General features: G+C 38.2%; 2 pseudogenes; one reads left to right on the forward strand and one right to left on the reverse strand.

Moving 5' to 3' along the window:
- Positions 1 to 11,102: 11,102 nt before the first annotated feature.
- LOC132666446 (large ribosomal subunit protein uL11 pseudogene) lies at positions 11,103 to 11,660 on the reverse strand (annotated as a pseudogene).
- A 2,695-nt stretch (positions 11,661 to 14,355) lies between these two features.
- Positions 14,356 to 31,952, forward strand: LOC132667955 (coiled-coil domain-containing protein 112 pseudogene; annotated as a pseudogene).
- The last annotated feature ends 26,923 nt before the right edge of the window (positions 31,953 to 58,875 follow it).

Here is a 58,875-nt window from a genome sequence, read left to right on the forward strand (position 1 = left end):
TCGGAGAGTGGGGAGGGTGAGAGGACACCGGGAGGGAGAGTTGCTGAGCCCTGGAAGACAGCTCAGCTCGGCGGGGAACAAAGGCACTGGCAAGCACCGTCTCCCTCTCCCATCCTCCAGCTGAAATTCCAAAGGGAACTAGTTCCCCTCACCAAACTTGCTTGCACCATGCAAACACCAAACGCTGTGCTTCTGTGGATTCATTTCTCCCACAGGTGTGCCTCCCTCCTGGTGCTGCAGGGCCCCTCCCGCAGGGGAACAGCGATGGCAAAGTGAGCTAAGCCTGCCCCTTCCACCCCTGTGCACCTTGCGGATCCACCCCTGCTAATACGCCAGATCCCATTGAAGCAGCACCACAAGCCAGGCAGTGTGCAAGTAGCCCAGACAGGAGCCACACCACTCCACCCCTGGGAGAGGGGAAGATAAGGTACACACCCGTCTGACTGTGGCCCCAACGTGGGCTGGGGGCAGACATTGTGTCTGACTGTGGCTCCGCCCACCAACACAAGTTACTCCAGACAGCACAAGGGAGGTGCCCTGAAGTTTGGAGCCACTGAAGAGACTACCCAAGATGATGAAATGGAAGAACTCTCCTCAAAAGAAACTCCAGGAAGTAGCGACAGCTAATGAATTGATCAAAAACGATTTAAGCAACATAACGGAACATGAATTTAGAATAATAGTCATAAAATTAATCGCTGGGCTTGAAAAAAGCATAGAGGACAGCGGAGAATCTATTGCTACAGAGATCAAGGGACTAAGAAATGTCATGAGGAGCTAAAACATGCTATAAATGAGGTGCAAAATAAAATGGAGGCGACCACATCTCAGATTGAAGAGGCAGAGGAGAGAATTGGTGAATTAGAAAATAAAATTATGGAAAAAGAGGAAGGTGAGAAAAAGAGAGATTAAAAAAATCCAGGCATATGAGGGGAGAATTAGAGAACTAAGTGATGCAATCAAATGGAACAATATCTGTATAATAGGAATCCCAAAAGAGGAAGAGAGAGAGAAAGGGGCTGAAGGTGTACTTGAATAAATCATAGCTGAGAACTTCCCTGATCTGGGGAAGGAAAAAGGCATTGAAATCCAAGAGACACAGAGAACTCCCTTCAGACATAACTTGAATCGATCTCCTGCACGACATATCATAGTGAAACTGGCAAAATACAAGGATAAAGAGAAAATTCTGAAAGCAGCTAGGGATAAACAGGCTCTAACTTACAAAGGGAGACCAATAAGACTAGTGGCAGACCTATCTACTGAAACTTGGCAGGCCAGAAAGGAATGGCAGGAAGTCTTCAATGTGATGAACAGAAAAAAAATATGCAGTTGAGAATCCTTTATCCAGCAAGTCTGTCATTTAGAATAGAAGGAGAGATAAAGGTCTCCCCAAACAAACAAAAAAACCTGAAGGAATTCATCACCACTAAACCAGCCCTACAAAAGATCCTAATAGGGATTCTGTGAGTGAAATGTTGCAAGGACTACAAAGTACCAGAAACATCACTACAAGCATGAAACCTACAGACATCACAATGAATCTAAACCCATATCTTTCAATAATAACACTGAAGGCAAATGGACTAAATGCTCCAAGCAAAAGACACAGGGTATCAGAATGGATAAAAAAACAAGACCCATCTATTTCTGTCTACAAGAGACTTATTTTAGACCTGAGGACACCTTCAGATTGAAAGTTAGGGGATGGAGAACTATCTACCATGCTACTGGAGGTCAGAAGAAAGCTGGAGTAGCCATACTTATATCAGACAAATGAGACTTTTAATTAAAGGCTGTAACAAGAGATGAAGAAGGGCATTATATAATAATTACAGGGTCTATCCATCAGGAAGAGCTAATAATTATAAATGTCTAAGTGCCAAATACGGGAGCCCCCAAATATATAAAACAATTCATCACAAACATAAGCAACCTTATTGATAAGAATGTGGTAATTGCAGGGGACTTTAATACTCCACTTACAACAATGGATAGATCATCTAGACACAGGATCAATAAAGAAACAAGGGCCCTGAATGATACATTGGATCAGGTGGGCTTGACAGATATATTTAGAACTCTGCATCCCAAAGCAACAGAATATACTTTCTTCTTGAGTGCACACAGAACATTCTCCAAGATAGATCACATATTGGGTCACAAAACAGCTCTTCATAAGTATACAAGAATTGAGATCACACCATGCACACTTTCAGACCACAATGCTATGAAGCTTGAAATCAACCACAGGAAAAAGTCTGGAAAACCTCCAAAAGCATGGAGGTTAAAAAACACACTACTAAAGAATGAATGGGTCAACCAGGCAATTAGAGAAGAAATTAAGAAATATATGGAAACAAATGAAAATGAAAATACAACAATCTAAATGCTCTGGGATGCAGTGAAGGCAGTCCTGAGAGGAAAATACATTGCCATCCAGGCCTATCTCAAGAAACAAGAAAAATCCCAAATACAAATTCTAACAACACACCTAAAGGAAATAGAAGCAGAACACAAAGACACCCCAAACCCAGCAGGAGAAGAGAAATAATAAAGAGCAGAGCAGAAATAAACAATATACAATCTAAAAAAACTGTAGAGCAGATCAATGAAACCAAGAGTTGTTTTTTTGAAAACATAAACAAAATTGATAAGCCTCTAGCCAGGCTTCTCAAAAAGAAAAGGGAGATGACCCAAATAGATAAAATCATGAATGAAAATGGAATTATTACAACCAATCCCTCAGAATACAAAAAAATTATCAGGGAATACTATAAAAAATTATATGCCAACAAACTGGACAACCTGGAAGAAATGGACAAATTCCTAAACACCCACACACTTCCAAAACTCAAACAGGAAGCAATAGAAAACCTGAACAGATCCATAACCAGCAAAGAAATTGAATCAGTTCTCAAATATCTCCAAACAAATAAGAGTCCAGGACCAGATGGCTTCCCAGGGGAATTCTACCAGACATTTAAAGCAGAGATAATACCTATCCTTCTCAAGCTATTCCAAGAAATAGAAAGGGAAGGAAAACTTTCAGACTCATTCTATGAAGCCAGTATTACTTTGATTCCTAAACCAGACAGAGACCCAGCAAAAAAAGAGAACTACAGGCCAATATCCCTGATGAATATGGATGCAAAAATTCTCAATAAGATACTAGAAAATCGAATTCAACAGCATACAAAAAGAATTATTCACCATGATCAAGTAGGATTCATTCCTGGGATGCAGAGCTGGTTCAACATTCACAAATCAATCAATGTGATACATCACATTAATGAAAGAAAAGAACCACATGATCCTGTCAATCAATGCAGAAAAAGCATTTGACAAAATTCAGCATCCTTTCTTAACAAAAACCCTCTGGAAAGTTGGGATAGAAGGAACATACTTAAACATCATAAAAGCCATTTATGAAAAGCCCACAGCTAATACCATCCTCAATGGGGAAAAACTGAGCTTTTTCCCTGAGATCAGGAACACGACAGAGATGTCCACTCTCACCGCTATTGTTTAACATAGTGTTGGAAGTGCTAGCATCAGCAATCAGACAACAAAAGGAAATCAAAGGCATCAAAATTGGCAAAGATGAAGTCAAGCTTTCACTTTTTGCAGATGATATATTATACATGGAAAACCCGATAGACTCCACCAAAAGTCTACTAGAACTGACACATGAATTTAGCAAAGTTGCAGGATACATAATCAATGTACAGAAATCAGTTGCATTCTTATACACCAGCAATGAAGCAACAGAAAGACAAATAAAGAAACTGATCCCATGCACAATTGCACCACGAAGCATAAAATACCTAGGAATAAACCTAACCAAAGATGTAAAAGATCTGTATGCTGAAAACTACAGAAACCTTATGAAGGAAGTTGAATACGATATAAAGAAATGGAAAAACATTCCGTGCTCATGGGTTGGAAGAACAAATATTGTCAAAATGTCAATACTACCCAAAGCTACCTACACATTCAATGCAATCCCAGTCAAAATTGCACCAGCATTTTTCTCGAAGCTAGAACAAGCAATCCTAAAATTCTCATGGAACCACAAAAGGCCCCGAATAGCCAAAGTAATTTTGAAGAAGAAGACCAAAGCAGGAGGCATCACAATCCCAAACTTTAGCCTCTACTACAAAGCTGTAATCATCAAGACAGGATGGTATTGGCAGAAAAACAGATACATAGACCAATAGAGTAGAACAGAGACTCCAGAATTGGACACACAAAAGTATGGCCAACTAATCTTTGACAAAGCAGGAAAGAATATCCAATGGAAGAAAGACAGTCTCTGTAACAAATGGTGCTGGGAGAACTGGACAGCAACATGCAGAAGAATGAAACTAGACCACTTTCTCACACCATTCACAAAAATAAACTCAAAATGGATGAAGGACCTGAATGTGAGACAGGAAACCATCAAAACCCTAGAGAAAGCAGGAAAAAACTCTCTGACCTCAGCCGCAGCAATTTCTTACTTGACACATCCCCAAAGGCAAGGGAATTAAAGCAAAAATGAACTATTGGGACCTCATCAAGATAAAAAGCTTCTGCACTGAAAAGGAAACAATCAACAAAACTAAAAGGCAACTGACAGAATGGCAAAAGATATTTGCAAATGACTTATCAGACAAAGGGCTAGTATCCAAAATCTATAGAGAACTCACCAAATCCCACACCCAAAAAAACAAATAATGCAGTGAAGAAATGGGCAGAAAACATGAATAGACACTTCTCTAAAGGAGACATCCAGATGGCCAATGGGCACATGAAAAGATGCTCAACGTCGCTCCTCATCTGGAAAATACAAATCAAAACCACACTCAGATATCACCTCATGCCAGTCAGAGTGGCTAAAATGAACAAATCAGGAGACTATAGATGCTGTGGAGAAACAGGAACCCTCTTGCACTGTTGGTGGGAATGCAAACTGGTGCAGCCGCTCTGGAAAACAGTGTGGAAGTTCCTCAAAAAATTAAAAATAGATCTACCCTATGAGCCAGCAATAGCACTGCTAGGAATTTAGCCAAGGGATACAGGAGTACTGATGCGTAGGGGCACTTGTACCCCAATGTTTGTAGCAGCACTCTCAACAATAGCTAAATTGTGGAAAAAGCCTAAATGTCCATCAACAGATGAATGGATAAAGAAATTGTGGTTTATATACACAATGGAGTACTATGTGGCAATGAGAAAGAATGAAATCTGGCCCTTTGTAGCAACGTGGATGGAACTGGAGAGTGTTATGCTAAGTGAAATAAGCCATACAGAGAAAGACAGATACCATATGTTTTCACTCTTATGTGGATCCTGAGAAACTTAACAGAAGACCATGGGGGATGGGAAGGAAGAAAAAAAGTTAGAGAGGGAGGGAGCCAAACCATAAGAGCCTCTTAAAAACTGAGAACAAACGGAGGGTTGATGGAGGATGGGAGGGAAGGAAAGGTGTGCGATGGGTATTGAGGAGGGCATCTGTTGGGATGAGCACTGGGTGTTGTATGGAAACCAATTTGATAATAAATTTCATATTAAAAACAAAACAAAACTGTGTATTGACATCCTGCCATGGTAAATGAGGATTTAGCTCAGTTACTCTTCCCTAAACTCTCCCCTCTCCCTCCTGCCATCATAATTATTTCACTACTCTTCTTCATTCCTCTTTGGATCACACTTGTGCCCCTCAAAATATACATTTTCCTTTTATTTTTGTCCAGTAGTAACAGATAATCTATCTTGACTCCTTACCTTGTAAAGTGAGGTCTTCAGTTCCTTACTCTTGGAAGCATCACTTTTACTTTCACATTAACAATACCAAAAAAAAAATGCCTTCTGAGCTATAACCACAGTCAAGTTTCCCATGCTTTGCCTTTTCTTAGGTCTTAAAAGTTGAAAAATCAATAAGCATTGCTTTGCATTACCATAACTATGTAAATAAAGTTCATTGCTGAACCAAGCAGTGATTACATGAGAGCATGTACTTTTCATGTTCAGTGTCCCTCTTAAGCAAATTTCTAATTGCTTTCTATTTTTTTCTTTAGTCAATCCTCAGGTTTGTTCTGCATTTCAAGGATACTATCAAGTCTATGGAACATACCCCACTGCACATACCTTTTATCTTTTTTACTGTATACTTATTTCTGGACCTCACTTTGAGCATTATTTTGCCACACATTAGTAATGTTAGGTCTTCTCTTCATTACTGTCCGAGGTCAGATTGTTTCCAATATCCTAGGTCTTGCTCATTCTTAGTTTCTTGTTTTCTCTGACCCATCTTAAGGAATCTTGTAAAGATGGATGCATATGAGAGAAATTTTCTGAGTTCTTGGATATTTGAAAACACTTTTATTCTATCATCATACTTAGTTAATAATTTGGCTAGGTAAGGCTTTTAAGTTCAAAATCAGCTTTCATCAGAATTTTTAAGGCAATTCTGCCTGCATTCTAGCAGTCTGTACTGTTACTTTTCCTTTCCGAAAACTTCTAGGATCTTCTCCCTGAACTTGGTGTGGTAAAATCTCTCAATATTATGTTTAGAAATGGATGTTTATTGCACTCATGCTGTACATTTCCTGGCTTCTCTCAATCTGAAAACCTATATCCACCATAAACTGTGGTATGTTCCTTTCTATTATTTCTTTGATGTTTTTCTCCTCTCTAATTTCTTTGTTTTCAATAGTCACATACTAATTTTCTAACTGTACCTTCTTGCTATTTCATTGTTCCCTTTTCATAGATGCTATCCTTGCTATATGCATGTAACATCTTCTAACATATTAGTATAATAACTAGAATATTTAAAAGTTCTTTTCCATTCCTTAATTTATCTTTCTTTCTCTTGGGGTATCTTACCAGGTTTATCTTAGTCTTATTCTTTAAATATTTTCCCTCAAGTGTCATGTAATTCATAGCTATTCATTGTTTTAGAATAATGGAAAAGAGAACTAGAAGTTATACGTAAGTGGCTTCCTTAAAAAGTGAGTGAGTAGTGATCTTGCCCTTAAGTTGAAAAATCCTAAAATGAGAAGATAGGTTTTATCCAAAAGTGTCAACATTTCTACTTTAGGTTTTCCAAACTATTAAATTTCTTTAGAAAAGAAATGTTTAGTTTTTATTTTCTTGGTGTGGGAATGCTAAGAGTAGGTGAGTGACTACTTTTTCTTTACATATTTTTTTAAAGTAAGTCTTTATTTTCAAGTGTTTATATATTTATGTAGAGAGAGAGAGTGAGTGAGTGTAGGAGAGAGGCAGAGAGAGAGAGGGAGAGAGAATCCCAAGCAGGCTCTGCACTGTCAGTGTGGAGCCATACGTGGGGTTAAATTTCACGACCATGAGATCATGACCTGAGCCAAATTCAAGAGTTAGATGCTTAACCTACTGAGCCATCCAGGCGCCCCATACATATTTAATTAATTCTTTTAATTTTTTTTAATCAGCCCTAGTTCTCTATCCCACCCCTGTCATACCTGGCTTCTTCATGGCCAGAGCTCTTTCTACACTTCCACCCTTCTATCTGCTTTTTGGACTCCAGAAACTTACTGAACTATTTTGTCAAACACTGTCCCTTTCCTTGTTCCCCTGGATCTTATACTTGTACTATCATTTTAATCCAGTCTTGGTAGAAAGAGTTGATCAACATATGTTCTCTGTCTATTGTCTTGAACCACTATCAGGATCTACATTCTGTTTTTCATAAAAAGTAACTTAGTTTTGCTTGACATTAAGACACTAAAGTTAATCATTTAAAAGCTTTAGGGCATTTATATTTTGCTTTGTAACCTTAGTTCTGTTTTCTTTGTTCTATGTTTAAATGGATTTAATGTCTATCACCATTTTTTTTTATTAGTTTTTCATTCCTAAGTTCTAAATTTTGATCCCCTCTTGTATGGATTTTATTTCAAAGGTTTATTTAAAAAAATACTTCTAGGTGCTATATTCCCTAAGTTCTTTCACACTAGAGCAGACAATGTGTCTATTGCCTTTCAACCTAAAGAAGCACTTAACTGATTATAGAAAACGTAGGTCACACTTTGTTGTAATGTTGTGCCATTACTGTCTTCTGGTATTCAACATGGCAGAAGTCACCATATGCCATGGTGTCTCTATTCATTTGATTGGCTAGATTCCATTCTTGAGTCATTTTTTTGCCCCTCAAGAAAGTGAATGCATGTTAATATTTTTTTCCTTTCACATTCAAGAATATCTGTTTGTAGCCTTCAGAGCTGAATGGCATATTAACTGGATGCAATATTTTTGGATCACATTTCTTTTCCTTTACAGTTTAGTAGACAGTGCTCCATTGTCCTCTCCCCTGGAGTGTTGCTCTGGAGAAGATTAAGGCCAGTCTCCTTTTGTTCTAGATTATAGAAATTTGTTTCTAGATGCCTAAAGAATTTTTTCCTTATCCTCTAAATTCAATAATAACAGGAATATGATTTAGAATGGATAGTGTTCAATATTTTTGTCCTGGAATAGTATATAAACTTCTGAGTCGCAGAGCCTCTTATTCCTACAGTTCAGGATTATATTTCTATTTGTTATTGAAACAGGTTTTCTGATTCATTTTTTTGAGTTCTTTAACTCAGAGACACTTACCATCCTTGTGTAATGTCATCTTTTTCACTCTTCCATAGCTATTATCTTCTATTTCCATTAATCTTTTTATCTTTTTCCTTTGATTTTACTGTGCTTACCTCAAGCCTTTTCTTTGTGTAAGTAATTTATTTTTCAGCCCTGTCCATTCAATTTCTTTCCATATGTAATTTGTTTATTAGTTTTGTAATGGCATTATTTTACTTTCAGTTTGTGTCATTTTTTTCAATTTTATTTCATTCTGTGTTATTATCTTACATTTAAGCTCTTATTTTATTTATGTTCTTAATATGCTTTTCTATGGTATGAAACACTGGTGAGACATTTTCTTGTGTTTTTTAGACTCTGGTTGCTATAGAATTTCTTTTGTTATTTTTTGTTCTGTTTGCATAGTTCTTATGTCATTATATTTTTGTGTTGTTTATATTTCCAATGAATCCTGTACGTAGACTTTGTTTTTGCCCTGGTATAATCTGGTAAATTCTCCGGAAGTCTATCCGATATTCTCTGAGTCTTTCCCTACAAAATATGGTTTGAGAGCTGGTTATTGAATTATTCTTACTTCTCAGTGGCCTGAGGATTTTGGAAGATGGGTAGGAATTGGGAGACAGCTGAGCTGGGACTGGGTATAGCCTATTTGTTCAATTATTCTATACTTTTACTATTTGATTCATGGTTGTTGTTGAAGTGTTCACATCTACTACCCTTCTGGATTTGTCAATTTTACTTTGTAATCCTGTCAGTTTGCTATGCCTAATGGAATGTTACATTATTAGGTGCCAAATTGTTTTATTGTCTTGGGAATTATTCTCTATTTTTTGTAGTTCAACTTACTATGAAATCTACTTAGCTTTTGGAAAGTTTATGTTCAAATTTTCTTTTTGGTTTGGTGTTAGGTATACCTTTTATAACCACATGTATCTGAATTTATATCATCGTTACTCCATCTAATAATCATACTGAGAATAAACTGAGAGTTGATGGGGGAAGTGGGTGATGGGCATTGAGGAGGGCACCTGTTGGGACAAGCACTGGGTGTTGTACGGAAACCAATTTGACAATAAATTTCATACCAAAAAAAAAATAAAAAATAAAAATATGATAATTTCTTTTAATGGGTGAGCTTTATTTATCACATTCACTTTGATATCTTATGCATTTGGGCTTATTTCTACCACCTCCTTTTGTATTTTCTGCTTACCATTCATTTTCCTTGTTTTTTTTGTTTCCTGCTATCCTATCTTTTGTTGGATTGATAAAGTGTTCTAAATTTTTCTTTTTCTTCCTTTTTTCTCTCTTCTTTTTCCTCCTCCAAATCCTCCTATTTGTCCTCCTTTTGATTCATCTAGTTTGGAAGGTATTAAGATTGTTTCTATTTATAAATTAGTTATCTAGGGTTTACCTTTTAAATTTTATGTAGAGCAACATACAGAAATGAGCACATGCATAACAGTACACCTCAATGAATTTTCACAAAGTAAATATACCTGTGTAAAAACCCAGATCAGGAAGTAGAACACTACCAGTACCCCAAGACCCCTATTAATGTCCCATCCCAATTTTCTCTTCTTCCCTTCCTAAGTTTAACTACTACTCTGTCTTCCTTACCATAGATTAGCTTTGTCTGTTTTGAACTTTATGTATATGGAATAATAAAATATAACCTCTTTGTGTATGACTCCTACTACTCAATGCTATGTTGTTAGACCCATCTATGCTGTTGGATGTAATGGTGACTCATTTGCTTTAATGTTGTAGACTACCCCATTGTATGAATACACCACAATTTATCATCCATTATGCTGTTGCTGGCCATTTAGATTGTTTCTAGTGTTTGGCAATGATAATTAATGCAATTTTAAATATTCTTGCTCCTGTCTTTCAGTCATCATTAGGTTGGGTATGTTTGTAGTAGTGAAATCTGAGATTGTTAGGTTATAGGCTACACATGCATTCAGCTTTAATAGTTACTACCAGTCTTCTGAAGTGGTTGTACCAATTTATATTTCCATTTATAGTGCAAGAAATTTCTTGTTGATCCATATCCTCACCAATATGTAATATTACTAATTTCTTTAGATTTTGCCTGTTCTTGAGTGTGTAGTTATAGTTATACAATTTTTCAATTCCCTGATGACTACTGATGTTAAGTACTTTATATGCTTGTCATCCATTTATTCTCTTTCATGAGTTATTTGTTCAGTGTTCAAGTTTTTGCCCACATTTTAATGGACTTTCTATTTTTATAATGCTTCACAGGAATATTTTACATATTTTGGATAATAATCTTTGTCAGATAAAATATAAAAGTATTTTCTTTAGTTTGTAGTTTTCTCTTTTATTCTTTTGCTGGGGTCTTTAGATAAACAGAAGTTCTTAATTTTGTCTCATTTATCAACTTTTCTTTAGAAAGTTTTTCCTATCCTGAAGGCATGAAGATATTCTCTGTTTTCAATGTGATGGGTTTTTGTTTTGTTTTGGTTTTTTGGTTATCAAATGATCCTTTATTGAAATATTTTCCTTTATAGGTTTTAATTAGCTGGGCATTTCACTACACCACTACTGATGTCATCTATGATATCACAAGGGTGGCAACCATCACATTGCAGCCCACAGACTGGGCAGTTCCCAGGATTTCTTTAATGGTTCCAGGGAGTTCTCTGGCTAGAGATTAGTGCCACATCTGTTGACAACCCCATCAAAAGTGATATTTCCACTGTGTTTAGCATTTTTCCACTTCTTTCTGCCTCTTGGCAGTTCCTTGAGGGCTTTGATAATCAGGGCAGAAGCAGAAGGCACCATTTCAATCCAGGAATGTTTGTTCTGAATGGTCACTTTCACTGTAATCCTCAGACCCTTCCAATCACCTGATGTCTTAGCAATATCATCACCAACCTTCTCTGTAGACAGGGCCAGGGCAGATGGCGCTCCCTATGAGTACACCTCTAGTATATGACTCTGATCTCATTGGGGTCAAACTTAGGAAGCATGGTGGAGGCACCTGGTGTCAGATGAACCTACTGAAGAAAGCTGTACCTTCGCCTCCCCCTAGCTGAAAGCCTAGAGTTTATGTGATATTTTATTATTACCATTCACAAGGACATATATACCCCACTTGCCCCAGAATTGAGTTTTGTATCTTATGTGAAGTAGGATATCAAGAATATTTTTTCCATATGGATAACCAATTGACCTAACATCATTATTTAAAAAAAACATTTTTCTCATTATTTTTTATACTTTATAAGAAAACAAATGGTCTCGCATGTGTCTATTCTCTTCCGGGTATCTATTTGTCTAATCTTGTGCTAATACCAAACTGTCTTAACTACTGTAGCTTTGCAATACACCGTGATAACCCTTAGAGCAAAGTTCTCCAATTTTGCTATTCTTCAAAATTGATTTGTCTTGTTTTGTCCTTTACATTTCTATATATAGATAAATTAGATAATATTTTTTAATTTCCACAAAAATACTTTAACATTCATAGCATACAAGCTATAAATTAAGCATAGATAAAATTAACTAATTATAATTAAATTATAACATAGGCATTAACTCCTCGACATTGGCCTTTGAAATGAGTTTTTGGATTTGACTCCAGAAGCAAAGGCAACAAAAGAAAAAATAAACAAGGAGGACTATAGCAAACTAAAAAGCTTCTGAACAGCAAAGGAAATCGTCAACAAAATGAAAAGCTAATGTACTGATTGAGACAAAATATGAACAAGCCGTATATATGAGAAAATATGTGCAAGTCAAAATATCCAAAATATTTAAAGAACTCATGCAACTCTGAGCAGAGAATTTGAAAAGACATTTTTTTTCCAAAAAGACATGTAGATGGCTAACAGGCAAATGAACAGATGCTCAATATCACTAATCATTAGGCAAATGCAAATCAAAACCACAATGAGATATTATTTCACATCTGTTAGAAAAGCTAGTATCAAAAAGACAAGAAAAGGGGCACCCCGGTGGCTCAGTCGGTTAAGTGTCCAACTTGGGTTCAGGTCATGATCTCATGTTCGTGAGTTTGAGCCCCATGACCAGCTTTGTGCTGACAGCTCAGAGCCTAGAGCCTGCTTCAGATTCTGTGTCTCCCTCTCTCTCTTCCCCTCCTCTACTTCTGATCTGTCTCTCAAAAATGAATAAACATTAAAAAAAATTAAAAAGACAAGAATTAAGAAGTGTTGGTGAGGATAAGGAGAAAAGGGAACCCTTATGCCCTGCTGATGGGAATGTAAATTGGTATAGCCACTGTGAAAAACAGTATGGGGATTCTTCAAAAAATTACTAAAACTACCATATGATCCCGCAATTCTACTTCTAGGTATACCTGAAGGAAACAAAAACACTAATTTGAGAAGATATATGTACCCTCGTGTTCACTGCAATAGTATTTATAATAGCCAAGATATGGGAAAAACCTCTATGTCCTTTGACGGATGAATGGATAAATAAGATGTAGTATATGTATACAATGGAATGCCATTCAGCCATATATAAAAGAATGAAACCTTACCACTTGTGACATCATGGATGGACCTGAGAGCACTAATGCTAAGTGAAATAAGTCAGACAGAAAGACAAATATCATGTGGTCTCACTTATACATGGAATCTAAAGACAAAACAACTGTGGGACACTTGGGTGGTTCAGCTGGTTGAATGTCTGACTCTTGATTTCGGCTCAGGTCATGATCTCACAGTTGTGAGATCAAGCCCCATCTTGGGGCTCATACCCCATGATCATGAGATCATGCTCAGCATGGAGGCTCCTTAAGATTCTCTCTCTCCCTCTCTCTCTGCCCTCCCCACTCTAAATAAATAAAATAAAATAAAATAAAATAAAATAAAATAAAATAAAATAAAATAAAATAAAATAAATAAAATAAAATAAAATAAAATAAAATAAAATAAAATAAAATAAAATAAAATAAAAATCAGCCAAGGAAACTAACAAACAAAGACCAAGCTCACAAATACAAAGAACAGATTGGCTGTTGTGGGGCCCAGGGGTTAAAATGGGTGAAGGGGGTCAAAAGGTACAAACTTCCATATATAAAATGAATGAGTCATGAGGATATAATGTACAGAATGGTGACTAGAGTTAATAATACTGTATTGCATATTTGAAAGTGACTGAGAGGAAAATCTTAAGTCTTCATTATAAAACAAAAAATTAAAAGTTATAACTATGTATGATAAAGGATGTTAATGAGATTTATTGTGGTGATCAGTCATTATGTATACAAATATTGAATCATTATATTGTACACCTGAAACTAATACAATGTTATATGCCAAATATACTTCAAAAAAAAAAGAGTAGAGGAAGGAGTTAAGATGGTGGAATAGTAGGGGGACCCTATGCTTGCCTCAACCCTGAGACACAGATAAATATCAAATCATTCTGAACACCCAAGAAATTGATGTCCAATTTCTTGGACTGAGAGATCAAATTGTACAACTAGAGGGAGAGAAAAGGCCACATCATGGAAGGTAGAAGGTGTGGAGATGTGATTTGGGGGAGAAAAGAATCATGGGTGCTGTAGAGGGGAGGGAGCCCTGAATATGGACAGAGGGTAGAGAGAGAGAGAGAGAGAGCAAACAACACACAGGGGATCACACAATAAAAACACTTGTCCAAAACCATTGACAGGAAAAATGAGACGGGCTGATTATTGTGAATTTTTACAACCACTGGGGCTCAAAGACTGAAGTTTTAGAAGTCTGCACCATGGCCAGTGTGGAGCCCAGTGGGTGCAGTGGTGCTCCTGTGGAGAAGGAAGGTGGAGGCCCAGGAGTGGAAGGTGTAATCTGAGGATCTGCTGGGATGCACTGGGAGAGAAGTTTCTCCCTTCTTGGAGTGCATCTGGGAGAGATGGCACTGTATCTCAGGGGACAAAAGAGTCAGCAAGTGCTATTATGCTACCCAGTTTCTTTTTTTTTTTTTTTTTCAACGTTTTTTTATTTATTTTTGGGACAGAGAGAGACAGAGCATGAACGGGGGAGGGGCAGAGAGAGAGGGAGACACAGAATCGGAAACAGGCTCCAGGCTCCGAGCCATCAGCCCAGAGCCTGACGCGGGGCTCGAACTCACGGACCGCGAGATCGTGACCTGGCTGAAGTCGGACGCTTAACCGACTGCGCCACCCAGGCGCCCCTATGCTACTCAGTTTCTTAGCATAGGGGCAGAGACACCTGCTGAGGGCAGCTAACCTGGACACCAGCTTTTTGCTGCACTTTACTCTAAACTCCAAGCTCCTACATGTTGGTGTGACTGCCCTTCTGGACAAACTGGCACTAGCCCCAGCACAGCAAGACCCTCCCCAGAGAGTTAGCGTGGGTCTGTGCCATGCCAGGTCCCTGAAGTTCAGAGTTTTGAAACTCAGCTTGTGTGCCTGAGATAAAACACAGGTTCACTGTGCTGCTGGGTGGGCGGATGGCCCAGATACAGACAGGGTGAAGGCAGAGAACTGAGGGATACCTGGAATACATGAGAAAGGGGAGATTGTTTGTTCTTCTGTGAGGGCTTCCTGAACAGTGGAAGCATAAACTCCCCTCTCTGAGTTGAGAGAGTTGGCTAATGCCATTTTTCTCCCCCACCTACCAGCACTGACAGACTTCAGTGAGCATCACAGGGCCCACAGTGGAGGCTGGAGCCACCTACACTAAGTCCCACCCCCCTGTGCTCTGCAAGTGCTTCTTTACATGGGCAAGTATGCCTGAAAACCAGAGCAGCGGGCCCTTCCACAGAAGACCAGCACAAATGGCCTTGCACACACAAGTCTACTGACCACAGAGTGCTGCAAAGCTTCTGCTCCAGTAGAAATAGAGTTGGGGCTTTTTTAACAAGCAGACAGAGCACAACTAGTTAAAACTCACCGCATGCTGAATAAGGTCCAAACACTCCCCACTGCAGGAAAGTCCTCTACTGAGGACTGACTTGAGGGAAGGAGCAGCCAAAACACAGAATCAGAGCACACACAGCATACACCAGAAACACTTCCTAAAGTGCCAGGACCTGGACAATATATGACCTTTTCTTCGGAAAGCCATTACTCTTAGGAGAAGGAAATATAACAGGCTTTCCTAACACAGAGAAGAAGATAGAGAGCTAGACGAAATGCCAAGATGGAGGAATTCATCCCAAAAGAAAAAACAATAAAAGATCATGGCCAGGGATCTAATTGAATGAGATATAAATAATATCCCTGATCCAGAATTTAAAACAATAATCATAAAGATACTAGCTGGGCTTTAGGAAAGCACAGTAGACTCCAGGGAACCCCTTACTACAGAGATAAAAGACCTAAAAACTAGTCAAGCCAAAATAAAAAATTCTATAACTGAGATGTGAAACCACCTGGATGTAATGACCACAAGAATGGAAGAAATAGGGGAATGAATGCATGATACAGAAGATAAAATTATGGAAAACACTGAAGCTGAAAGGAAGAGGGAAAGAAAAATATTGGATCATAAATGTAGACTTATGGAACTTAGTAACTCCATAAAGCATAATAACATTTGTATCATAGGAGTCCCAGAAGAAGCAAAGAGGGAAGAGGGGGCAGAAGAATTATTTGAGCAAATTAGAGCTGAAAACTCCCCAATCTGGGGAAGGAAACAGACATTCAAATCCAGGAGGCACAGGTAACTCCTATCAAAATCAACAAAAGCAGGATAACATCATGACATATTGTAGTAAAATTTGCAAAACACAGACATAAGGAAAAAATCCTGAAAACAGCAAGGGAAAAGGAATCCCTAACTTACAAGGGAAGACAAATAATGTTAGCAGCAGACCTATCCACAGAAACTTGGCAGGCCAGAAAGGAGTGGCATGATAAATTCAACATCTGAATGGAAAAATATGCAGCCAAGAATACTTTATCCAGCAAGGCTGGATAGAAAATTTGAACAGACCCATAACCAGTAAAGAAATTGAATCAGTAATCAAAAATCTCCCCCCGCAAAAAACAAAAGTCCAGGGCCAGATGGCTTCCCAAGGAAATTCTACCAAATATTTAAAGAAGTTAACATCTATTCTTCTCAAACTGTTCCAAAAAATAGAAATGGAAGGAAAACTTCCAAACTCATTCTACAAGGCCAGCATTACCTTGATTCCAAAACCAGACAAAGACCCTACTAAAAGAGAATTACAGGCTAATATGTCTTGTGAACATGAATGTAAAAACTCTCAACAAAATACTAGCAAATTGCATCCAACAGTATACTAAAAGAATCATTCACCATGATCAAATGGGATTCATTGCTAGGCAGTAAGGGTAGTTCAATATTTGCAAATCAATCAACGTGATACACTGCATTAATAAAAGTACTTTCTCAACGGCTTTTTTGCATCTACTGGGAGGATCATATTGTTCTTATCCTTTCTTTTATTAATGCATTGTATCACATTGATTGATTCCTGATAAAAACCCTCAGTAAAGTAGGGATAGAGGGAACATACCTCAACATCATATACAAAAGACCCACAGGTAATATCATCATCAATGGGGAAAAACTGACAGCTCTTCCTCTATGGTCAGGAACAAGACAGGGATGTCCACTGTCACATTGTTAACAAAGTACTGGAAGTGGTAGCCTCAGCAATCAGACAATAAAACAAAATAAAAGGCATTCAAATCAGCAAAGAACAAGTCAAACTTTCACTATTTGCAGATGACCCAAAAGATTCCACCAAAGAATTGCCTGAACTGATACAAATTCAGCAGTCACAGGGTACAAAATCAATGTGCAGAAATCTTTTGCATTTCTATACATCAATAATGAAGCAACAGAAAGAGAAATCAAGGAATCAATCCCATTCACAACTATACCAAAAACAACTCTGAAAACTATAAAAAAACTTATGAAAAAAAAACTGAAGAGAACACAAAAAAATGGCAAAACATTCCATGCTCATGGATTGGAAGAACAAACACTGTTAAAATGTCTATACTACCCAAAACAATCTACACATTTAATGCAATCCCTATAAAAATACCACCAGCATTTTTCACAGAGCTAGAAGAAACAATCCTAAAATTTGTATGGAACCACAAAAGACTCCAAATAGCTAAAGCAATCCTGAAAAAGAAACACCAAGCTGGAGGCATCACAGTTCCAGATTTCAAGCTATATTAAAAAGCTGTAGTTACCAAGACTGTATGGTACTGACACAAAAACAGACACATAGATAATGGAACAGAATAGAAAACCCAAAAATGGATCCACAAATGTATGGCCAACTAATCTTCGACAAAGCAGGAAAGAATATCCAATGGAAAAAAGACTGTATCTTCAATAGATGGTGCTGGGAGAATTGGACAGCAACATGCAGAAGAATGAAACTGGTCCACTTTCTTATACCACACACAAAAAATAAATTCAAAATGGATGAAAGACCTAAATGTGAGATAGGAAACCATCAAAATCCTAGAAGGAAACACAGGCAGCAACATCTTTGATCTTGGCTGCAACAACTTCTTACTAGATACTTCTCCTGAGGAAAGAGAAACAAAAGCAAAAGTGAACTATTGGGACTTCATTAAGATAAAAAGCTTCTGCACAGTGAAGGAACCAATCAACAAAACTAAAAGGAAACATTCAGAATGGGAGAAGATATTTGCAAATGACATGTCTGATGAAGGATTAGTATCCGAAATCTATGAAGAATTTATCAAACTCAACATCGAAAAAACCCACAAATCATCCAGTGAAGAAATGGGCAGAAGACATGAATAGATACTTTTCCAAAGAAGACATCCAGATACTAGCAGACACACGAAAAGATTCTCAACATCACTCATCATGAAGAAAATAGAAATCAAAATCACAATGAGATACCATCTCACACTGTCCAAATGGCTAGAATTAACAAGGAGGCAACAGATGTTGGTGAGGATACAGAGAAAGGGGAATTCTCTTACACCCTTGGTGGGAATGCAAACTGGTGCAGCCACTCCGGAAAACACTAGGGAGATTCCTCAAAAAGTTAAAAATAGAAATACCCTGTGACCCAGCAATTGTACTATTGGGTACTTACACAAAGAACACACAAATACTGTTTCAAAGGGGCACATGCACCCCAATGTTTATATCAGCACTATAAACAGTAGCTAAATTATGGAAACAGCCCAAATGTCCATTAGCTAATGAATGGATAAAGAAGTTGTGGTATATACACACAATGGATTATTATTCGGCCATCAAAAAGAATGAAATCTTGCCATTTGTAATGACATGGAGGGAGCTAAATAAGTCAGTCAGAGAAAGACAATTACCATGTAATTTCACTCATATGTAGAATGTAAGAAACAAAACAGATGAATGTAGGAGAAAAAAAGATGGTGACAAACCATAAGGGGGACTTATAACTATAGAGAACAAACTGAGTGTTGCTAGAGGGGAGGTGGTGGGGGATGGGCTAAATGGGTGATGGGTATTGAGGAGGGCACTTGTGATGAGCACTGGGTGATACATATATATAAATGATCAATCACTAAATTCTACTCGCAAAACTAATATTACACTATATGTTAACTAACTACTATTTAAAAACTTGAAACATCAAAAAACACACAAAAAATGGTATGACTCATAAATAAAACTGCTAAAAATTTTTTAAAAAGAAAAAAGAGTAGATACAATTTAGACCCTGAAACCATATCAATAAACTTTGCACTCTTAAAAATTAGGTAAGTTAAAATTTATTTCTAAAAATATCTGAAGTTAACCAGTATTTAAAAAAAATTTTTTTTATATTTACTTATTTTTGAGAGAGCACAAGTTGGGAAGGAGCAGAGAGAGAACGAGACATAGGATCTGAAGCAGGCTCCAGGCTTTGAGCTGTCAGCACAGAGACCGATGTGGGGCTCAAATCCACAAACCGTAAGATCATGACCTGAGCCGAAGTCAGACACAACCTACTGAGCCACCCAGGCGCCCCTGAAGTTATCTAGTATTTTCATCCACTTCTCAAAACCAAGAATCTAACTACACATCAAGTATGGGTTGATATCTATTTTCCAACACCTTCGGTTTTTTTGTCACCAAGTTATCTGACTATAGTATTCTAAATTGAAAGTTCCCCTCATTACATTGAAATTATCTCTCTATTGTTTAATGCCATCTATTGTTGCTGGATAGAAATCTGCTTGGTTTAATGTTTAATTACCATTTTTACCATTACCATTTAGTAATCTGTCTTTTCTCCCAGTACCTGACACAAGTGTCTCTTAATTCTTGATTTTTCCTAGTTTAACTATGATGGGTCTAAGTGTGAATATGTTTTCAATAATCCTTCTTGGTTCTTAGAGTTCACTTTCAATTTGAGGATGCATGTCTTTATTCAATTTTCAAAAATTAATTTTTTTCTCTTTCTTACTTTTTTGTGATTCTATTATTTCCTTTTGGAAGTCTTACTTGCCTTTTAGTCTATCCTATATATTTCTTAAAATATATTTTTTTGTCTAAATTAGGGTGCATTTGAGAGTTAAAAGGAATGCCGCTGATAATTACATCATTTAACATTTTTTTCAGATTTTATACCTTATGCTGTGATCTTGGTGAATCCTCAGTAATACTTTCCAATTTATTATTTTCTCTTTTATTGTCTCTGTTCCAAAGTTTACCAAATGCTTAGAATTTTTATTTCAATCAATAGATTTTTAATTTCCAATGTCTAGTCCTTCTACTTTTAACTTATCTGACTTGTTTCATTCTGGTTTTTTACTGTCTTTATATAATTTTTTACTATATATATATATATATATATATATATATATAAAATTAATTTTCATTTTAATCCTTAAGCATTCGAAGCATGTGTTTTCTAAAGCTTTGGCTGGATAGTTTCATAAAATTTCACCTGGAATGAAATTTTGTTACAATTGTTGATTTTTGGCTAGGTCACATTCATAGCATTAGAATTCTCCTTGTTTTGAAATTTTGTTCTGCAGCCTCATTTCGAATGAGATATCCATCCCTCTTTCTTCTTTTTCCTCACACTTCTCTGTCCAGTGGTTTTGGAGCTTTGTTCTCTCAACTTCCTGAACCTCAGCTTTAACCCAGATACTGTACACAATTGCAGAACACCTGCCTGTGGTCTCAGTAGGGACAGGACATCAGGTCTCTGGTCATGGGCATTTGGCCCAGTTCCTTAGGTGCATGGAGTGTTTGGTCCTCCTGCTTTTGAAGCAGTCTACAGTCATCACCCCAGGTAGTGGGGAGCTGCACATTTCCAACCTCCGTTCACCAGAAGGAGCCTCACCTTGCTCCTGTTTTCACACCTGGTTCCAGTCTTCGGATTTCCATGGAACACCTTCAGTTTTCCTTCACTGAACTGCCAGCTGCCACTGCCTGCTTCAGGACTAGAGCCCAGCATGCCTGTGACCTCGGATCTACCCGGCTCTGCGTTTTTCTTCTATTTCTGTACACAGCAATGCTTAACAGGTTTTGAACCTGTGTTTTAGGTGTTTCCTTTTATATCTTTATATACTTTTGCTATGTATTGGATCCAGGGGGTACATTAAAGCAGGAACTAACTGTTCTATTGTGACCAGAGTAGATACAATTTTAAAATAAAGAAGTACACTGTATTTTTCTTAAGCTAAAACAGGTGATGGTAAAATATCCAGATTTACCAAATTTGGAGGACATTCAGAGGTATGTATTCTTTGTGTAAGTCTCTGAAACATTTTTATAAATGTGCAAAAATGGTAGTACTAAATGGGATGAACAGAACCTTTTGTCCATTGGATTGTTTAAAATATTTTTTGCCAAACTGCAGTTATTTCTTTCCTAAATTATATCATATGGAAATCCTTTCTATTAGCAGAAGCACTTCCTGGTACTATATGACATTGTGACTTGTCTATTTTGAGATGAGACTTATATTACTCAGTTAGAAAGACAAAAGATTAAATTTTCCATGGAAAATAATTATGGACTCTGCAGAAAAAAAAAGGACAGAGGAAAAAGCACATTCACTCCAGTGTTTTGAATAGTGCCTGGCCCTTAGTAAATATTTGTGGAAAAAATGAAAGGATCTGAGACTCACACCATTGCTGGTTAGCACTATGGAGTCAAGGGATTCGGGTAGGGAACACAGCATGGATGGGACAGAGATGAGCACAGCATCAGGGCTCACAGATCTAAGGTAATGGATCAGGTAAGAGGGAGAGGTGAAGTGAAGCACAAAGTTCGTATAATTGTCAGGGTGTTTGTTGTTTTATAACCTGGTTGTAAAAAACAGTGATTTTTTTATTTTGACATTTTTATGTGGTTGTGAGTTTTCTGAGTCACATCAAAACCATTATGTCAACTCAGCCATGTCTAAATGTCCTGCTTCCCATTTTGAGCCTATTTTCCTGAGCTCTACTCGTCACTCAGAGATGCGGAGACAGGCCACAGTGTGAGGTTATATATAGATATCCTCCATACTGTGAGGGGAACACATTTGGAGGGAAGAAGTACATGAGTCATCCCCGGCTGCAGTCTCTGGACTGTGGAACCTAAATAGAAGGTCCATTCAAGGCTATATTGGAATGAATAGCAGTTTCTAGCAACACAGCTTTACCAATCTTTATCTCAGCCAAGCCCCTATAGGACAAACAAGAGAATAGGTTGGATCTTAAGGAATCAGCCAGGAGGGACTATGGTTGAGTCACGGTAGCCTCAGCTCCAGCTCTGCTACCATCTCAGCCCCTGTGCACAACAGCAGTGGGGTTTCAGCTTCTGAACTGCTTATATGGGAAATAGGTAAGGATCTCTCTTTGAATTACTTATTCCCAAGGCCCATTCCCAAGAGAAGAACTCTTCAATAGCTACTGACTCAACTACTTTATCATATGAAAGGAAACTACAGTATGTGAAAATATTTTAATGCACAGGTCTCATTTAGCAGTACAAAGTTTTCTCCCTGTCATTGTATATTCTAAGTGACAACATACTCTACAGCTGAACACAAATATGTTCCCTTTAATTCTTCCCAGGTTGACACTTGCTCTCAACTTATTAGCCAAAGACTGATGATGATAGTAAAGAGAACTTTGAGCAATCTCCTGAATAGGTGGGGAAACCAGTTCCAGCAGGTTAAAATGACTCCTACTTCTTAGACTGGTTTCTAGGGACTCAGAATCTATATAAACACTGTGAGGAAGTTGGACCAAGACTAAATCAATCAGAATTAAAGACTGTACAAGAAAGACGGGGAGGGGAGTTACACCACAAATTCTCATGTCTCTTGGCTTTATTGCCGCAGTATTTCAAAAGGGTCATAGTTGCGGGGCACCTGGATGTCTCAGTTGGTTGAGTGACTTCGGCTCAGGTCATGATCTCATGGTTCATGGGTTTGAGCCCCATGTCGGCTCTGTGCTGACAGCTCAGAGCCTGGAGCCTGCTTTGGATTCTGTGTCTTCCTCTCTCTCTGCCCCTATCCATCCCCCTCTTTCTCAAAAATAAAAATGAAACCTTAAAAAAATTTTTTTTAAAAGGGGTCACAGTTGCTTCTTTAATTTGTGTCATTGAAAAGGATCAGCCAGGGCAATGATTTATTCATCCCTGTGATTCATATATTATCTCAACAGGGAGGCAAAGCATTTATGTTTGTTTAGTGCTTTGTGCATGGGATTTTCCTTCCACTATCTCAGTTTTCCCTCACATTTTCCCACACAGCTTATCACTTTACATATAAGGAAATTACAGATGGGAGGTAAATAACTTGGCCAAGGCCATCAGCTTTAAGTATGAGAGCTAGTACTGAAACTCAGGAAGGCCATATAGTATAATGGGTAAGAGGGTGGAATGTTGAACCCAGCTTTCCATTTAGTCACTTCTGTCTGGCTTTTGTCAAGCTACTCAACCTACCTGTGCCTCAGTTAACTCAGTTTTAAATTGGAAATAATAATCATACCTCCTCCTGAGGTTGTTATAAGTTAAGAATTTATAGCATAGTTTGACACATAGTCATTTTTGCTTATAATTGGTGGGAGTATAAATGGGTATTTCCTCTTTGGGAAGGCAATTTGGTATTTGCTTAAATGGGAAGTCTAATACATCATCATTATTATGGTTGTTAAAATTGAAATATGATTGAGAAATATATGAAAAAACTTATCCTCCAGATATACTCACACACATGCATAAAAGTATTTATACAGGATGTTCATTTTGGCACCATTAGTAATAGCAAAAATTGGGAAAACAGAAACGTTAATTAGGAACAGATTATATTAAGATACACAAAACGTACTATATGACCTCCAAGTTATATTGCTAACTGAAAGAAAAGGTGGCATATTATTTGCACAATTCTGCCATTTGGATTTGAGTGTGTGTAATACAATATCAATACTTATATGTACATTAAGTATATCTTGAATTATATACAAGAAACTCTTTACCATTGGTAGGCTTTGGAAAAAGAGGTTGAAGAGTTAATTTTTTATGCAATTTTTTAAATACAATGGAACTAATTTTTAAAAATACTACAGTATTGCATTATTAAACAAATGAGAATTATTAGTTCCTCATGTGCAGTTGGATTGACTTAATCCCCCAATCTTGGTAGGCAAGACCCTTTTAGTGAAATGTAGGGGCTTGTAAGAACCAGACTGTCCACGTAAAGCAGCTATAATCAATTCTGAGATCCAGAGGATGCCTCTGAGTATCAAAGAAAGACTGGAACTCACTATACTTTTGTCAGCACAATTAGGATTTAAAATAAACATCTAGCATCTGTATTTCTTTCACATCTTATGACTCTATCTAAATTCTGCTATTTCTTCTGCCTCATCTCTGTATTAGTCGGCTCAGACTGCTATAACAAAATATCATGACTGGATGGCTTAAACAGCAGGAATTTATTTCTCACAGTTCTGGAGGCTAGCAAGTCCAAGATTGAGGAGCTGGCTGATTTAGTTTCCTGAATTCTCTGGTGAGGGCCTTTTTTCTGTCTTGCAGATGTCTGCCTTCTCACTGTTTCACATGGGGTGGGATTAGATGAAGCTCTCTCACATCTCTTCTTATAAGGGCACTGATCACATCAAGCGGCCACACACCCTTGTGACCTCATCTAAACTTGATTACTCACCAAGAGTCACATCTCCAAATACCATCATATTAGGAGTTAGAGCTTCAATATGTGAATTTTGTGGGGATACAATTCAGTCTATAGCACTTTTACTTGAGCTAAAATATTAAGCTTATTAAGTTTTATAGTAGGATACTGTCTTATCAGCTTATTGTTTTCTAAAATTTATGGAATTTCCTTAATCAGCCATACAGAATGCCTGTAATCCAGGTCAATTGCCTAGAGCACATACTCTTAAACAATATGTGCTTAAATGGTGCATACTGAAACTCTGGTAGAGAAGTGGTTAAGGCAGATTGTCTTGGGTTATGCATCTATTCACTACTGTATATACGCCAAATTCTCCTAATGTCTTTTCCTTAAGAAAGGTCTTCCCTGACACTAGATGGAAAGAAGAGGACATCCTCCACCCCTTTAACTCTTGATAGGTCTAAGAAGAAAATTAACACTGCTATCACAATTTGTAACTGTTTTATTTTTGTATCTTTTTTACTTTATTTTATGACTCCTGTACAAACTGTAAGCTCCATGAAGGCTGGGACTATGCCTATTTTGTTCACAAGTGTGTCCCCAAGCCAGCACAAACACTCACTAAATATGAACCAATGTTCTTGGATCAAGTTAGATCATAAGAAGGCTACATTTTCAGACAGTGACATGTCATTGCTTTTGTAGAACTGTCTCTCAGTTGTTGGCCATGGATTTTTATCTTGGGTTACTTTCAAAACTAACCACGTAAATTTAGCTATTCATTGTGAAACCAATATTGATGTTGTTTTTGATATTCTATTCCTGCTATTGTCACATAGGAGACAGGTTTCTCCCAGGAAACTTTTATCCCCCAAACATTTATAGGTGATTATTTTACATTATAAATTATAAAACACTCATTAAATATAATTAAGTTTCCATCCTTATCATGGCTAGGAGAAAACTCCAGGTTTTATGCTCGAACATAGCCACCTTGTGGACTCTTATTGTAGGCTTCCCTCTCCCACTTTAGGTACTGTTTTATGAGTCTTATTGTAAATAACTCCTCCTTTGAATAATTCATCTCAAATGAAATAAAATGTGAGTACACTACATTGATGAAAATAAGTTATATTATATTGGTTTTATTTGTGTTATCATTTTCCCATTTTACTAGGTTTTTGCTGCTAAGATTTGGGTCCATGACATATTTTGGTTTCTGGCTCAATACTATCAGCATCTGGTCTCTCTTTGTCCTTACTCTTTTCTCTATTTTCTCCTGTTCCCTCCCACCAAAATGCTGTTACCAAAGACATCTTTCTTTCCCATTATGCCACTGTGGCTGCCACCTCCTCTATCATGAACTGTCCCATAAGATCCTACAGTGTACCACGTGCACTTGCTTCCTTGGGGTGTGCCTGCTTCTTCTTTGTCCTATTTCTAGCGTTCTCTTGGTTTCATCTTCTCTACTTTACAATACCTCTAATGCTCCCGTAACACAAACTGTTACCAATAGAAAATCCACGTCATTTATTTCTTCTGTAATAACCCTTGAAATCCACTTACTGATAAAAATAATTTTAAACCTTAGGAATAATACTCATCTATCACTATCCAGATTTTCTATATTCATAGATTAGATTATAATTATAGTGCTTTATTTCATTAGTTGTATTGATAAATAGTTCTATGTAATTGTAAATCAAGAATTAGAAGTAGTCCCTTAACCATCTCTTATCCAAACCAAAACTATATATTATTTGATATGTAGTATATATATACTATATAGCACGAAGACACATGCATATACACTTTCCTCAAAATCCTTTCAGAATGACATAAAATAATAAATTTACCAAAAGACAAAATGATGAGAGGGAATTAGAAAACTGGGAAAACATACTGTTAATTTGGCAACTGATTAACTACTTTTCTGTTAAGTATAAGGTAAGAATTCAAGTCTGAGAAGAACTAAGTTTGAATCTTTCACATTAAGCTTCCTCAAGTGTACAGGTATAAAAATGAATTATAATTGAGCATAGTGTTCCAAATTCATTACTTAGAACATAACAAAGCAGGTACTAAATTGAATTGAAGAATGAAACTAAAGAAGATATCATAGGAAGATAAACTAGAATCTTGTAAAATTAAAGACCCTGTTTTTCATATAAATTGTTTAGTTGAACTTGCTTAACTAGGAGTGTGGAAGAAAATCGCAAAGTGTCTTTACTTTAGACATGGTTGTATTCACTAACATGCTTCAACCTGGTAATAAATCAGCCTGGGAACCTTTTACATAAAGGGATGTCAGTATAAATTAGCTTTTACATTTTATCGTAAGTAGTATCATCATAAAATATTTAATCAAGACACTAAAGCTGTCAAAGTAGGTAGATAATTTGAGACCTGGTATGTTAAAAAAAAAAATCCAATTCTTTCATGTCGGGATTTTTCCTAGTTATATAAATTTTGATCTGTGACTTTAACAGAACTTGCCACAGTAACAACAATAGATAACTCGTTTACAAATTATAACTATAACAAATGTTTGGCAATCAGAGATGCTAATTAAATACTTTGGTTAGAAACTAACTAGAACAGACTGAATTTAAGGAAAACGAACACCAAAATGCTTTGTCCTATTTTGTTCTGCAACAACAACAAAATATTCTTACCATATAGATGGTTTTTTCTATTCTTTCTTTTTTATTTAGGTTATCTTTCCATATATTTTTCAATTGTTTCATGGATTTGGATAATAATAATAATAATAATAATAATAATAATAATAATGGTAATTTGACTTTACCTACAAGATCAACATTGATCTTTTCCACACTCTTCTTAGGCAGGGAGACAGGAAACAGATGAAGAAACTGAAACCTAGAAAGGTCAATGGGTGTCCCTTCTGTCCTGGCTTCATATATTCAGAAAGCAACAAGTGCTCATCTTTTGGCTGCTTGTCAGCCATCTTGCTTGCCTCTTTCTAGTGGAGGATCCTTGTTTTCCTTTTCACTGGCTCTTTGACTCACAGGCTGCACCAGTTAACTGTTTCCTGCCTGGGGCTCTTCTTGCCTTCTTCTATGACTGTTTTAGCTCTGCATTTCTGAATGTGATCTTCAACTTTAATATTTGTTCTTTGCCTCCATACAACCACAGAGGCCCTGAAAGCCACTTCCTGCCATCTGCCCAAGTTCCTTGAGCCTGTGTCAGCCAGGTCAGCTCTGTGCAGCCTCCAACCATGAGAGGAAGATCAGATTTCCTGCCATGGAGCAATGAAATCTGGATGATAATGCCATTGAAAGCACTTTTGGAAAATGCCATTCAAATTGTTGAAAATGACAGCCATCACAAATTCTTGACTATTTTCAGTCATTACCAGCCTGGCTACATTGATCAAACAAACATATTGTGAAGGTAGATGTGTGAATTCCTCTTACTTTTTAAAACTGAAGTAATAAATTCCCCAGGTATAGACTTCAAACATCTGTTGACTTAATTAGAGAAGAAATGCTTCATGGATGAATTCTTTTCTTAAACTTGGTTGCCTTTTCAACAGATGATACAGCTAAAACAATAGGTAGGGAGCAGGTGTGGGGTAGTCTGAGTCCTAGCTCGCGATTGGCAAAATTCTGACTACAGAGTGAAGTCATTAAAGATGTTGTCAGTGAGATTGATGATGTTACACATTTTGAAACGGTCCTTGACAAATTATATAAAATGCACACTTCTTCTCCAAAGACACATCATGAAATGTAGCAAAATGTAACACATAATACACCCTTTTTTCAGGGGCAAGGATTTTATTAGTTAACTGAGGCACATTCAGATTGAGTGAAGACAGGTTCTGAAATAATTCTACTAAAATATGTCATTGTAAATGGTTCAGAGTCAAATGGAAAGAGAAGCATGAATGATTTAAAAGGGGGGGTGTTTAGCACACAATCCTCCTCCAGAGTATGATTCCCCTTCCATATTGGAGTGGGGAAGGGAGGCCTTGCAGAAACAGGTCCCCAGGGTTGTGAGATCATGGATAATAAACCTGCCTCCAGAGTGCCTACCAGTCCATGTGTTGATCTGAGTTTCTTAAGCAGGAGTGATATGCCTTGTCATGTGAAGAAATCAGAGGCATACCTTCCCAGATGGATTGGGTCACATTTTACCTCCTCTGCCTCCAACAGTTGGTGACTTAAAATATTATTTTGTATTAAAAGAGAAAGAGAGGAGAGCCGGGTTGGCTCAGTCAGTTAAGCATCCAACTTCAGCTCAGGTTATGATCTTATGGTTTGTGAGTTCGAGTCCTGCATCTGGCTCTGTGCTGACAGTTCAGAGCCTGGAGCCTGCTTTGGATTCTGTGTCTCCCTCTATCTCTGCCCCTCTCCTGCTCACACTCTGTCTCTCTCTCTCTCGCTCTCTCAAAAATAAATAAACATTAAAAAATTTTAAAAGAGAAACAGATATAGGATATATAATTTTAAGTTTCCATGTACTTTTAAAATAAAGAATAATAGGGGCACCTGGGTGGCTCAGTCGGTTTAGTGTCTGATTTTGGCTCAGGTCATGATCTCATGGTTCGAGGGTTCGAGAGTTCAAGTCCCACATCAGGCTCTGTGCTGACAGCTGGAGCCTGCTTTGGATTCTGTGTCTCCTTCTCTCTATGCCCCTCCCCTGTTCATACTCTGTCTCTCAAAAATAAATAAACATTAAAAAATTTTTTAATTAAAAAACTAAACTAAAGAATAATATTCAAAGAAATCTTGTGCTTGCATTGATTGACCATCTCTTCAACTAACGGGATGCATTTACCTTTGATTTAAGGATACCTATACAGACATGCTGAAAAAGAATGGAAAGATATTAAAAAAAACTGTGTATCTACATATGGAGTCAGAATGGACAGGTAAAGAACAACCTTAGGAAGACTGAAGCAACTCTAGAAACCAAGGCTGAAATCCATGCAAGTCTGAATAAATAAGCTAGTTCTCTTCCTTATTTCCTACCTGCCTCTTTTCCATAGAACTAAAGCAGAAAGTCATTGAGTCTCAGGGTTCAGAGAGACTTTTTAGGGCCATTGAATCCAATCTTATTACATAAACATTCCACAAGAGTCTTAAGAAGTGGTTTTCAAGGGTCTTCTGGAATACTTTCAAAGACAAAGAACTCATTACTATTTAAGGAAGCTCTTTCTACCTTCCAGGAATGGGAATTGTTTAGAAGTACAGGGTCCATTGAACACTGGTTTCTAAAGTCAGATAGCAAGAAAGAAAATGGGCCTAAGAAATCAATTTATCCTGCCTTCTCATTCAGTGCTTTATTCACAAAACTTTAGTAGAAATACTTGATTATAAATTGGTCTAAAGGAAACTGACTTGGCAGCTGTAAGGGAGGTCCTAATTCAAGCCAGAGAGAAAAGAACAGATGACATCATAGGAAGTTATGAAATCTAATTCAGCAGAGAAACAGTCAGAGTATTGACCGCAGCCTCAGACAACTCACTCCACTAGTGGCTCATAGGGCTTTTTTACTGAAGAATATTTCCTCCTTTGTTCCTCATTTTCCTCTCCTGGGTTCAAGAGTTTGCAGGTGTCCCAGATACACACCATTACCTTGTTGGTGGGGGGGTAATATTTTGAAGTTATTGTCCTATTTTTGAATCAACAAAATTAAAGAATCTACACTAAATCACAAGCAATTCTGGCATTCTACAGAAAATTCTACAAAAAAACCAAAAATTACAGTGATTCTATAATTACCCTCAATTCTAGAGAGTAAACTGCATGTCACTTTCAAGTTAAAAAAAAGGAACTTAGGACATCATTTTGAAGTGAGAAAAGCATTGCACTTATAATTAAGCCATGGATTCTTCTCTCTTATCAAGCACAGAACTTCTTATAAACATTTTATTTGTATTTTATACATTTGTTTCATAATATCCACCACTCTAGGATATCATCACCAGTCCCTTTTAATGCCATATTAACTGGAAGTCTATACAAAGATAGGATATGTATGAAAGCCAACCAAATTTGGGGATCTACAGACTGACATTTAGCTCCTACTCACCACCAACTAACATGAAGGCTTATAGAGGAATGTGCCTGGGCCACGAATATGCATAGAATTCTCCATCAAATCTCTTCCTATTAGTGACACCATGAGGAAAATCATCCTATTCAAACAATAGCAGAAGAAATTCTAGTGATCCAAACCTTTTTAAAGCATGACTAGACATCCTAGGATAAGGAGACATGTGAGAAATACCACCAGCATTAAAGAGAACAAGCAAGGCCAACATACAAAACACTGACTTGAGGAATTAATAATAATCTGAGGTATAAACTATCTTGAATTTACGTATACTAACTTCTCCATTCTAACAGCCTTAAGAGGTAGATACTGTATTACCTCATTTTATGGAAGAAGAAATTAAGGTACGGTGCAGCCACAGGCCTGGCTACACATGCAGGGAACAGTCTGTTCCTTCTATGAAGTGTCCCCTGTGCGAACCCCTAGGCCCACCTGGCTAGAGTGGCTCCAGCATGTCTAAGAGAAAAGAATTCAGAATGGAATTCAATCATCTCAGCTTCAAAACAGAAAGCTGAAAGCTACTGGGAATGAGAAAGCTAAGATAATGCTTAAAGCAGACAATTTTTTTAAATCAAATTATTAGCAGAAAAAGATAGTCTTTTCTACAACCAAAAAAAAAGAGACTATTATTGAGCATATTGTAGTGGAAGAATTGGAATATAAATTATTGGCAGGAAACTAGGAAGAGCGAAAATCTAGCAACAATTGGCCCAAATGCATAATAATGTAAAGAGACTCCAGCATTAGTGAAAAGAAGTGAAAATTACATGTAATTTTATTGAAAGCTCAGAGAAATAATGGAAACAGTTGAAAATGCAATGAACACTCTTAAATAAGAGCAGAGGTTGATATATGAAGAGCTTATTAAAGAAGAGAAAACAACCAATGACTTGAGTGCCATATCCAGAAAAACTGACACACAGCCCTTGGATCACTCAGAAACACAGAGTTTTCACAGCCACGTCCAGAAAAGTTCCCGTAGACAAAGTACCATCACATGCTTTCAAGAGAAGTGCAGATTCTGAAAAATTCTTTCAGCAAACCGGAGGATGACATGGGCACTGGACAATTATGATTACCAGAACTTTGTAAAAGTGAGAAACAAACATAAACAGAAGCCAACATTAAAGGGAGAAGTTCCTTTTTTTTTTAATTTTTTAAATGTTTTTATTTGAGAGAGAGAGAGAGAGAGAGAGAGAGAGCGAGCACATGAGCAGGGGAGGGGGAGAGAGAGGGAGAGAGGGAGAGAGGGAGAGAGGGAGAGAGGGAGGGAGAGAGGGAGAGAGGGAGAGAGAGAATCTGAAGCAGTCTCCAGGCTCTGAGCTATCAGCACAGAGCCCGATGTGGGGCTTGAACTCATGAGATATGAGATCATGACCTGAGCTGAAGTCAGACGCTTAATTGACTGAGCCACCCAGACTCCCCTGGGAGAAGTTCTTAGAACACTACCCTGGAAGAACATAGTATGAAGTGGAACAGCAGAAGAAAATTATAGAAAAATTCTGTTTCTAGAAGAAAGAGAAATAAAGTCTGTTAAGAACTGTAAAACTAAGGGGTGCCTGGGTAGCTCAGTTGGTTAAGTGTCCGATTCTTGATTTCAGCTCAGGTCATGATCTCATGATTTGTGGGCTCCAGCCCCATGTCAGGCTTTGGGCTTACAGCACAGAGCCTGCTTGGCATTCTCTCTCTCCCTCTCTCTCTACCCCTCCCCGGCTTACTCTCTCTGTCTCTCAAAATAAATAAACTTAAAAAAAAAAAGAACTGGAAAACAAACTGGAAAACTGCAAAAAGGTAGGGAGTTTTCAAGTTAAAGACAGATGATATACTTCTGCTTGTTCGTGATAAACAAGAAGATGATGAAAGTAAAAAGAGGAACAAAGAAGAAACAAATTTCCAGTTGAAGCTTGCAAAAAACAGGAACAGGAAAGTATATAAATGTCAATGAAATACATTTTTCATGTTTAAAAGAAGAGAATGAGAAAAGTGTAGCAGAAAGAGCATGGATGCTCATTTAAACTAAAGTTACTAGTAGAAAGTTACACCCAGGAGAAGAAAAAATAGGAAGACTTTTGAGGCTTGAAAAGGAGATATGGGCAAAGGCAGAAAAAAGGAAAACTGCTGCCAGGTTTCAAGAAAGAGATTTACATAAACTTGAATAAAAATTTCTGGATAGGCAGGGCGCCTGCGTAACTCAGTCAGTTGAGTGTTCCCCTCTTGATTTAGGTTCAGTTCACGATCTCTGGGTTGTAGGATCGAGCCCCATGTCAGGCTCTGCACTGAGTGTGAAGCCTGCTTTGGATTCTCTCTCCCTCTCCCTCAGTCCCTCTTCTCTCTCTCTCTCTCTCTCTCTCTCTCTCTCTCTCTCTCTCAAATACAGAAAAGAAAGAAAGTAAGAAAGAAAGATCTAGATAGGCAAAGGAAGAGGAGAGGACAGAAAACCAAGAAGACTGGAAAAATTAATAGTGAAAACATGCTAGTAGATATCCCTCTAGGCTTTACAAACTTATCAAAGTTTGGAAAGAATGGACCAAATATATAGGACCAAGTTCTGGGACACTTCTGCCTATTCCCCACTAGGCACAGGATACTGTGAGAAAGGAATAAACAGAGACCCAGAAAGAGCTCCTAAGTGTTAAAAATGCGAATAAGTTCTGGCACAGACACTCAGATCAATGGAATGAAATAGAGAACCCAGAACTGGACCCACAAATATATGGCCAACTTATCTTTGACAAAGCAGGAAAGAATATCCAATGGAATAAAGACAGTCTCTTCAGCAAGTGGTGCTGGGAAAACTGGACAATGACATGAAGAAAAATGAACCTCAACCACTTTCTCACACCATACACAAAAATAAACTCAAAATGGATGAAAGACCTCAGTGTAAGACAGGAAGCCATCAAAATCCTCCAGGAGAGAGCAGGCAAAAACCCCTTTGATCTTGGCTGCAGCAACTTCTTACTCAACACATCTTCGGAGGCAAGGGAAACAAAAGTAAAAAATGAACAATTGGGACCTCATCAAAATAAAAAATCTTCTGTACGAGTGAAGGAAACAATCAGCAAAACTAAAAGGCAACTGGCAGAACGGGAGAAGATATTTGCAAATGATATATCAGCTAAAGGGTTAGTATCCAAAATCTATAAAGAACTTATCAAACTCAACACCCAAAAACAAGTAATCCAGTGAAGAAATGGGCAAAAGACATGAATAGACACTTCTCCAAAGAAGACGTCCAGATGGCCAACTGACACATGAAAAAATGCTCAACATCACTCATCATCAGGGAAATACAAATCAAAACCCCAGTGAGATATCACCTCACACCTGTCAGAATGGCTGACATCAACAACTCAGGCAACAACAGATGTTGGCGAGGATGCGGAGAAAGAGGATCTCTTTTGCATTGTTGGTGGCAATGCAAGCTGGTGAAGCCACTCTGGAAAACAGTATGGAGGTGCCTCAGAAAAATAAAAATAGAACTACCCTATAACCCAGCAATTGTACTACTAGGCATTTATCCAAGGGATACAGGTGTACTGTTTCAAAGGGGCACATGCACCCCAATATTTATAGTAGTACTATCCACAATAGCCAAAGTATGGAAAGAGACCAAATGCCCCTCAATGGATGAATGGATAAAGAAAATGTGCTGTATATATACAATGGAGTATTACTCAGAAATCAAAAATAATGAAATCTTGCCATTTGCAACAGCGTGGATGGCACTGGAGGGTATGATGCTAAGCGAAATTAGTCAGAGAAAGAGAAGTATCATATGACTTCACTCATATGAGGACTTTAAGATACAAAACAGATGAACATAAGGGAAGGGAAGCAAAAATAATATAAAAACATGGAGGGGGACAAAACATAAGAGACTCTTAAATATGGAGAACAAACACAGGGTTACTAGAGGGGTCGTGGGAGGGGGGGTGGGCTAAATGGGTAAGGGGCATTAAGGAATTTACTCCTGAGATCATTGTTGCACTATATACTAACTTGGATGTAAATTAAAATAAATAAATAAATAAATAAATAAATAAATAAATAACATCAGATAAGAAGACATACAACAGAAAACAATAAACAGAACAATCTTGTGCACGTAAAAAAAAAATGCGAATAAGTTCAATAAAACAATATAAGGACCAGAAAACTATTTCCCAGAGCTACCAAGATAGTGAGTAGTTCCAGGGGATTCCGTTTACACATTCAGTCATCTGCCGTGACTGAATCTAGCAGTTACTAGAGCCGTTCCCATGGTTAGGGAGTCAGGTTGCTGCTGCTGCAAAGGGCCTGCGGTGACAGCTACCTCTGGTCCCTGAGCTCACCTAAGAACACAACCTGACAGCACCTTGCCTGCTCCCCTGCAGCACCTTTTGCCTCCTACTCTGGGGATTCCTTGTGGTTGCTGAGGAACTTCTTGGCACCAACAACTACACAACCTGCAATTATTGAGGGGTTACCCCACGGAACAGTCCTTGACCAAAAGGAGAGGGGACTGGGCAAACACTCTTTCCCTTCAGAGGGACTGTGTGGAGATGCATACCTTTCAGTTTCTTTTCTGAAGCTATGCTGTGGGACCTAGGACCCAGCACTCGGCTTTCATGAAGCTGTGGCCTTCTCGGTAATACTCTTTCCTCTCTTGCCTCACACCTGTTCCTCTCACTCCTGGTTCTCTGGTACTGCACTCCCCAGTAGTAAGATTTTACCTCAGGTGCTGTCTTCTAGAAAATCCAGTCCAACACAATATAGTCTTCGAGAAGGGCAGAATCGGTCCTGAGATGTTACAGTCATGACCACTCTTCCCGGAAGAAACTGCATCTCGTGGGATCTCGGGAGTTCTTCTGAGGTAGGCTGGGGAGTCCTGAGATGAGAAACACCTGAGTGCTGGGTGCCAGAGGCACCTGAGCTCCTCCGTAAGGCATCTGGCTCACGCCACCTATCAGCCAAACCCCAGCGCTCCCGGAAGCATTGGCTCCCCTTGCCCCTTCAGAGTCACAGTGCAGTGGGCCTTGCCCCAGGGGCCTGGCCATCTGTGGGGGAATAGGCTCTTGCCCAAAGGTGGTGCAGGAGCCAACCACTGAGGCCAGACGTAGGGCAGCAACTGTACATATGTGGGCTGCAAATCCATAGATTTCCAGGAAGGCTCACCATGTACCCAGACAAGGAATGAAAAAAGACCATTTCTTAGACCTATCAGCATGACATTTCAAAACAATAAATAGACAAAAGATTATAAAAGCTTCAATGGAAAAAAAAAATAATACATCATTTACAAAGGAACAAGAGTCAATCTGGCATAGCACCCCTAGAGGCTAGAAACAGGGGAGAAATGCCTTCAAAGATTACAATCAGCCAAACTCCCAGCCAGGGTGAAAGCGAAACAAAACAAAGAAACAATTCAGACGTGCAAAGAATTAGATAATTTACCCCATACACATCTTTTTAAAAGAAGTTACCCAAGAATGTATTCCAGGAAAACAGGCATATTCAAGAAAAAGGAAGACTGAGAGGACAGTGATTTCAAGTTGGAAGGGCAAAAAAGAGTTCTAGGATAACAGATAAGCAGACCGCTAAAAACAAAACCAGCCAGACTGGAATAGGAGAACAGAAGTCTGGGGGGAAAAGGGAGCTGCACGGGCTAGTATGATGTAAAGTCTGAAAATGTGAAGAAGCTGGTCAAGGCAAATGCCACAAGAAATCAAGAAAGCAATTTGAAATTCTAGGCAAAATACCTAAGAAAGTCATGACCTAAAAATGAAGGAGATTATGATGTTACATAATTTTAAGTAATTGGGGAGTATAAGAAAAGTTAATCCATTTGACCTTGATGCTTGGAATTGTCCAGCAGTGGCATATGGGTCAGGAAATCAGGGAAGGAAGTGTAATTCCAGCCCACTATTTGGCAACATTGTAATTTCCTTCACAGTGGGGGATGTTTACAGAGTAGCAATAATAGAATGCTGTTTGTTGGTTTCCATGTTTTAGCATGAATGTATATATAAAGCAAGAGAGGTTTGGTTACAGTGGAAGGGATAAAATGTAATGATAAACTCTGAGTGTAGTTGATGGAAGACTGGAGGTAGAAGGAGAGGGATGGTAGGAGTGTTCATATTCTTATCTCACAGAATGGGGAAATAAGAAATACTCTTGAAGGTGTATGGAAAATTCAGCCACAAGAGTCAGATGACTTTGGGATTAGAGTGCAATGAAAAGTGAAGAGCAAAACCTAGGATAGAATCCTAAAGAATATCAAAAGTTAAAAAGGGGCTCCTGGGTGGCTCAGTCAGTTAAGTGTCTGACTTCGGCTTAGGTCATGATCTCACAATTCGTGAGCTCGAGTCTAGCATTGGGCTGTCTGCTGTCAGCACAAAGCCTGCTTTAATCCTCTGTCCTCCTCTCTCTCTGCCCCACCCACCCCTCAAAAATAAATAAATATTAAAAAAAAAACACAGGTAGCACAGTAAGGACACTGTGAAGGCACAAAAAGGGAAGCAGAAGAGCAAAGGAAGAAGGTGAAGGAAAGGAAGCCTTGGGGAGAGGAGGAACTCAACTGTAACAAATGCTGCTGAGGTCCAGCCAGATAAGGACTGGGTGTGTCCTTTGGATTTGGCCGCAGGGTGAAGAATGATGGGAGCTGTAGCCAGGAAACAGTGTGTTGACTAAGAAAGTGAGGCACAGGTGCAGCAGGTTTGGGTGATGCTGAAGTTTGGGAGTGAAGGAAAGTAAAAGGGTAGCAATCAATGACACTGGATCATAGGACCATTTTGGAGTTGTCAGATATAGAGGGAGATGGACACTTTCAAATGCCGTTAGGAAGGTGGTGGTGGAGAGGGAGGGGTGAAGCCGGAAGGATGTGGGCTGATGGACTCCAGAGACCAGAGAACAAAGTCCACAGGAAAGGGCACTTCCTCCTTTGCAGCAGGTGGATGGAGGGATCGGCTGATGTAATTATAGTTAGATGTGCAGCAGCAGGAATTTGGGGAAGTTCCCGTCTGACAGCTTCTGATTCCTCTATGAAGGAAGAGGCCTGCCCAGGTCTGCTGAAAGAGAACAAACAAGCAGATTAGGGCTTGCTTTATTGCGTGACTTTTTCTTCAGCACTCAGCAGTCTAGGGTGAGGCAAGGCAGGTGGAGAGCTGAGTCCATTCAAGAATGGGGTTTTGCCAGGTGGGTGTAAGAGGCAAATAGATACTTTCTGGGAGCACAAATGGGGGAAGGCAGGGGCAGGCCAATTAGCAAAGGCTAATTGTCAAAAGCTAATTCTGCAAATAGTGAAAAGAACTTCAATTATGTACTGAAATAAACTTTTTTTTAAATGGAAAGCAGGAAACAAGAGGGCTATAAGATGCAATTTGAATAATGAGTCTAACACAAATAATGTTTACATTTAGGACTTATTAACCTAACTTGGGCTGGAGGAAAGCTCTGAATGCTTTCAGGGGCAACTGAAAAATTCCAGAATGTAGGGTTTCTCTGCTACTTAAGCTCAGTCTTAGCAGACAATCGAGAAGCATCCTAGAGAGATAGGCCCAGCCCACCTCATGTTTAGGTGCCAGTTAGGTCAGGAAACATCTGATTGTAAATTTCTATGGAACTGTTCCACTGTGATGGGAAAGATGCATGCAAATGTGGACCATTCTGGAAAAGGGCTTGATATTCCTGAAGGCAGCCAACTGGGCATTGTGTTTCCCTGGCCTCAGCTCTGCTCAGCTTTTCTGGAATGGCATTTTGGCAGCTCAAGTCCCTTCCTTCATCAGGCATCTGTGGGACTTTAGTGATGGTACTGGCTCAGGAAGAGAGCCCTGCCAGGTGATGGGGAAATCCAGTCCAATGGCACAATCATTTTGCAATGACTGAAAGAGCTGCTTTTGACTCAGGTCCGCTCAGAAGGTCTAGCAGTCGGGATTCTGTGGCATGAAGACAAAGAGCTCCCCATATTAGGGTATTTTGGGAGATACGAGGCATTTCTGAAGGAGACTGAGATGCGAAGTGTTTGGGCACTGTTGCTATATACCCCATAAAATAGACCTGACCAAGGTCTATTATTAGAGACTAGTTTCAGCCTCTTCTCTTTGCTGCTGTTGCCTGCAAGCTCAGAAACATCACTTAGCAATACACTGACACATGCTTTTTGTGCCAGAGGAGGCTGAGAGGAGAAGGAAAGTGGGGATTGTGTCTGAGTGACCCTGGCTGACAGAAATCCCAGGGGAGAGTATGTGACAGCTTTAGCTTTGTGCTTCATACTAGAATGATTGCTTGGTTTGGACTGCATCATCACTCCTTTGCACTCTCAAGGACATACAGAGATGCACATTCCTTTGTTCATTTATTTATTTGAACATTTGTTTAGGATTTTTATGTGCCATGCACTGTGCTAGAAATCAGAGATGGAAATCCTAATGAAAACAACATCCTTATTCATGAGGGTTCAGGGCCTGTTTCCTTCTTTTTCCTCTGAAATCCCCACAGTACATTACTTGGGTCTCCTTTGAGACTTTCATTTCCCCTCACTTTGAGCAATAGTTATTTATTTAAATGTCATCCCCTTTTATACTTCTGGCTAGATTTTGCAAGATGGCTGTGGTGCATCTATTTGACCTGCAGATTTGTTTTTTTTTTTCCTTTTACCTCACATAGAACTTAAAAAAACACACACAAAAAAACTCCTAGAATTAGTTACCAGATATAAAATTTAGAAGAATTCACCTAAAAATGTGGATTTATAAGTTCTCTTAAAATATCAGAAGATCTGCAGCCCTGGGTACAGTTTCCCACATCCGAAACTGGGTCGTAGCTGCACTTTAATGAGCCTGCACTTTCCAGGACACCCAGTCATTTGCCTACTTGTAGTGCCTTTTTTGCCTCTGGAAATCTTGAGACTAGTTAGGAAAATATGATGGTAGACTAAGTGTGAGTCAGTAAGAACTTGGATCTGCTCCAAGTGGTGGCTGGGAAAAAAACAAGGAAAGAACACAAGAAAGAAAATGTAAAGGAAGAATGTTCAAGATTTAGTGACCAATGCAGTACGGCTTGAGGAGTTTTGACCCAGAGTGGTCAGCAGAGTGATGATGTTTATGATAAGCATGGTTGGTGGCCAGTCAGATGCTTTTTACCAGATGGTGCATATATCCTGCAGCTGCTTTGAGAGTTGGCTGGTTATGACTTGTAGTTGCCCCCTCCTCCAGAAAATTGCCGTCTACTGAAGGAATGAGAGCACAAACACTGAGAGGTTACACATCGCGCTCTCTGGGGGAAACAGCACACAGTCGGTGATTCATTGACAAGGATGTACAAAAGACAATCCTTCTTGCATCATGGTGGAATCAGCTCAGTGGTACAATTTATGCTTCACAGTTCCCCACAGATCAGGCTGAAGCTGGATTCCAGTTGGGACCACTGCCTTATTTAGTTTCCTTCTCCTCCATAGGTCACTTGCTTGGCTCCTTTTATCCGGAGAGTGCTCTCTCAATAAATCATAAACACCAGAATCTCAGTGAATCTTGTATTCTTGGGAACGCAGGCTTAGATAGTGTTCATAACAGAATTATGTAGTTTAAAACCTGGGAAATGGCTGATGGTGGGGAGATAAGATCTAGGAGCTCCTCCCTGTAGGGATTCTTTTATAATCATGGTTTTATCTCTAGCTCCCAGCACAAGGCCTGGTAAATACATTGTGCAGCAAATTTTATTTTGTTTGTCAAATGGATTTGATTTGGAGTCTATTGAGTTCGAAGGAGCAGCAGGACATTCAGTGTGAGATATGGTACACGGGCACAGGAAAAGGATTGTGGCAGCATATTTTAGACTTTCACAGGGAAAGAAACAATTCAAGAAAGAGGCAGTAATTAGTGTCAAGTCCAAATAAAGTCTTGAGTCTTTTCAACGTAAAGCAGCCAATATTTGTCTTTATTTCAATTAGGTACATAACTCCAATTACTCTAGATCAATGATTACAGTCCTTTAGTAATGTTTGGACAAAATTCCAATTAGTGAGTTTTGCTCCCTACTAGTAAGTAGGTCCAGTGGAAAAGATTAACATTTGATTGGGGGAGTACTTGTGGATTTTGTTTATTTCTTCTGTATTCTATTGCCAAACAATTGAGCAAGCCACCTGAGATTCTTTTAGGACAAGGGAGTGTGCAAAATAAATAAAATAATCAAGTGTTTGTTGTACTTACCCTTAAGAGATTTATGCCTATCTCTCTTCACTACATCGATTATGTTTTTTAAAAATAGAAATTAAAGAAAAACAGATAAGAGCATTCAGATATCCCAAAGATGACACTATTTATCTTTTCAAATACAAGTCTCCAGTAACCCAAGAAGAGTGGTTTTGAATGCTTTACATCTTGGTTGTCTAATTTCATCCCATAAACTGTAATTATAGCTCTTTATAACATGCTAAATAATTCCTCCCCTACTGGATGTTTATACCTTTCAAATATTTATAGACTGTCATCACTCCTTAGTCATCTCTTTGCAAAGTTGCACATATTTTGTTCCTATAATGTTTTTCATAAATCAATTTCCTCAATACTAAGCTGCTTTTCTTAGTTCTCCATTCAATTTGTCTCCATCTTTTTAATATAGTGCTAATCAAAGTTAAATGAGATATTTTGGGCTCAATTTATCCTAAGGCTGTTTGAGAGGGTTTCAAATTTCCTCACCTGGATTAGAGTTCCTCATTTATATATAGCTCAGAATAGTGCTGACTTTATCGGTGTTTTTATCATTTTACTTTGAAGAGTCATAATTAATTTCCCATGTAATGGCACTCAAAAATCTTTGTGCCATTACTGTTTCTTCACTGATCATTGAATATGCAGGAATTAAATGAGTTCAGAATAAATTTCTATAATTTGCTTCTTATTATGCAATATTGAATCACAGTTCCAGCTTCTTAATATCCATAAACTATTATTATTTCTCATTGTCCTTCCAAATCAGTAATATCTGGAAACTTAAAAAAATATTCCTTTCATTCTAGATTGTTAAGAAAGATATTAAATTCTTCCTTGCAACTACATTTTTAGTCTTTCAACATAATGATTTCTTTTCAACCAATGTTTCAGTTGCACTGGCTGTGTCATTATTATGATAATTTATTAAGACAATTCCCTTTGCTAATTATATCTTAAGTATATCCTCCTGCTGATGGGATACCATACATACACCCTGAGTGTAACAGATATATAAAAATAATATGAAATGCTCAATATTATCTTCTTCAAGTAACATCATTCCTCAACAACCATTTCCTATATTTATATTTTTCAAGTTTTAAAACATTTTCACTTCCCTTTTTCAGGTTAAAAGCCTCATGGGAGGGGTACCTGGGTCACTCAGTCAGTTAAGCCTCTGACTTCTGCTCAGGTCATGATCTCCCAGTTCATGGGTTTGAGCCCAGCGTCCAGCTCTGTGCTGACAGCTCAGAGCCTGGAGCCTGCTTTGGATTCTGTGTCTCCCTTGCTCTCTGCCCCTCCCCCACTCATGCTCTGTCTCTGTCTCTGTCTCTCTCTCTCTCAAAATAATAAATAAGCATTTAAAAATTAAAAAAAAAAAAGCCTCATGGGGCACCTGGATGTGTCAGTTGGTTAAGCATCCAACTCTTGGTTTTGGCTCAGGTCATGATCTCATGGTTTGTGAGTTCAAAGCCCCACATCGGGTTCTGCACTGACAGCTTGGAGTCTGCTTGGGATTTTCCATCTCCCTCTCTCTGCCCCTCCCCTGCTCACTCGTGCTCTCTCAAAAATAAATAAATAAACATTAAAAAAAAAAAAAAAGCCTCATATGAGTTCCTAGTGCCACATGGGTAATAATGTGGGTGTGGCCCCTGAAGGGCCCACTCACTCTGACCCCACTCCACCTCCCTGTTCTCAGCTCTTTTCACTCAGGCTCCAGAGCCCTATGCTCCCACCACGCACAATGGATTTCTTTGAAGACTTTAGAAGGATCTCCACAGAATTCATTGTTCCCTCTCCCAGTGCTTATTACCTTAATTTGTACCTCTATAACAGCCTTTGTTTCACTCAAAGCTTTACTGTTATTTGTTTGTATACATTGTTGTCTCCCACACATCATTCTGTGAGTTTTATTTTTCCCTGCCTAGTGCCTCATAGGAGAAGTACTGAAAAAGTGTTGAATAATGGCGACTCCAGATTTTCTACCTAGGGTTTTGGGTCATAGTCTAGTTGGGTGGGGGGGTGTTGGAAACTAGAAGACCTGTCCTGAAGCTGTGTTGGTAGAGCAAACACATGACATTTACTTAGATTGCTTATTTGGGAGTGACTCTGGATGACTCGATAGAGGTCATAGGGAGCTACAAACCTCTGTGCACCCTTTGATGTTGGAAACAATCAGGGAGGAAGGAAATGAGGACAGTAAGGCTCAGAATGGTGAAAGGACTTGCAGAAGTCACCCTGTGATAGACTGGATTAAAAATCATGGGCTTGGGTTTTCACTCTTGCTTGTGTTCCCATGATTCATTATTCTGTTTTACTTGGGTGTTTCTCTTAATGCCTAATTCCTGACTCATAATGACATCTGACAAAACAGATGACATTTTTCTACCCTCATGTAATCTGTTTGGAAGATAGAATCACCTTGTACCATCCTGACCCCATATTAATCAGTGTCTAGTCAGGAAAACAGAAACCACTCTAGGTTCTTCAAACAGAGGGACTTTATACAAGGCCTTGGTTTCAATGGTGTAGGAAAACCTGAGGGAGCAAAAGGCGGAAGGTGGGGTAACCAAGAGTTAGTGATTGTAAGAAGTCACCACCAGCCCTGGCTGGAGGAACACAAGGAAAGACACAGTGTTGCCAGACCCAGGATGATTCTCACAGTGGGCATCGCTGGAGGCCAGAAGCCACACCACTGACAAATCCATTGTCATTGCTGCTGCAGCTGCTGAAGGCCACGGAGGGCACAGCCAGCTGGCTTCATGGCTGCTTTTGTGCTGCTTTAACTGTGAACAGTGCCATCAGCCCCAGTCCACAAGGCCAAAAGGCCATTGAAGCCTGAGACCATCCACTGCTGTCAAACACAGAATTTGTTTAGAAAAATAAAAATAAAATTTCCCTTTTCCTTCAGCTTTCCGATCTTCTGCTAGTGCCTCTTTTTGGAAGAAGTGATCCAGAAGTCATCTTTCTAAGAAATCAGGGAAATTTAATTTTCAGTGTTTCAGGCCTAGAATGTGAGAAGATAGAACAGAAACTAACAAAAATGGGGAAATGAGTGTCACACACCCCTAATTCCACCAAATCTTTGGCATAATTCCAATCTTCTACTCTCCCACGCATGAAATAATAGCAGCTTAAATTTAAATATTAATGCAACAAACTTTATAACCTGGTAAAAGTAGTTTTGGCATGTACAAAATTTCCAGTTATTTCTTTAGATCAGTGTTTTCTACAATGTATTCTACAGAATACATCCTGAAGAAAGATCTATTGGTCCCATGAGTTTGAGAAACTCTGCACTTTATACTCACCCTTGGAATTGCATACTTCATTTAGTACACGACAGTCTCTGAGAAATGTATCAGTCTTAATCGAATTTGACATTTTTGACTTTGTAATTGCTACGCATTAGTGGCAAAAATTGTCACAGTCTCTGCCACCTGGAGTTTAGGAGAGAGATGCAGGGAATAAAGTAAGCAGAGAAATTGTGTGTGTATGTGTGTGTGTGTGCGCGCGCATGTATGTGTAATTTAGGTCAGGGTTATGAACGAAACAAATAGGATGCAGTAATAGAAAATATTACAGAGGGTGATAGACCGAATTAGCTGGTATGTTTGGTGCAGATGCGGAGGAAGTGACATTCTGGCTGAGACCTTAAAGAGCAGGTGGAATCAGTCATAATGCAGAGTATGCCACCACAGGGCCACTAAATAGCCTATGGATCATCCCCGTCGGCAAATTTCTCTGGAACCCTAGTAAAATCTGTTCAGAAATTGAGAATAAGCATTCGAAACATTTATAGTAATTTGATAGACCACCTTTATGTCTGTTAAATCTAAAAATAAAACATATCTCTTTAAACATTTTTTCTAGTTGTTAATTTTTATGCTATTTTAGAAAGTATAATTCCGTGATAGATTGAAGAAAAGATCTGATCCTTTACCGCAGATAATTTGAGAAACTCTGCTGTAGCAGAAGTAAACTTCGGTTACAAAATCTCTAAAGAAGGAAGTGATGGCTGAGTTTGAGCAACTGACAAGAGGCTCATGTCTGGAAGTGTAGTTGTGTGTAGAGCTTTGAGGACAGAAAAAAAAATAAAGTGACTTGATTTTAAGTGCAGTGGGAAGCTACTGAAGAATTTTTAAAAATTTAAACAGATGCGTGATACGATTTAGATTTTTAAAAATTCTAACTGCTTTATGAAGAACCAGCTAAAATTAAATGAAGAGTGTAAAACACGCTGACCAGCCTGGAAGCTTTCAGACGTTTTGGGAGCAATGATAATGGCTTAGACTGTGGCTGTGATAGACAGGCAGGGGCTAACTGGGGGAGAATTGGAAGAGAGCTGACACATGACTGAGGATTTGGAGACAAGTGGAGAGACAGGTCTGGGAAAGGGGGAACAGGAAGATGCCAGATTTTCTCTGAGGAGAAGATAAGGCTAGATGTATATACATTCAGGGATCAGCGGCATTTAGTTTTCATAGCATAAGGACTAGGTAATATTGAAGAGAATGCAAAGGAAGAGTGGAGGGCTCAGGACAAACCCTGAAGAGTATCTTGGCTCTTGAAGGCTTTGAGGAGTCCAGCTTGAGCAGAACTAATTGCCTCAAGGGCATGTTGATTCTTAGACATTCAGATTTGTGTCTAGATATCACCAACATTAAATCCCATTCAGTAAATTTACTGAGCACCTGTGTTATTTAGAAGCTGATGGAGGTGTTGAAAAAGGTAAAAGACAAACAAGACTCTTAAGAGTTTGCTATCTGGAAGGACATCTAGGATAGCTACACAAATGAAAGACTTGATACTGTAAGTACTGTAAGAGAATTATAAATGGAAATGGGAATCTGCAAAGGGAAAACTGGAAAGCTTCATGGAGGAGGTGGCATTGACCTGGTTTAAAGGAGATGCATGAATTTGAATCAACAAAAAAAAGATAATACGTGTATATACATATACATGTATGTATAATATATAATATTAGCCCCATGCATATACACACATTTATATTTATTTCCACATCTTTGTTGGTACAAATAGTGTGTGTGTGTGTGTCTGTATATATATATATGTATATATATATATAACTATACTAATAATAACATACTAGTAACTATATATAGTGTATATATAAATACTCTAAAAACTATATATACCAAAAGTTACATGTATAGTATATAGTACACACACACACACACACACACACACACAAACCTATGAGTTCATAGCTCCATTCTAATTTCAATTCAATACTACAGGGTTTAATCTTTCTCTGACAGAACCTTGGCTCTCAGAGTTTACCATGTATTTCTTTTTTGTTGTTGTTCAATCTTAGAATACACTAGTAGTTTCAGAATTGCTAACTCATATCTCTGTAAGAAACACATTCACTAACTAGAATATAGTATACTTTTATGATAATTTTTGTCTTTACTCTTAATAGTATTTGATCAAAACATTGCTTTCTAAAGTTTCTTAGGTTAGTTCTTTTCTTCTCCACCTGTGTTAGTGTGGCAATGTTATTCATAGGTTAGGTTAGTAATATTTGTTAGAGCCTGTATTCCATTTTGGGATACCCCCACATCCTATTATATTTTTTTCACTTTACATTGAGTAAAACTAACTCATTTGGGGGTATAATTCTTTGGGTTTTGACAAATGCTTAAACCCACATATTCACCACCAGACATGATACAGAGTACTTTTATCACCACCTAAGTTCCTTTTGTAGGCAACCCCTCTTCCAATTCCTGGCAATCTTTTTTCTGTCTCTATTTTAGCCTTTTTCACAAAGTTATATGAAGAGAATCATATAAAACTGGCCTTTTGGGTCTGGTTGCTTCCACTTGGCAAAATACACTTAAAGTCCATGATTTTGTTGGATGTATCAACAGTTCGTTCCTTTTTATCACTGAATAGTATTCCACTGTGTGGATGTGCCATGCTTTGTCATCTCTTCAGTGATTAAAAAATATTTGGGTTATTTCCAGTGGGGTGATTATGAATAGAGCTATGAGAATCATTCATGTATAGGCTTTTGTGTGAACACAAGTTTTCAATTCTCTAGGGTAAATACCTAGGAGATTTAAATTTTTTCCCCTCTGTGTTTCAACTTTAAGTCATGTCTAGTGACCAATTCTCAAGTTCACTGTTTGTTAAGTCTACTGAGGGCCACTGAAGGCATTCTTCACTTCCGTTACAGTAGTTTTCATTCCTTCCATTTCAATTTGATTCTTTCTTACAGCTTCTACCTCCTTGCTGAAATTACTCAGCCAATATTGTATGTTGTCCCCCGTCTCCACTAGAGCTTTATCATAATACTCATAGTTATTTAAAATTCCCTGTCAGGTAGTTCTGACGTCTCTGTCATATCTGAGTCTGGTTCTGTCAATTCCCTTATTTTTTGACAGTGAGTTGTTTTTTCTCACCTTTTCATATGCCTCATAATCTTTTGTCGAAAGCCAGACACCTTGTTCAGGTAGCGATGAGGCAAATAGATTTTTATGCCTGGAAATGCATATACCTGTCCTTCTGCTAGACTTTTAGCATGTGAATTTGAGTTAGGAGTTGGAATGAGTTTGACATTACCTTCCTCAGCTGCAGTGCTTACTCTCAATGTACCACAGGAATCAAATTCCTTTATTGACTCCTTGTGTGTCAGCAGGGGGATGGTTTGCTTGTAATCCGCCCCCTCCCCCCCCCCCACCACAGTGTTTGCTCCACCCTTAGAGTTAGGTCTTCCCTTTGTGCTGTGCCTCAGAGAAGGTCTGTCTCCACTCTCTTGGCCATTTTCCAGCAACATCCATTGTCACTTGTTACTCTGCTTGTGAGCCTGGTGGTGAGGGTGGGTGAGGAAATTCTCTGTTATTATTAAGACTTAGTCTTAGGTAGGCGCTGTGTCTGTAGGGTGTGGTCTTCTGTCCGCCTGTTCTTCTCTTCACTGTAGTTATGGATCCAAGAGATATATTCTAGAGACTCACCTACGGTTAGGATGACTACCTCCTCCCAGTGTGCCAGGGACTTACCCAGTTTTTAGCGATGAAAGCCCAATGTCCATCCTAGGCAAACTGGAACTAGAGGTAGAAGGTTATTTCCTGTTCCTTTCCCCAGTTGCAATGGGTTCTCACCAGTGTCCTATAGATGACAGTGTTTGTTATCCTCCTCCTTAATAGCGTAAGGCTTTTGTTCCATAAGCAGCATAAAGGAGAAAGGTCCTATTTGGGGTTTCTTATCCCCATAGCAGATACTGCTATTTAGCTTTTCAGTCCTCCAAGGTCAGGGCTGCATTCCTAGTGTGCTCTAGGTGGGATTCATGGAGAAGAGTCTGCAAGAGAGTGTAAACTTCTCCAACAAGCTCTGCTTGGGCTCTACTGGTTCATGAACTATCCTGGCTGAGTTCTTCCACAACCAGTCTGATTGTGTCTGTCCCAGGTAAGCAAGTGGCCATGTCTAGTCTCCCCTGCAAATGTCCTTATATTTGGGGCTTATTGGTTATCCTGTGACCTCAGTTCTCTGATAGGTTCAAAAAAACTGATGAACTTGCAGTGAGTTTGACAGGGTTTTTTTTGTCATGAATGACAAACAAATGACATATTTTTATGCTATGTCCCTGAGCCAAATCTTTCATTTTTAACATTTTTAGTAACTACAAGAATATCAACTGTGTACACATAGCGCACACACACACACACACACACACACACACACGCTCTATACAGTCAGGTCATAGCTGCCCTAGGTTGGCAAGTATACTCATACTGGGCCTGTTGGATGTCCAGCTTAGAGCAGACAGGTTTGGTTACAGATTCAATGGGCTATCCTGAAAATGTGTCATTTCCATATCTCTTTTGCATGCAATTCAGGAATATTATGGATGTTTCTTTAGCACTAGAATATCAGCCACCAAACTGACATTCTATCTCCCTGCATATCAGGCCTTCTATTCTCTTCACAAATTGGATTTGTATCATTTACTTAGCTTTATTTTTGCTGTAGTAGATTAATTAAAATGTATTTAATAAAGACATATTGAATGTCTTACAGAGAATAAGGCATATTAGAGACATAAAGAGTATGTTGAGATTTTATGGAAAATCCCAGTATCTTGTCTACTTAGAGCTCAAAGGTGTTTTATAAATTGATATTTTGTGATTTTCAACTTTATACAAGTCTCTGTGTTGGGAAAATCCGTATAAGCAGATTCATACAAAGCCTTCTGCTAACTGTATCACCTGGCATTTCTCCATAATGGCATATTCTCAAATATGTACAGGTTATCTTTATAATCTTTATCCTCCCTGAATGTTTAACACAGCATTTTAAACCAACTAATAAGATGGTCTTTATACCTACAATTGACTTTTTAATTTATATTAACCACTGCCATAATTACTGTTTTATTGCCTAGTACTATGCACATTGTTTCTGTCTCATAATTATTACCTTTAACCCATAAGCATTACAAATATCATGTGTTTCATTTTGCAGCTACTCAAAAAAATGTTTGTTGAACATTTGCAACTCTTTTGCATTCTTTATCCCTTATCAAAGACACTAAAATTATTTACAAAGAATATATCCTTTAAAAAGGGGACTATATCATTTGTTACTATGGTAAGTATAATTTTTATTAAATACATTCATTAGCATTAGTTTCCTGGCTGTTTTTAATAACAGAATAGTATAAGAAACCTAAATGACAATAGAGATGGTTCTGGAACTATATATAGCCACATAATTCAAGTTTTTATTATTTTTTATCACTATTAACATTTTGTTAAGTTAACAAACCATAAAAAGAACTTATTTTTGCTATATAATTCTATATGTTTTAACATGTGTGTTGTTTCAGGTAACCACTAACACGATCAGTATGCAGAATGGGTCCATCGCCACTATAATTTCCCTAGTACTATCTCTGTTTATCCATAACTCCCTTTGCCCCAGTCCCTGCAATCACTCATCTGTTCTTCCTCCTCACAGTTCCGTACTTTTGCCTTGGATATACTGCATCTTGCTTATTCATTTACCTATCGATAAACATTTAGATTGTTTCCCGGTTTTGGTGATTATAAATGAAATTGCTGTAATTATTCATGTACAGGTTTTTTTCTGTGAACACAGTTTTTATTTCTCTAGGTTAAATGGGATTGCTGGGTCATATGGTATGAATATTTATAACTTTGTAAGAAACTGCCAACCTGCTTCAGATTGTCTGTACCATTTTGGATTCTATGAGCAGTATATGAGAGTTCCAGTTGCTCTGCATCCTCATCAGCACTTTGGTATTATCAGTGGTTTGTTTATTTATTTTTGCCATTCTTTTTTTTTTTTTTTTTTTTTTTTTTTTTTTTTTAATTTTTTCCCAACGTTTTTTATTTATTTTTGGGACAGAGAGAGACAGAGCATGAACGGGGGAGGGGCAGAGAGAGAGGGAGACACAGAATCGGAAACAGGCTCCAGGCTCCGAGCCATCAGCCCAGAGCCCAACGCGGGGCTCGAACCCACGGACCGCGAGATCGTGACCTGGCTGAAGTCGGACGCTCAACCGACTGCGCCACCCAGGCGCCCCTATTTTTGCCATTCTTGTAAGTAGGTAGTGGTATCTTATCATAAATTTAATTTGCATTAGCCATAAATGGGTAATGATATGAGACATCTATTTATGTACATATCTGCCATTTGTCCATCTATATATTTTCTCTGGTGAAGCATCTATTCAATATTTTGCCCATTTAAAAAATTGTGTTGTTTGTTTTCTTATTGTTGGATTTGGAGAGTTCTTTATATATTCTGGATATGAGTCTTTTTTTTTCTTTTTGGATATGTAATTCGCTAATATTTTTCCCGATCTGTAAATTGTCTTTTTGTTCTTTTAGTAGTATCATTTGTAGAGCAGAAGTTTTAAATTTGGATAAAAACCAATTTATGATTTTTTAAAAGTTTTATGGATTATGCTTTTGGTTTCACATCTAAGAATTACTTGCCTAACCCAAGGTGTCCATAAGAAGACAGACCTACTGAGAGTAGGTATTCATAAGCTTGAGTGAGAGAAAACGACCAGCAAAGCTGACCTCTCATCTTATCAAGATGGGGGCACACTACAGGTGTTGAGCAGAGAATGAAAGGATATTTTCAATGGACTTTTATGGATGATTGGTCTGGTAAAGGTATACTACATGAACTGAAAGAAGGAGAGGGGGTAGAATCATAAAGAAAAACTGTAGACTACTGAAGTAATCTAGGTGTGCAGTGTTAAGGACTTAAACTAGTTTGTGACACTAGTCCATGGAAATAGGAAGGAACATATGGATGGGACAACCATTTTATTTATTTCTTTTTTCTTTTTTTTTTACCATTTTATTTAATTTATTTTTTAAATTTACATCCAAGTTAGTTAGCATATAGTGCAACAATGATTTCAGGAGTAGATTCCTTAATGCCCTTTACCCATTTAGTCCATCCCCCCTCCCACAACCCCTCCAGCAACCCTCTGGTCTCCATATTTGTCTCTTATGTTTTGTCCCCCTCCCTGTTTTTATATTATTTTTGCTTCCCTTCCCTTATGTTCATCTGTTTTGTATCTTAAAGTCCTCATATGAGTGAATTCATATGATACTTGCCTTTCTTTGACTAATTTTGCTTAGCATAATACACCCTAGTTCCATCCATGTAGTTGCAAATGGCAAGATTTCATTCTTTTTGATTGCTGAGTAATACTCCACTGTGTGTGTGTGTGTGTGTGTGTGTGTGTGTGTGTGTGATCCATTGATGGACATTTGGGTTCTTTCCATACTTTGGCTATTGTTGATAGTACTGCTATAAACATTGGGGTGCATGTGCCTCTTTGAAACAGCATACTTGTATCCCTTGGATAAATACCTAGTGGTGCAATTGCTGGGTTGTAGGGTAGTTCTATTTTCATTTTTTTGAGGCACCTCCATACTGTTTTCCAGAGTGGCTGCACCAGCTTGCATTGCCACCAACAATACAAAAGAGATCCTCTTTCTCCGCATCCTCGCCAACATCTGTTGTTGCCTGAGTTGTTAATGTTAGCCATTTTGACAGGTGTGAGGTGATATCTCATTGTGGTTTTGATTTGTATTTGGGACAACCATTTTAAAGAAAAAAAATTAACTCCATATATAAGATCTACCAAAATGAAAAGTAAACAGAAAAAATTAATCAAGTGTGATTCTAAGATTTATAACTTGGGTGATTAAAAGAACAGCAGGGAAGTTAGTAAGGCCACTGGTTGTAGAAAAAAAAAAATTATGAGTGTAGATTAGGATATCTTAAAGAGGCTAAATGTATCCCAGCACCTAGAACAGCACCTAATACTCAACACATGTTATTCTTCAAATAAATGACCTGGAGACTTTGAGATGACAGGAAGGAAATGAGAAGAGAACTAAGGAAATATCTGGAGGTAATGTGAGGAGAACCAGGGCAGTGTGGAATCTTGAAAGTGGTTGAGCAAAGGGTTTAAAGATGGAATATGTCACCCAAGTGGTAAATACAGTGAGCAGGATGACACATTACAGAGATCATGAAGCTTATGCAATAACTTCTAGAAGTTCCAGTAAAGTGGTGGGGAATGGAATGTAGTTCTGGAGGGGGTGAATAATGAGAGACTGGAAACATATAGATCACTTGTCATTTGTAGAAGTTTGGCAATGAATGGAAGGTGAAAAAAAAACAAAGAGTAGACATGGAAACATCTGGTCAAGTTTACTTTTTTTTTTTTAAGCTAGGGAAGTGTGTGTGTGTGTGTGTGTGTGTGTGTGTGTGTGTGTGTGTAAAGGTAGAGCCAGTGGCAAAGGAGAAATTAACAATGTTGGAAAAAGAATGGTAAGTATTAAAGAAACGTCCCTTGGGACTTGGCTGGAAGGAGATTACAAAATTCTCTTTCCTACCTCAATCTTCACTCTTACCTTCATCCTCTGGATTTGTAACCAAACTGCACAACTCTTAGAGCATTTATATTTTTCTGAAAAACTACTGAACTACTCTGGGCACAACTAACTTATTAAGTGGTGCTATTCTCGGTCTGTTCTGTTGAATTAATCCAGTTTTGCTTCTTCTCACCTTCAAACATTTCATGTGATAATCTCAATCATCAATTAATATTTATTGAGAAACTCTCTCTGTACTGAGCATTATACACATTGAAGACTGATTGGTTTCTACTATGAATTCCTAGGAATGGCACAGGTATTAAAGCAGAACCTTGAAAATGCCTTTTGGGGAATTATTCCATATAGATTTACACAGCTGTAAAATGCATGCCCAGAAATCTATTACACTCTGAGTTTTTTGTTCCTTTTATTTTACAAAATATAAGAGAAGAAATTAAAGAGAAAAAAATTCCATTTAAATGGATTACTAGATGCAGTATTATATGAAGAGAAGGGTTGGTCAAGAGCAATGATTCATGCAATTACTTTGGAAGGAAAAATGACGAGATGATTTAATAATTATTTTTCAATTAAAAATATGTTTATTTTCTTATACTTGGCAGTTGTGGCTCATGTGCCTTGGATCAGACTGGGCTTTGTGACCTCCCAATGATTTTTGAATGATTGTATCTATGACATAGACACAATTAAAAGTTTGTCTCATTGACACTTAAAGAAATGCTCATTTTTGTTGCACTTTTGAAACTCAAAACAAAAATCACTCCTTTCTGTGTTCATAACAGTAAAGATAGCTACAGATATCATATCATTAAAATTAATGAATGAATGTGTTGTAGTTAAGTCTATGAACTGCCTAGAGGTACCAATGACAAGTAAACTGGTGACTTATCTTTGTATTAACACTCTGTTCATTAACAAATGTTTTATGAAAGTAGTAGGTATCAGTTTAAATGAACATACAGCTACCAGGTTAGGCTTGTTTGTTCATTCATCTAAGTATTTATTACAAACCATTTAAAAGTGCATATAATGTATGACCTCTTAGAGAAAGCTCCAAGGAAGAAAAATATCAACCACCTTACAGTTTGCTAATTTATACTTCTAACCAACGAAGTATTTTAAAGAACTTGGGAACAGTTTTCCTCTGAGACCTAAATCTTGATTCAGCATTAAATGGACTTCGATTGAATAGGCAATTACCAAAAAGAGAAAGAGTGGCTCTAAAACTTTCAAGGGAGCCTGTCCCTGATCAAGGTACTCACATACGTGAAGATGATGGATAATCAGCCTGTCAGTACTTAAACACTGAAATACTCCCAGCCAGTTATTATATACTCATGGTCCCAATACCCCCAGTGCTCCTCCCCTCTCCCAGCCACCCTGAAACTCCCCCAAACCCAGCAGTTGGCAGAGCAGGGGGCCCCCTCCACCTTCCTGCTGGAATTCCACTTGGCTGGAGCCCACATTATATGAGCTCTTAGAGATTTGGAATATCCTCTCTGAATAAGCCACTCATAAATAGTGTGATCACTGATGAGTCCTCAGAAAAATAGAGTCTAAGAGGCACAATGTGCCTAACAGAACAGTGCCTGAGCTGCAGAACACAGTTCCACTCCCCATTGTAGGCCGGCTTTGAGACCTTAAGATCTTTAAATATTTGAATTCTACAGTGTCTCTTAGTTTGATTTCATGCCCACTGTCTTAGTCAGTTTGAGCTGCTATAACAAAAATACCTTAGACTGGGTGCCTTAAACAATAAACATTTATTTCTCACAGTTCTGGACGCTGAGAAATCAAAGATCAGCATGCTGAAAAATTTGATATCTGGTGAGAGCCTGCATCCCAGTCCATAGACAGTCACCTTCTCACTGTGTCTTCACATAACGGAGGGAGTGAGAGAGCTCTTGAGGGCGTCTCTTTTATGTGGGCACTAATCCCACTCATAAGAGTTTCTCCCTCATGACCTAATCACCTCCCAAAGTCTTCAACTCCTAATATTATCACACTAAGGGCTAAGATTTCAACATATGAATTTTGGGGGACATTCATGAAGTCTGATGAGCATTCACTCATATACACTATGGATTGTCATTTACAGTTCTCATCATGAATTAAGAAAAGGTATTCTAGATTTATGGACTAGTCTTTTGAAGAGCTCTGTTAACATCAGCCAACATCCTCAAGTCAGATCAACTCAAAACAATGACAAGCTCGAGATCCTGAGCTTGTGTGGCTGAGGGCAGCCTCTCTGCCTTGCTGACCTCACCATGGCTAATGCCACCCAGTCCATTCTCATGGGAAGAGCCAACACTTCCAGTGATCCTGTTCTGCTCACCATTGAAGAAGTAGAAGTGAGAAGAATGGCAATGAAACCAGTAGAGCTGGATGGGACCAGGGGGTCGGCACAGGTCAGAAGGAGAACCAAGCTCTTGACCTGTCTCCCTCCTTCTCTCTACTAATAACATTCTGGAAAAAACAAATATGTTCTACACTAGCAGCCTCTACTTCCTCTTTCTGTTCTAATTCTTTATTTATTTTCACCATTTTACAGAAACTGCTCCCACCAAGGTCACAATACAGCAAACTTGATCACCTACTTTTAGTTTTCTTCCAATGTGTTATCTCCTCAGCTTTGGTATTAACCTTGAGAGCAGGCATGTGTCTTGTTCACCGTATTTTCACCAGTGTCTATCACAAATCACAGTGACTGGTTCCCAGGAAGCACTAAATACATTTTTACTGAAAGAATGAATAACTCTATAACTCTCCTTATTAACAAAGGAACAAAAACCATTCTCTTCTTTTTGTGTTCTCATAGCATTTTGTCATAAGATCTTGTATTGTCATTTATATTTACTCATCTATGTTCCCACAGAATTGATCCCACAACTGTGACTTGTAGGACTTTGTATCCAGCCTAGCACAGGGCCTGACATATAATAGATGCTTAGTAAAAGTTTGTGGAATAAATAAAGTTGGTGACTAGTATTGATTCAGTTACTCTAATAATTTATAATAAATCACTCCAAGATGGAGTGGCTTAAAACAATAATTACTTATTTTCTCTTAAGGTTTCTGTTTTGCCAGGAATTCAGGAAGAGCTAGGTTGGATAGTTCTCATTTTTGGAGGGGAGAGTGCTTTCAGGTGGTTGTGGTCAGGCATCAGCTGGAGCTGTAGGAATCTGAAGGCCTGGCTGGGGCTGGAGGATCCACTTCCAAGGTGCCTCACCCATTTGTCTGGCAAGTTTGTGCTGCCTATTGACAGTTCTGTTCCCCACTTTGTGGGCCTCTCCACTGGTAGGCTTAAAAATCTGTAAGACAAGGCAACTGGCTTCCCTCAAGCAAGTGGGACACAGAGGTGCAAGTTGCATGAGTTTTTATGACCTAGGCTCAGAAGTCACGTGTTAGCAAGTTCACCATACTGGTCATACAGGGCCAGCCCTCATTCAGTGTGGGAGGGGACTTTTCATGGCCATGAATATCAGGACGTGAGGATTACTAGGGCTGTCTTGGAAACCAGGTAGAATAGATGCTCAGCCATTAGAAAACAAAATTTCAAACTGAGACAGAGCTTCTGTGTAGGCACTCTTCTAAAGGTAGTTGTAAGCTAGGAAGCTGGGAAGAAACCACTGTTGCCGAACAGGATGGTGCCTCTCTTTGAAGTGATGGCCACCTGGATGGATTGTAAGTCTCCTTGCCACACACGCCCATGCCTCAGTTTTTTTCCTGATGGAGTTGCTGACAGTCTATGGGGAAATATTCTTTAACTCCATCCCCTAATCCCCAAGATAGCAAGTCCATCTCACAGAAGGCAGGACCAGTATCTGGGGTTGGTTAAGGCTTAAGCAGCCTACACTTGTCTTTGGGCAGGAGCGTGACTTGGTTTCTTTGATATATTGAGGCTGCTATCAAGTCCTGGAATAAAGTGCCAAATGCTTGCCTTTGGGTCTCTCAGCATTCCAGGGCTCAGTGACAGCATGTCTGCTGGTTCTGATATGTCTTTGTTGGGGCACCTGTGCTCTGAGTAGCCTGGAGGAGATCCATTCCTACAACCTGCCTCTGGGAGTCATTTCATAAGATTAAAAGTAACTGTAGAAGAGAAGGGCAGGAACTCAGAGAAAGCCTGGAGGAACCCACGAGAGCCACATATTCCTTGGCTATAGATTTTTTTTTTTTTAAGTTTATTTATTTTTTATTTTTTATTTTTTAATATATGAAATTTATTGTCAAATTGGTTTCCATACAACACCCAGTGCTCATCCCAAAAGGTGCCCTCCTCAATACCCATCACCCACCCTGCCCTCCCTCCCACCCCCCATCAACCCTCAGTTTGTTCTCAGTTTTTAAGAGTGTCTTATGCTTTGGCTCTCTCCCACTCTAACCTCTTTTTTTTTTTTTTTTTTTTTCCTTCCCCTCCCCCATGGGTTTCTGTTACGTTTCTCAGGATCCACATAAGAGTGAAACCATATGGTATCTGTCTTTCTCTGTATGGCTTATTTCACTTAGCATCACACTCTCCAGTTCCATCCACGTTGCTACAAAAGTCCTTGGCTATAGATTTAATAACAAGCACCCTTCTGAGCTGGGGGAAAGTCTAGAATGTGTTTACATATCCTTTTCATATTCAGTTACTATAATACTTCAAATGATCAGATAAATTTAAGGGGTTAAGAACACAAATTATATAAAATAATAGCATATTTAATAGTAATTAGAAAAAGGGGATTTGGGAATACATAACTATTTATATTCATGGACAATAAACAATAACTTTGGAGGTGATAAGTAATATTTCTTCTTACTTTTCCTTTTTTGATTGAGGTCAAATTCCTGCATTACATGGTGTTTATACTAATTTTCTCTTAAAAATTTGAATGTTTTGTTTTATTTAAATGTGGCTAAGAAAGATGTTTTCAGTGTCTTATTTCAGTATAGCATTTTAAATTGAATACGAACCCTAAAATATGCATCTAAATGCTGCTGAATTTCCAAATAAAGACTCCAAATAAATGTTATTATTGAACAAATGTTATTCCTTTTTCAATTTAAACAAGGCTCTATTTTTAGTCTACAGGCTGAATTTATTTGCTTAGTTATGCAAATGATGGTTTATTATCAAATTCTTGTATTAATTTCAACTTATTTCCACTGATATCTTATTATATGCTAATCAAATACTCATAAATTCTATGAACTTTTCCCTTTGTTTATTAATAAGTTTAGAGTGATTAGTACAAAGGACTCTAAACTGTGAAAATACTCAGTATTGGATATGAATTTAGAGCTGGCCTTTGAAGTGTAAACTATTTCTTAGGAATAAATTAGTCCTTTAAAAATGTTAACTTCTCTTAGCAAACCAGCGTATCTCATGGACTGTAGAATGTTCCTTTTTTCACATTTAAATATGTCTGAAATAGGATGCATCTTAGAGTTGATTGCTTTTTAGATTCCATGAAATACAATACATTATTGCTTCAGGATATTAGCCAATACTCCAATGGTCTGAAAAAGGTTGTGGAAAACACCTAATGTATGTAACCAGGATGGTCCAGCCACTCAAGTCTTTTGAGGAGTTATTTACCCACTACACTTTTACTTTGCTACAAAATAATAAAAACAACAAAAACTCCTATCAAAAATAGTGGAAATAGAGTTGCTTTTGATAAAAGAGAGCAATTTTTTTTTATAACACTACTTTTTTTCTCCATAGGTCTTATGTTCCTGGGAACTACTGAGAAGTTAATTCCTGAGGTTGGATAAAATGGCCTTTGATCTACTCTTTCCTTTTATTTGAAAGGCTCTTGGAGGAAATTAGATAACAATAAACCTTCTTTCTTAACATCCTTAAAACACAATTCACTATAAAAAACAATTTGCTATAAAAAACAATTTAAGATATGTCACATGTGTCTTGTGTTCTATTTTTAAAAGTTTAGTTCCTAAAGGACCAGTTCCTCCTAACAATGGCCTGACCCTTCAAGGACATA

This window comes from Panthera onca, chromosome B2 (assembly GCF_046562875.1).
Source record: "Panthera onca isolate mPanOnc1 chromosome B2, mPanOnc1 haplotype 2, whole genome shotgun sequence".
NCBI lineage: Eukaryota > Metazoa > Chordata > Mammalia > Carnivora > Felidae > Panthera > Panthera onca.